Source organism: Protomyctophum parallelum (genome assembly GCF_964188405.1).
Source record: "Protomyctophum parallelum genome assembly, chromosome: 15".
In the NCBI taxonomy this organism is placed as follows: Eukaryota; Metazoa; Chordata; class Actinopteri; order Myctophiformes; family Myctophidae; genus Protomyctophum; species Protomyctophum parallelum.
The window spans coordinates 28,673,639-28,745,727 of NC_139710.1; the positions used below are offsets into that span (position 1 = coordinate 28,673,639).

At 43.4% G+C, this 72,089-nt stretch overlaps 1 protein-coding gene across 1 annotated transcript; it reads right to left on the minus strand.

Annotated features, from left to right (window-relative positions):
* Positions 1 to 19,220: 19,220 nt before the first annotated feature.
* LOC310872283 (disabled homolog 2-interacting protein-like) lies at positions 19,221 to 59,441 on the minus strand (the record flags this gene model as incomplete). The annotated part of the gene is made up of 18 exons (XM_083784046.1): positions 59,361 to 59,441; positions 56,117 to 56,289; positions 54,272 to 54,543; positions 53,193 to 53,401; positions 47,283 to 47,427; positions 46,945 to 47,089; positions 44,441 to 44,677; positions 41,891 to 42,080; positions 40,459 to 40,730; positions 39,842 to 39,933; positions 34,936 to 35,325; positions 32,419 to 32,583; positions 31,485 to 31,768; positions 30,404 to 30,511; positions 28,432 to 28,554; positions 25,774 to 25,853; positions 20,434 to 20,521; positions 19,221 to 19,391 (listed from the first exon to the last, which is right to left on the minus strand). The coding sequence occupies exons 1-18, from the start codon at positions 59,424 to 59,426 to the stop codon at positions 19,221 to 19,223; spliced, it is 3,210 nt and encodes a 1,069-aa protein (XP_083640172.1). The 5' UTR covers positions 59,427 to 59,441.
* Between the last annotated feature and the right edge of the window lie 12,648 nt (positions 59,442 to 72,089).

Below are 72,089 nucleotides of genomic sequence, written 5' to 3' on the forward strand. Positions count from 1 at the left end.
TGAGAGTGCTCTGAGCAAAATAAATTTCATTGTATGTATACTCTGTATCTATACAAATGACAAATAAATAAACCTGAACCTGAACCTGAAGAATGGATTACAAGAGCAATCTCATCAACAATGTCAGAACGCAGCTAGATGATCAGGCTCCACCACACAACTGAACTGCGAAAGCACTTGACTGATCCGTGCGACGACGGGTAAACGTTATACTTTTAATACTGTTAAGTCTGTAAGTGATTCCATTCTCTTGCATATTGCACCTTAGTGGGGCTTTTTTCTATAGTCTGTTTGCAGTCTGTACATATTGGAGGTTGGATTCGCTCACTGCACTGTCTGTGCAGGACGGACTGTAAAGATTAAACACGTGTCCCCCTCCTGTATCGGAGCGTGTATCGGTGGCATCAAATCCGATCTCCGATACATTAATTAAGCTGGATCGGAGGCCGATACCGATATAATATCGGATCGGTTGCATCTGTAGTTTTAACTGTCTGTCTGTGTCCCTTTCTGTATGTGAAGAGTGCAAACAGACTGAAAAGTGGACTGGTTAAGTAATCAATTGGCAGGTGTGGGGTGCCATGGCAATCAATTGGCTGAGGCAGAGGCTGGAAATTGCACAAGTGAGGGGATTTAGGCTGATTAGGCCCACTGGCAGAGCCTGACCAGGTGTGCTATGACAAGTTGAAAATAGCCAATCTACAATCTCACAACAGCTCACAGTGCAAGGTATTGCCACTGCAATGCTGTAGCTACAAAAAATACAATCTTTCTAACAGCAATGATGAATACTATTTAAAAGTATTTATAAGCAGTGTTGGAATAAATACTCTAATTTCTGACTTGAAGGACAACTTTCTTTCTTTTCAACCAAGGTTCATGTTTTAGGTTGTGATTAGAGAAAGTAGAAGATTAGTGTTCATTTGTTTATTTTCATTTGCTGCTTTCTTTCGTTTTAGCGATTTTAGCTATTTTTGAAAGGGGGCATTCGAATATGGGGCTAATAACATTTTTTTACAAAATGTTATGACGATTTCTTTAATAATATTTACTATAGCCCTACTAGACCACAGGAAATTACATCTGGCCACAGAAGATCACAGGATCAACTGAATGTGAAGGAGGAAACTGGGGGGATGCCATACTGTGTCATAGGCTCAATATGTTAGTTTGTCACCTCACCCTTGACATTCAACAGATCCTGTGATCTTTTGTGGCTAGATGTAATTTTATGGAGTCTAGTAGGACTGTAGTAAAAAATAAAAAAATCGCTATAACATTTTGTAAAAAAACAAAACGTATTTAGCCCCATGTTCGAATGCCCCCCCCCCCCCCCCCCCCCCCACGGCAAATCACGGCACTCCATCTTTAAGGAATGACCGAAGTACTCAAACTTAACAAAGCGTTCGCTTAACACTGTAATAAAATAACATTGTAATAACACACTCACCGGTCTGCCGGGTCCAAAGACCGGGGAGAGGCAGGGAGCCAAATCTGTACCTCTCCCCCACCGCCGTTCTGAGGAGGGTTCCAGACAAGGGCAGCAGGCATCATTTTCCTTTAAAAATAAACAAAAAAAAGGATTAGACCCGAGGACAATTCTACAAATGCCTTCTAAATCCTGACAGTTTACTGAAAATCCTCATGTTTTTTTGTGTGTGTTTCTATGTCAGTGGTTTTCAAACACATGTCAAGGACCCCCAAAAATATGAAATTGACGGCCGACCCCCATCTGAAAATATGCTGTTCCAGGGACCTCCCCAGAAGCAAAGATTTGAGTTAAAAACGTTCGCAATGAGAGAATATATTAAAAGATTTCTGCCACATTTTCACAAATTTTCAAAAATAGCTATAGCTATAGCAACACTATGAGCTTGTAGATCTGCTATTTTTCAATAGTTAAAGTATAACATATTGCTTAACACCAAAAAATCACACCTGTGTGTGAAGTGAGGGGCACTCATCATTGTACATCATCATCAAGAATGGTGGTCCCCAATGGTCCCTATGTAATTAATGTTTAATTTACATCATATTTGGCGGAAATTTGACCTAATTTCTCCTTTCATTGTCAATGAAATGAGACAAAAGCTGTATAAAAAAAAGTGAGGGGTGTCATGACATAACGTATGTCGATTTGAAAAGACACACAACGTAAATTCAACATTCATTGTCAATTGGAGCCGAATATAGGAGGGACTAACGCCCCTTGAAAATAAACCAAACTTTTACTTTTGAAGCCTTTGAAATTACTTCGGACAAAAATTGAGCATATCTTCGGCGTCCAGAAAAATTTGACATTACTCCTTTAAAGCAGGGGTATACCATTCTGGCATGATAGTTACACACGTTTGGACGGTTGTAATATAGGAAAAACATAATAAAATAATATATATTTTACTTGGAGTATTTCAATTTCCAGTAATTTTACCACTACATATCAGAGGCAAATATTGTACTTTTACTCCACTACGTTAATTTGAAATATTTCGTTACTATATGTCAGTTTGTACATTAAGATCGGTGGTTTAACCCTTTTCAAATCAAGGCCCATTATTTATTGGGCATTTGAGCCACGGAACCACCATTTGACGACATTTAGCCTCTCAGACCCATTTGAGCCACGGACCACCATTTGATGACATTTAGCCTATCAGACCCATTTGAGCCACGGACCACCATTTGAAGACATTTAGCCTCTCAGACCCATTTGAGCCACGGACAACCATTTGATGACATTTAGCCTCTCAGACCCATTTGAGCCACGGACCACCATTTGAAGACATTTAGCCTCTCAGACCCATTTGAGCCACCATTTGATGACGTTTAGCCTCTCAGACCCATTTGAGCCACGGACCACCATTTGATGACATTTAGCCTCTCAGACCCATTTGAGCCACGGACCACCATTTGAAGACATTTAGCCTCTCAGACCCATTTGAGCCACGGACCACCATTTGATGACATTTAGCCTCTCAGACCCATTTGAGCCACGGACCACCATTTTAAGACATTTAGCCTCTCAGACCCATTTGAGCCACCATTTGATGACGTTTAGCCTCTCAGACCCATTTGAGCCACGGACCACCATTTGAAGACATTTAGCCTCTCAGACCCAAAACTAAAGAATATGTTGATGTCGTTGGATAAGATTTTTTCCACCATTCCATGCTGTATTGATGTTGGTACCATTATAGGAGAGATAGCAGGCAGATGTTGATCAAAATAACAATTCTACATTCTCTAATTGTGTAGACTTCTTGTAAATTAAGTAATGCAGATTTTTAACAATAATTTAACTCTTGAGCGTAAAATGAAACCAAATATTTGGTTTCATTTAACGCTCTCAAGAGTTAAAGATCTATAGAGCGTCCCGCTCCATCGAGAGACCCGGAAAATAATTCCGCGTTCATTTCGTCATAGACTTTTCAAAAAGTATTTATTTAAAGACGTTTACACCGCAGACAAAGCCAACTGGAGTTGTGACAAATCATGACAATAAACACAATGTTTTGGGATGATCAAATAATTAGAAAGAAATTACAAATTATCTGATCGGCCCAAAACATTGTGTTTGTCATGATTTGTGACAACTCAAGTTGGCTTTGTCCGCAGCGTAAACATCTTTAAATAAATACTTTTTGAAAAGTCTATGAGGAAAATTAACGGGGAATTATTTTATCAATTAACTTGTGTAACTTGTCACCCTTTTAGCAGGTGATTATTTTTCTAAGTGCTGGAGTTTGGAAGTGCTCGTTAGATATCACTCAACTGCCCTGTGTACCATCTGTTTTGAATTAGCACATAATGCAAGAGGCAGCAGGACATTGCTTTACTAAAACGAGTGCTTCCAAACTCTGGAAAAAAAAAACATGGCCGTGGTCTGCAAAAGGTAAATAGGAGTGGTTGCACCACTCAAAAAGACAAAAAAACACCATACAGATATGAACATGAACACCCCTCTACAGTGCTTTGGCACCTTCCCAATCAACAGGATTGCCAACAACACTGCATATGAGACAGGCAGGTGACCCACACATAATTTAGCTTCCCCACAGTGTCAATAAATTAACACATTATAAACCATTTTAGTTCTCTTTTGTGTTGTTATTTAAACATGGTCTATATGTTATACACAAGGAAACATGTGCAACACAACATGACTTAACATTCACTTCCAATCAAGCAGCTGGTGATGTCAATTAGTCATTTTGACTCAGGTGTGTGCGCAAACACACACACACACACACACACACACACACACACACACACACACACACACACACACACACACACGTGTAACTTGTCACCCTTTTTGCAAAACATATGTTAATGACGTTTAGAAGATTTAGAACACTTTCCTGGGGGTCTTTGTGTGTGTAATATGTGGTTTGTCATAGACACTGGGCTCACATCCTTCCTGGACTACATGTTGGCTCAGTAAGACAGCCCTCCCTCTATCCAAAAGGAGGAGCAGTGCACCAAAGCATTACGGGAATTTTAGTCCAGGAAGGACTCAAATCTAAAACCACATATTACACACATAAAGACCCCCAGGAAAGTGTTCTAAATCTTCTAATCGTCATTAACATATATTGCAAAAAGTGTCCCTTTAATATTCACCAAAACCAGAGCAGAACTCCCACCACGGGACTCGGGCAATTAATCAATAAAGTTTCAACCACTATTAATGGCAAGTATTTCATACAGCTTAAGTTAAAACATTGTGAACTATCCGTTTAAGCTAAAGTATCAATGCTTCCATGTCGAAATATGTCTGCTGTACTGTACTGTACTGTACTGTACAGTACTGTACAAGCTCTCCTCCGTGGCCTGTGTGTTAGGCTGTGCAACAATGACACATGGCGAACAAATGCTATAACGACCCAGGGACCCAGGGGCACAGCCACACAGAGCTGTCTACAGGAGTGGTTGTGTCACTCAAAAATATCCCAACACAGATTTTTTATTGACAGAAAGTAGCTCAAAAGATTTTTAGGAAACAAAAGCATGGCAGATTGAAAGAGGATAATTCAAGCTTGCCCTACTACAGCTGCAATGAGTTTAACGTTGTTCAATACAGATCGTAAATGCAATTTGGATCAATGGGATGTCAATGGAGGGCATTGCAACTCTAGATTCATCACATTGTTAAGTGTTGCAAATTGTGGCTAAATGACTCTTAATCAAAGGAATGTCCAAACTGATTCCACTATATTTCAAAGGCCCAATTAATTCCGAAATTAATTATAAAAATCAGACCCATCTGAAGTGAGTGATACTGTACAAGCCCTCCTCCCTGGCCTGTGTGTATCTGTCTGTTAGGCCACACACACACACACACACACACACACACACACACACACACACACACACACACACACAATGTCGAACATTGCAGCTGTATGGAAAGCTTGACTTATTCTCTTTCTATCCTCAAAGTGTTTGTTTCATAAAAATTCACTGTATACATGTTATGAGTTACTTTGTGTCCTTGCAGGTGATTATTTTGTGCTGGAGTTTGGAAGTGCTCGTTAGATATCACTCAACTGTCCTGTGTACCACCTGTTTTGAATTAGCACATAATGCAAGAGGCAGCAGGACATTGCTTTACTGAAAACGAGTGCTTCCAAACTCTGGAAAAAAAACATGGCCGTGGTCTGCAAAAGGTAAATAGGAGTGGTTGCACCACTCAAAAAGACAAAACACCATACAGATATGAACATGAACACCCCTCTACAGTGCTTTGGCACCTTCCCAATCAACAGGATTGCCAACAACACTGCATATGAGACAGGCAGGTGACCCACACATAATTAGCTTCCCCACAGTGTCAACACATTATAAACCATTTTAGTTCTCTTGTGTGTTGTTACTTCAACATGGTCTATATGTTGTACACAAGGAAACATGTGCAACACAACATGACTTAACAGTCACTTCCAAATTTCCAATCAAGCAGCTGGTGATGTCAATTAGTAATTTTGACTCAGGTGTGTGTGCAATCCAAATCACAATGTTGCGCGCGCACACACACACACACAAACAAACAGTGTCAAAATTGTCAAATTGGAAAAACTTCAGCAAATAAAAGCTTCACATCACACAAAACAACAATGCTTCTAACTAACTAGTTGCTGCTTTATCAATTGGAAAATCAAAGTGAAATTACACAGGCAATTCCATCAATTCCTTAATGATAATTAAGCAGTTAATTAGATAAGCCAGTGCACCATTGGTCCTTCCAGCAAAGTGGTCCCCAACTAAATGAATGATGAGTTTGTAACCAAATGGACACTTATTGAATCTTTAACTCTTGATAGAATGAAACCAAATGAACCAATCAGAGTAAATATCTGCATTCATTAGTGTAATACCAGAACAGAAGTCTACACAAATAATTGTCATTTTGATCAATGTTTGCCTGTTATCTCTCCTAATGGTACCAACGTCAATACAGAATGGAATTGTGGACAAACTTTTATAGAAAATATGTTTTAGTCTCTAAATGTTCTGATGAATTGAAAATGGTGGACCCTGTTGTAAACAATTAAGTGTAATGCTGTATCAGTGTGCCTCCACAGACCACAGTAACAGTCTTTGTATTGAGTTGTGCTTTCATGTGAAATGTACCCATTCTGCAAACTGTTAATAAATACTGCAATCTTATCAAACGACAACAAAATATTCTAATAGTTTTGGGTCTGATTGGCTATAATTCTCATCAAATGGTGGTCCGTGGCTCAAATGGGTCTGAGAGGCTAAATGTCATCAAATGGTGATCCGTGGCTCCTCAAATGCCGAATAAATAGGCTTGAAAACCACTGAGCTAAATGAGCCAACACCAAACACAGAAACACTCACCTAGGCTGCAAAGTGGACAGTGAGGACTTCTGTTTCCACTGCAGATTCTTGTAGAAGCTTTTTTTGTTTTTCACCAGCCAGGTAAAAACACTGACGAGTCTAGTCTACTCGATGTCCATGTCAATTAAATGTTACATTACGAGTTATTCATTAAAACAAACGGCTTGTTGTAAGTTACAAACACTAGCAGGCACGTGTTGGGAGTTGGCGTGTGTGCGGTTACTTCTTTTTACCAGGTGCGGTGGTGCGACCTGAGGACTTAAATTGCATGCACATGCGCATCCCGTGCACCGCAGCTCAAGGAAACCCCCCCCCACACACACACACACACACACCTACACTTACACACGCACACACACGCACGCGGCACACAATTTCAGACTGAATGACGTTATAGGCTATATGGCTGCATTGAAGTGTATGATTCAACTTTTCATGGTTTATATTAAATTGTTTTAAAATGTTAGTGTTGGGGCAGTCTTATCTATCACAACAGTAGCCTAAAACATAATTTAAAAAAGCAAAGTAACTTATGGGGGCAAATTAATCGCAATATTTCTTATTTCTGTGATTTCTTCTTCCTGTGAAGCACTTTACAATTTACAATTTAGGCATTTAGCAGACGCTCTTAATCCAGAGTGATTTACAGTAAGCAAGTACATAAAACATGGTACTTGCATATGTATGTAATATATATATGTAAAAAGTCTTCATATAAGCTATAAACAGTGGAATATCTATAGAGCACCGAAGTATGACGTCACTTTCAGTAGAGGGCGCCAGTAGACAGGTTCATGTATTTTTTTAGTTGCATTATAATCACTTTTTGTGGGCTCGCCACAGCGAGCACACAATAGTTATTGCCAGTCTATATTTATTCCGCTTCTTCTTTATTCCAATTTCCGCTCTTTTTTTTGTCACGTAACTACTTCCGCATACTTTATACTAGAAATTTTGTTCAAACTTCAAACTGTTCAGCTCTTTGCAGTTATTTATGCTTGTTTTTTTTTTTTTTACAAAGTTTTATACTTTTTATACTTTTTCACTTTTTTTTACATTCTTTATAGTGAGAGTCGATGGAAGAAAGGTCCCATTTTTCACAGTTAACTTTTTTGAGCTCTTATTACTCCGTCATACTTTCACTTTGAAACTTCATTCAAACTTTATAATGTTCATCTATCTTTGAACTTTAATTGGTGAAAAAGTTGTTTTGAAAAGGTTTATACTTTTTAAAATATTTAACTTTATTTATCGTTTTTTCCTCCCATTGACAATGTATGGGATTTATCTCTAAATCAACCTCACTTTTGCAGCCTCATTACTCTGTCATACTTTGTCGTAGAAACGTGATTTAAACTTTAGAAAGCTCACACGACTCTGGACTTTTTCGTGGTTCAAACCGTATTCGAATACGTTAAACGGTTTTTCCGAAATCGAAGTTCAATCACAGGCCGTTTCGCCTAATTAGTGCCAACTTAGAGTGCGGGGCTTCTTTGACTAGAGTGCGGAAGACAGAAAATCTTTCCTTGAAAATGTACCAAACAAATTGTTGTCCCGGCCAAAATATTCATTTTACACGCATGTTCTTTGGTCATTTTGTAGCCACACATGTCCTCTTTCACACAATGTGACCACCAAAGCACAGAGACATACAGAATGTGAACTACGGCCTTTTAAGTGACACAAATACAGTCAAGCTGCTCATTGACCTCCATTGTAAAATTCTTACGAGGAAATTATCGCGATGACAATTCTTAACTCGCTCTTATAACCACATTTTCGATCGTACCAACACCACAATCGCACATGGTGTACCTAAATATCTCAGGCCACTCACAGCGAAAAAAATATTTGCATTCGACTTTTTGGCGATAGAGCAATTTGTTCGGGCATAGTTTCCCCCCATTCAGGACCATTGTAAAATAGCAGACCTTCAAGTTGCGCGCCACTCCCAGTCATAGTGCTGGCAGTCTTTTACACTTCCACAGCTGAGACATATAAGGGCTTAATTACAGGGCTGAAATTAAAGTTACAAGATCTCAATGAGTTGCTCTGCGATACCTTGTGGGCTTGTAGGTCTGCTATTTGTGCAATTGGATGGCCTTTACACAGCTCTCGCAAGAGCACGCACGCACACACACACCCTTCACAGTTTCACAGTTAAAAAAAATTAAAAAAATTAAAAAAATTGAAAAAAATTGAAAAAAATGAGAAAATTGGGAAGAAATTGAAAGAAATTAAAAACATTAAAAACATTTAAAAATTAAAAACTTTAACTTTTTTTTTTAAACTTAAAAAGAAAAAACTTTTAATAAAGAACTAAATATAATTTTTTACATTTAAAGAAAAATCTTAGACCATTATCAATAATCATTGTGTTTATGCTTTTAAAGATAGGCCTATATCCTATTTGAACCTTCTTTTTACATGTAAAAGTATGCTATTTCTGTTAAGCTCATGAATGCTTTTATATGTATACTCCATTGGATTTACTCTTTTTTTTCTTTTTCTTTTTACCTTTTCTTAATTCATCAAGAATACATTGTAAAGCATTATTCATACATTACAAATCATTAGTAGACAGTAATACTTTACTTACTTTATTCTGCCACTTTTTGGGCATCGTACTACTTCCACATACTTTATTCCGCTTTATGCAGTTATTTATGCTTATTCTTTTTACCAATTTTTATACATTCTTTTTTAAACTTTTCCTTCAGCTTTAATACATTTTCTACTGTACATTATATACATTGCGTCTTTTGGCGAGCCCACGCAGTTTCTGCAGGGAACTGCTTTCTAGTTTAACTTAAATGCCCAATGCATTCTCTGTGGCAATAGCACAAACTTTGGCATGCTACTAGTCCTACATACTTAAACCTACCAACCCCATTCTAGCCTACTTAGGTTCATCTTACGGTGGACATGTTTGCCTGAAAAGGAATCTTTGAAAGGTGTCATAGTTTTAGAAATATAGTGCTTTCAAATTTGAGACTTTTAACATGGGACTCAATGGCATATTTTGGCACGTCAAAAAATCACTTTCACCTAGAAACTCCATTCACACTTTTTATTATTCAGCTTACTGTGGAGACACATGCTGGAACGTTTTACTTTTACATCTTTTGTAGTTTCTGAGTTATTTAACTTAAACGCCCAATGCATTCTCTATGGCAATAGCACAAACTTTGGCATGCTACTAGTCCTACATACTTAAACCTACCAACCCCATTCTAGTCTACTTAGGTTCATCTTACGGTGGACATCTTTGACTCAAAAGGAATCTTTGAAACGTGTCATAGTTTTAGACTTTTAGATTTGAGACTTTTATAATGGGGCTCAATGGCAGATTTTGACACCTTTCAAAGATTCCTTTTCAGGCAAACATGTCCACCGTAAGATGAACCTAAGTAGGCTAGAATGGGGTTGGTTGGTTTAAGTATGTTGGACTAGTACTCACACAAACATGCAGCGCTTGTCACCCTCGAGCTGCCGCTCATACAGAACCCAGGGCAGTACAGGGCCGTAACGGTGAGGCTCGTTGAGAACTCTTATCGCTGCAGGGTTCTGACAAACGGTGCATGTGTGAGCACCAGGACACTAGACGATCTGTTTGCATTTGACTGGGCCACTGGGACTCGCAGTGTTGTTTTTGGCAGCACATTTTGATTTTAGTTTTAGTCATAGTCTTTTGAATAGTTTTCATTTAGTTTTAGTCACATTTTAGTCACCTGGAATGTCTTAGTGTTTTAGTTTTAGTCGACTAAATGTCACGCAATTTTAGTCGACTAAATCTACAGTTGATTTAGTCGACTAAAATGTATTTTGTCGGGCCTTGATGCCGTCGAAATGACAGATTTTACACTTGCTGAAAATAGTCGATCTACAAGCCCACACGTTGTGAGCTTGTAGATCGGCTATTTTCAGCGTGCAACCAAGTGTAAATTCACTTATACTGGATCTCTTGTCTACTAGTCCATTTTAGTCTAGTTTTTATTTCTTGACGAAATTGTCAGTATATTTAGTCTTAGTTTTAGTCATCATAGCTTAGTTTTCATTTAGTTTCTATTTAGTTTTTGTCCGTGAAAAACGGTAGTCGACGAACATTTTTCGTCTTAGTTTTAGTCGACGAAAACAACACTGACTGGGAGTGGTGAGGAAAATGGAGAACAGGGGGCATCTATGGATCAATACAATTAACACTAGGAAGTCTGAAAAAATTTCACTACTACTCAGTCGGCTCACGGTCAGGGGGACCGTGTTTTTGGTGCGATTTGATTGGCCACTCTCTCCCCCACTGATCGTCCCTCTCCAGCTGGAGAAGACATTGTTCATGTTCAAGCCTGCATCCCATTTCCAACGAATTAAATCATAATATGTTTCTTAACACATGTTTTCACTCCTAAAATGTATAAAACTAATAATACATGTGAAAAATATATATTTTGCCGTTGCCCGTTACTATATTGCAACATAGCCATGGAAGAGTGTCGCGTTGCTGCCTTTTGTTGTCCTTTTTTTTCTTCCAAAAGAGCAAAGATCACTTGTCTTTTCTTGTGTGTTATCGATGTAATTAATACATGTGACCCCACGCGATGTACAGACTGCTTGACTAGGCATGTAAACATGACATAATTGTATTAATATTTAAGTGTAATGATGTTATTGACCGGATTGTCCGTAGTCCTCCAGCCGTTAGCTTACAGTTGCTAATATTATAAGCTAACAACATTACTAAAGCCAATGTATTGCATTAAATGCGGCCTGTCCGCGGTAAATTACTTATACAAGTGAGTCGCGTTATATCTACCTAAATTACCAGCCAAAGTACATTCCAAATAAACAATTATTAGCCACGTTATGTTGTTATATCAGTTTTTATTAATAAAAAACATCGCATTTGTCGGCCGTTAGCACTGTGAATTCAACATCCGGTGAGGAGAGGATACGGATCGTGTATGTATTGTGTATGGAAATCGGCGCATACAGACAGGTACACGACCGGATGTAAGCCTTGCACACTAAATAGACATTTACATGCTTTCCTGAGAGGGAGAGAGAGAGAAAAAGGAAAGTTTTGACTGACAAAGAGCTGGCGATATTGAGCCTATATGCCAGAACAAAGTAATCCACAGCAGCAGGCCTACATACGTTCCACGTCGCTTGCAGAAAGAACTGTTCTTTTGACTGACAAAACATTTAGCGGTTCGGGAGGTCTATCTGGTTGGAATTATTTCAAACACTTTATTTTGTATCGCGGCAAGCGTTCTCGCTTCATGGAAAGTAAATGTCGGGTCGTAACCGAGCATTCAATAATAATAATAATAACAATGATAATAATCATTGTATTCATATTCCTATTATCTTATCAAAATAATAAACAAATTCCAAGTTAATTAATCAGCCAAACGTATATGATTTAATTCGTTGGACATGGAATGCAGGATTGAACAACAACAAGAATGCCTTCTGTTTGTGTTCTTTTTTTTTCTCCACTTTCTTTCAATCATAACTCGCTCATTTTTTGCTCATTTAAAAAGATTCAAAATACCATGTAAACTATGGAATTGGGGCTTTCATTTGGTATATAAATCGGTTGTGTAGGCGCTCTCTACGAAACGATATCAAGTGAAAAGGAAATGTCGGGGAATCACCATTAACACCATTATCAAGCAGCGCAAACAAAAGACGAGCGGGGGATAAAGGGGGAGAGCGGTCGATTGGGCCGATTATAGTCAGACTGAGTAAGAGATATATGCCTAAAATCATATTTACAAAACGTTTCAAATGGAAAAAAAAACAGAGATGATTTCAATCGAATATTTAGACAAAGTCATGCAAGGGGAACTTTCTCTGGACTCCATGGGCTAAGAAAATAAACGTTGAAATCTCAAATTCGGTCAGAACGGCTGCTCAGACTTCCTAGTGTTAAGCCAGGCCAACAGTATTATACAGTAGGCTGATTCATGTGTTTGGGTGTGGATTTCTCCTTTAACCACATCTCATATTCACTGGGACATTGAATGATGATGAACATTAAAAAAGGCTATTGAACGGCATGATGCTTTATTAGATCAGCCTCATAAATTATAACATTAAACTTGATAAATAACATCCCATAGTTTCATGTTGACAAGTATACAGAAGAACACAGGTTGTGGTACAGTACACAGCAAAAAAAAACCTCCTTTGTGAAGTGCACAAATTTGCCCACAAGGTGTCTCTCTTTTACAGAATGAAGCTTTTCTAAAGCACAGAGATCCGGTTGTTTATAATAAATTGACCAGTTTTACAATGAGTTTCTAGGGGTTTCTCTGATGCGTCAATGACACAAACATCTACCGTTCCAATGTGAACTGATTGCAATAACGTCATTGTTTTTCTTAAACAAATGATTAGATAATACAGTAAAATACAGTGTCTATAGCGGGCAGGCCATCAGTCTAAATCAATGGTTCTCAAACAGTTTGGGACCCCCCCCCCCCCCCCCCCCCCCGTTGGGACCCCCCCCCGTTGTGCTATTAGGCCACAGACTCCCCCACCAATAAGTGTACGAACGTAACCAAATGGACCCGTTCAACGGTCAATGTAGTTCCGTTTGCACACTTTCGGAGGTGTTACACAACTGTAAGGGTCCATTTGATTTCCTATAGCTATCAAACATAGCTATCAAACACACCCTCAAGGACCCCTGGGGGTCCCCAGACCCCACGTTGACGACCATTGGTCTAAATGAACCACAGAGATGGTAGTAAACATTTTGTCATATTATAGTATGTCCTCCATAACATCTCACTGGTAACATGGACAACATTCTACAGATAAGCTATAGTAGATAAAATCACTGGTTATTATTGAGGCCCTGTTCAGACTGCCATCAATCAACACGTCTGTGTCCGGGTAGCATAGCTCAGTCGGTAGAGCAATTGCCAAAATTGGATTTGGACTGCAATGGTTCTGGGTTTGAACAAATGATTTGAGTTAAGGCACCACCAACTCAGCGTATGAGTAGCACAGCTTGGGTTATGCAGTAAATACTCTGAGCTGCTGGTGGGTGTTGTAAGTAATGGGAGTTGATGGTAGGTGTTGTAAGGACGGGTTGGTGCTGTTGCCTGTTGTAAGTAGTGGGAGCTGATGGTAAGAGTTGTTGTAAGAACTGGTAGCTGTTGTTGTAAATAGTGGGAGCTGATGGTAAGTGTGGGTGTAAGGACTGGAGCTGATAGCTGTTGTTGTAAATAGTGGGAGCTGATAGTAGTGTTGTTGTAAGGACTTGGAGCTGATGGTAGGTGTTGCTGTAAGTAGTGGGAGCTGATAGTCGTGTTGTTGTAAGGACTTGGAGCTGATGGTAGGCGTTGCTGTAAGGCCTCACTCACACTGTTGCAACATGCATACAACATTTGTCTTGTGTCTTGTCTGTGTTTAATGGCCGCCCCAATGCATTTCCAATGGAAGTCACATGGTTTGACAAAAAACTTTTGTTTGATGGCTGTGTTGTGCCCCCCTCCCCCGCATCAAACAAAAATGTTTTCTCAAACCATGTGACTTCCATTGGAAATGCATTGGGGCGGCCATTAAACACAGACAAGACATAAGACAAATGTTGTATGCATGTTGCAACAGTGTGAGTGAGGCCTAAGTAGTGGGAGCTGATAGTAGTGTTGTTGTAAGGACTTGGGGCTGATGGTAGGTGTTGTTGTAAGTAGTGTGAACTGATGGTAGGTGTTGTGCTGCAATCCATCTCTTCTAGGGGATAGATGCCCTCGTTCTTAGCCGATACAGACACTAATCTATACTTAATTAGACAGACAGTGGTGAACACACTGCAGCCTCAATAACCCAGGACACACTATCATGTGTTTGACCGGCCTGTTTTCACCAACCAGATTAAGTCCTACTACTGTAAACAACCAACTGTGAAGTCAGGCAGTCAGATAGAAATAACTCTGCTTCCATTTACAATAAAATTAAGTGGAAGATTAAATTGAAATATATAAAACGACGTCATTAGAATGTGAAGTTCATATACACTGCCAAATGCCAACTGAATCCAGGCAGAACGGCAGAAAATCTCTTGTATAACATATAGATATTAATTATCCTATAGGCCTACAGATATTGTACATGAAAAATGTGAATAATATGGATGGAGAGAAAATAGCGGACACCACCAAGGTCAGAGGTTTTATCCACAGCACAATATCCTGATCACTCACTGTCTCTCATCCAATGAGTGAACAGGATGTTGCTCGGCTTCCTGTTCACTCATTGGATAAGAGTCAGACGAGCTGCTCCGCATCCTGTTCACTCATTGGATAAGTGACAGATCAGACCAGGTGCATGGTTCAGCAGTTAACCAACAATTATACTCTCAGAGGTAGAGTATGACCTACCTCTGAGATATGACCAGAAAGCGCCTATAGAGCAGGCGTCTCTTCCTGGCTTTTACACAGCTGGTGGATGGAAATGACGCTAGTGCGCGACTTCAACTTGTAGTGTCAAACGTTTCCGTTTTTTGGCCAACGCTACAAGTTGAAGTCGCGCACTAGTGCCATTTCCATCTACCAGCTGTATAAAAACCAGGATGATTCTGTCTGGGAATAACCTTACAGACTCCCAAGGTCTCCATTTTGGACCCCTGGTTGTCCCCGGACCCAGCGCTGAGAACCAATTACCAAGGAAACAGATAGATAACAGACATGCTGAAAGAAAATGCACCTTCAATCATTATGAAAACACACTAATGGTAACCATAGCAACTCCTGTTCACACATGGGGAGGTGCTGCAACTGAACTGAAGGAAAAGGAGGGCGAGGCAGAGAGAGAGACAGCGAAAGAGAGTCTGAGAGAAATATAGAAAGAGAGAGGAGAGAGAGGGGGACAGTCAGACAGACATACAGAGAGAGAGAGAGAGAGAGAGAGAGAGAGAGAGAGAGAGAGAGAGAGAGAGACACAGAGTGACAGAGTGACAGAGAGAGAGAAAGAGATGTATAAACTGGCAGTAAGTACTCTTATTTCAGAAACATTGTGTAAACATGAAAACCTGGCTCATGTGGTCCAGGTAAAGGGATTGATAGAAATCCGGTTAACACTACACAGCTAGCTGTAGATTTCTTCCGGACAAAACCTGGTATCCGTATTCCACATTTATCCATCATCCAGGGTTTCTGCAGAACCGGACGGAAGCACAGATGCAGTACAAAGTCCTTGCAGGGGATATTCACACATTTTAGCCTGTTGTGTTCAGTAAAGCAGTGGCCCCCCTGCTTCATATACTATATGCACATGGCTAGTGATTCTCAAACAAATTCATTTCAAGGACCCCCGGTTTACTATGCACGAGGCCACGGACCCCCGTAACTCAGAGTGTACAAATGGAACCAAAACCAATACCAATGATTGCCTTTGTACACTCGGAGAGAGTCAGAGTTACCAATCATTTATAGCTGGGGACCGCCATGGATCCCCCTCAAGGACCCCGGGGGAGTTATACCGGATGACCCACTTTGATGAGAACCATTAGGCCACAGTCGGACACACTCAATCTGAAAGTGTACAAATCGTGTTCATGTTCAAACGGTTCCATTTGTAAACTCTCAAGAGGTACTCGGAAACAGACCCGTAAGGGTGCATTTTGTCTCCCGACTATGGCTATCAATCCATTAGCTGGGGACCCCACTTTCAGAGCCACTGCAATGAAGCAATGCTGATATGAAGGGTACCAAAGGGTGGCATCCATCATGGTTCACATCCCTTCATTTATATTCACCGTTCATATACATTTTATTGATGCTCCTTTATACATTGTATGACTCTCAATCCACACGTCTTTAAATTACCTATATGTTATGCACTGTATATGTTTCCCCTCTTTTCTATGTTATGCTCTAATTTCTTTTCAACACCGAAAACCCTGTAGGCCTACTAATAACAATCTCACCCACTGTACTCATATATGATCTGTGACAATAAAGATGTGATATTCTGATTGTGATCGTTCAGCTCGTTATGTTTTTTTTTAGATCATCCACACTATGTGCCCACTTATGATGGCACGGTCACACACATGCTCCATATACGCGTGTTGCATTATATGACACGCATGTGTGACCCTGTCTTTAGATGTCAGATGTCTCTGAGTCCACCTAATGCAGTTTAATCTAATTATCTACATGGAAATGGGAGCATTAAAGAAACAATCAAAGCTTGTAGAATAGATCATCTGTTTGTGAACATCTGGGAAACAATTTTAAACTTTTTGAAACTCTTTGTGTGTATATATATATATATATATATATATATATATATATATTATCTATGTTATTTTAGCTTGCGTAGCTAGGCAACATTAATACAATTATTTCAGTGTGCTTTGCTGAACTGCAAATGCTTTTGCAGTTATGTTTATACTAGGCTACGTCTAAGGTGGTTCTAACCCCACTATACTAAGTCAAATTCACTTCACTTCTCTCCCTTATAACTTCACACACATCCTTTTAAATGTCTGACACAATATTGTTAACCTACCACTCGTCATGAATATACTCTCTGTAGCATATGTCACAATTATTACATAATCGCTTCCATCGTTTCCATGATCATTGTAATCCGTGTAATAATTGTATCCGTTACATAAAAAGAATAGCCAACATAAAAGGACACAACTGTGAGCTTTTAGATTGCCTATTTCCATTGGTTTTGAAATAAGTTTAAAGTATAACAGGTGATTATTTGTACTGGGCATTGTCAGTCATTCCTCTGTATAGTTTGTCATATCTGCCCTGTGCAATTGTTTTGTTCACAAAGCCTAAATGGCAAAACAAATTTGCAATTCAAGTGTTTTATTCGCAAATAAATCGCCAACTAAATTGCCATGATCCTGCCTCGCACCAATCAACAGCCGAACGCTTTCTTGACATTCTTTCGTCAAGTGGTGGAGACACGAGTATTACATGACGTTGCCGATTTAACTATTATTTGTATCATTTTGCAGCAAATACCGTATAATTTGTCCGCTGACTCGGCCCGGTGTCCAGGGCTATATATCGTTGAAAGATCTGTGGCTGGCATGCAGCCGGACAGCCGGGGGCCAAGTCTCACACTTTAACCAGATTTCTCACAGTAGCATGGTTTTTGTGTGCATGTAATTGTATAGGCTATTGAGAGAGAGAGAGAGAGAGAGAGAGAGAGAGAGAGAGAGAGAGAGAGAGAGAGAGAGAGAGAGAGAGAGAGAGAGAGAGAGTTTCCTCACGTAGTAGATTTCAGTTCTCTAGATACGTTTTAGATTACGGTATACTTTCCCCCCGTTTGTTTGTATATAAACAAAAAAGTGACGTACGTCCCTCCGTAAACCACTTAACCCATTCTGACCTGAGATCAGATTCATACGAGGTTTCCACTGGACACACACACTGGTCTGATTAACCCATTCTGACCCGAGATCAGATTCTAAAAAATGTCAGTCGTTCTTCGATTTTTCAAAAATAGCAGACCTACAAGCTCTTGGTGGCGCGCTATGAGCTTGTAGATCTGCTATTTTTTCAATAGCTAAAGCACGACATGATGCTATAACACCAAAATGGGTTCCCGTTCAGAATGGGTTTAAAACCCCAGCCTCCGTATTCTGGGGGAAACCTTCGCTGAATATAGCCGAATGACAAGGTCGCAAAGGCGCCGTGAGCTTTGTCGAGCGGGTATTTTGCAGCAAAGATATAATTATGTAATGTCGAGCGAAAACAGAAAATACACTATAGTCTAGAGCCCTGATTGGGACTCCGGGGGGTGGTTCTGGTTCTAATAATAACAGACAGGATTTGCGGGCGAAAAAACGGTAACAGGCTGTCTTTCGGGACGGACGGTCCCTTCACATCGCATTCCACCCATGTCCCGCTCGTGTCAGCCCAGCACATTCCTACTGTATGTCAAACTGACACAAAATAATTATTTCACTGTATCCACTGTATCCTCGTATAAACGGCAATAATATACTCTGCTCATTGTTCCACTGGAATTGCCCAATCAGTTTGCTCATCGTTCAACATTTGCGGGAATCGTCCAATCGGTCGTATCGCTGTTCGACAGTCGCTGAAGTCGACTTGTGTCAGATTGGTCAAGGTTCGACAGTTGCTGCAGTATAGTCCAATCGGTAAGCTCATTGTTCAGCAGCTGCTGCAGTAGTCCAATCAGATCGGTCAAGTGTTCGGCAGTTGCTGCAGGCATCCAATCGGATGACTCAGTGTTCAGCAGTTGCTGCAGTAGTCCAATCAGATCGCTCAGTGTTCGGCAATTGCTGCAGTAGTCCAATCAGATCGCTCAGTGTTCGGCAGTTGCTGCAGTAGTCCAATCAGATCGCTCAGTGTTCAGCAGTTGCTGGAGTTGCGGAACTCTCCGTTCTCCGTGATCTGCAGAGAGGACGTGTTGCTCGGCGACAGGCCGTTGCGCTGTGACGTCACCGCATAGCGTTCCTTTAGCTGGGTCAGCGCCGCCATTAGCCTGCTGTTGGCCGCGTCCAGGCTAGCTATCCTCTTCTCCTGCACGTAGACGTAGTGAGACAGATGGACAGACAGGCAGACAGACAGTGAGACAGATGGACAGTATACACAGACAGACAGACAGACAGACAGACAGACAGACAGACAGACAGACAGACAGACAGACAGACAGACAGACAGACAGACAGACAGACAGACAGACAGTGAGTTGTGGAAGAAGTACTCTACCCACTCAAGTGAGTCAAGCCCACATGACGTCACTCCTTAAAGCATGTTAGCATTTCCGTGGCATAAAAATTGGTCTAGAGACGTTGTGGGTAAACCACAGGGAGGCGGAGTCAATCCTTAAGGACGTCACCGCGTAGTATGATGGCCTCAACTCTTATCACCGTTTTAGGTGATAAGCTATCACCTAAAACGGTGATAACCTATCACCAAAAACTGTGGAGTATGTATGAGCCTTTAGGCTCCTCCTCATCAATAGCACAGACAGTACACCTCACTTTGTGCAATAAATACTGTTAACCCATTCTGAATGGGAACCCATTTTGGTATTGGCATCATGTTATGCTTTAGCTATTGAAAAATAGCAGATCTACAAGCTCATACGAGGTTGTAGCTCTGCTATTTTTGAAAAATCGAAGAACGACTGACACATAGAAACATAGCTTTTTCAGAAAACTGTCGGGATTCAGAAGCCATTTATAGAATCGTTCCCAGGGTCAAAATGTGTTAAACTTGAGCAGAAGGTGCAAAACATGCAGTAGTCCTGGTCACTAAACTGCCTCCCCCTGGCCAGCCAGGGCGCCTGATGGAGGGGAAAGGAACTGGTTGGAATAACGTGTTCCTTCCACGCGCTACGTCCAACCAGGGAAACTCCCCCCTGTCAGGTGTAAAGGAGCAACTTGGACACTCAGGCATGAAGGAAGCATGAGTTCAAGTCCGTTGCTCTCCCCTTGTCCCCCATATATGGGGACTAGGTTGGTGGAGGGTGTGTAGAGCCCAGGATCAGATGATTGACACAGGGGTGACAAATGGGTTACAAAATCGTGGGATAAAAAATATATTTAAAAAAAAAGACCTGAGCTTCAATGATCTTCTGCTTGGAGTCCACCACTGCTTGCATGTCACAGTGATCTTTCTTCAGCTCCTCTTCCACCGACATCAACCTGAACAAACGGCGTTATTGTCAAGTCACCTTTATTTATATAGCACATTTAAAAACAACAGAAGTTGACCCAAAGTGCTTTGATCCATATAAGAAAATGACATCATAAAATACAAAATTTAAATAAACGTTTAGCAATACAATATAACAACATTTTAAGGAACATGAAACGACAAATAGCCTACTGATTACAATTACAAAGAGGTTTAAAACGTTCAACAGAACTATAGGAGCTGAAAACAATGAAGAGAAGGTGAGTTTTTAGGGAGGAATTGAAACTTTCGATGGTTGGGCTGGATTTGATATGTAGTGGGAGACTGTGTTGTGGATATTTGCAGAAAGGGGGCCTAGGGAACTTTTGAGGTCATTTACGGATTTCTGGGGGCCAAATATGATGACTTGTGTTGCGTTTCTTCACACGCATACTGTACATGCCATTAACTTATATAATTTGCATCATTGCATATCTGCAGTGTAGCCAAATGTAACCATGGGTGTGGAAAAAAAATCACTGCTGCTACCACATAGATGGTTAAAATGCAATTACCCTCAGCAGAGATTTATTTTGCATCACTCCTCCAACTTGTTAAATTTGTCGTTTAAACAAAAAAAAAGTGGGGTTGGATATTTGGATAAAGGTTCAACAAACTTGTACACGGATTGGGATTCTACACTCTGATTGGTCTATAATGACCTCATGCCCAAAACACATTTTGTGACAGATCCAGAGTCTAAATCCAGGGCCAGTTCTTGATGAAGACCAGGAGGGGTCGAAACATTGATTCCTAATAAAATACTGGGAGCTTAACCCATTTTGGAACTGAGGTCGATTTAAAAAAAAAAACCTTTTTCATGTCAAGGACCCCCAGAATTAACTCTATTGGGCCACACGGACCCCCCTTCTCAAAATATGTAGTTCCAGGGACCCCCCAGAAGCCAATATTTGAGTTAAAAATGTTCGCTCTGAAATATATAGTCAAACATTTGCGCCACATTTTCACAACTTTTCAAAAATAGCAGACCTACAAGCGCGCCACTGGGTGGCGCGCTACGAGCTTGTAGGTCTGCTATTTTTCAATAGCTAAAGTATAACATAATGCTTAGTTAAAACAACAAAAGGGGGTTCCCGTCCAGAATGGGTTAAGAACGGTGTGCAGACGACGTCCTATACCTTCTTTCCATGTGCGCCGTGTGCCTGCCTTAATAATGTGCCGTTTAACTATAGAAACAGTGGAGGGGGATTGCACCCTGCTTCCTGTACCATCGTCTGAATATGGCCTTGTGTGGTTATTAGCATATATGCCAATTTGTCCTCATGCGTCTTACAGTGATAGCAGGGCACGCAATGTTTGTGAACAAACACGAAACAAACACGGAGGAGCTAGTCACTGTGGTGAATCACACACATTGCTTGGCCTCGGGTATCGCTGCTTGTTGCAGCTATATTAGGCTCACAGTTGTTGCTAAGCAATTATTGATCAAAGGCGCCACATTGTGACACATTCTAAAAACAGTCAAAAGCGCCAACACATAGAGCAAATATAAATATATATATATATATATATATATATATAAACAAACTTGTTTATATTTTTTTAATTATTATTAATATCATTTATTTATGGTTCGACTTTCAACTTGTTGAAAAGTCGACTTTATGGTTAATGCCCTAATATCCAAGGAGTGGACACACTAATACCCATGTACCGATTTTTCAGTGGGTCCAGAAAGCCATGGCCACTGCTACGCTCTATATACTATGTATATTACTATAGTGTGTACACATGTGTGTGTGTGTAACACACACATATCATCATCATTATCATTCACGATGATGATATTGGCCCACGTGACATCACAGGGGCCTTTTCTTTAGGCCCACAGGGGCCGGAAAAGTTTATATGGAATACTTTTTGCCATTGACTTGGCTGTCACATGTCGTCATGGGGGCACACACACAAAAGCCACACGTTGGGAACGGCTATAGCACCGCTCAGAAACTGGTCAAAGAGCAAAAACATAACAGCGGGGGTGAGGGGATCCCCAGTTCAAATAATAGGATTATTTTGGGGGGTCACGGCCTGAAAAGGTTGAGAACACACTGAAAGTCACTCCAAACTGTTTGCAGAGGCGCGCCGTGTCCCGGGGCGGCTTGTGCTTGTGTCTCCTGAAATTCCCCGGGTTGCGGAAGCTCTTGTCACACTGCTGACAGTAGTGCTTGTCGGCCGTGTGAACACGCTGGTGCCTCCTGAGGCTGCCCACGTCGGTGAAACTCTTGTCGCACAGCGTACAATAGAAGGGCTTCTCTCCCGTGTGCACGCGCAGGTGCGTCTTCAGGGCGGCCAGCACGCTGAAGCTCTTGTTGCACTGCGTGCAGTAGAAGGGCCTCTCCCCCGTGTGGACACGCCGGTGCGTCGTCAGTGCGCCCAGCACGGTGAAGCTCTTTCCACACTGTTGACAGTGGAAGGGCTTCTCCCCCGTGTGCACGCGGCGGTGCGTCTTGAGGTTGCACATCTGACTGAAGGTCCGGTCGCACTGCTGGCACCGGTACGGCTTCTCCCCGCTGTGCAGGCGCTGGTGCGTCCTCAGGTTGCCCACCTCGCCGAAGCTCTTGTCGCACTGCGCGCAGCGGAAGGGCTTCTCCCCGGTGTGCAGACGCGCGTGGGTCTTCAGGCCATACATCCGGCTGAAACTCCTGTCGCACTTCTCGCAGCCGTACGGTCGCTCCCCGGTGTGGACGCGTCGATGCGTATTGAGGTGACACAAATGCCTGAAGCTCTTGCCGCACTGTTCGCAGACGTGGGGCCTCTTTGTCCACTGACGGCTCTCCTTCGCCTCTTCTCCCGACCAAGTCGAGGTCTCGGCGAACGGCCGACGCTGCGAGATCCCGGTCTGTTCACGTCTCCTCGTTGCTTCGAGCTGGTTACGGAAATGGTTATTCGCCGACAGGCCACCGACAAGGTTTGAACATTCCTTGGCAATCTGGCCGCTCTGCAGGTGTTTGTGGAGCAGGCGGGCCTGAGGCGCGATCGCGTACAGACACTCGGGACCTGAAACCTGAGTCTGGGAGGAAGATCGGGACGTCACACCTTCCACGTGTCGCGTCGGTTCATCGCCAAAGCTGCCGGTATGCATGGAGACGGACAATATGCCTGTCTTGTCGTGTTCTCTCTTTCTCTGTCTCTCTCTCTCTCTCTTTCCCTCTGTCTGTCTCTCTATCTCTCCGTCGCTCGGGACAGAGTGCGCTGTAAGTAAACAGTCTGAGCAATACTATCTAAGAGTGGAAGACTAAAGGTATTTTCACGTCATCTGGTGTGATGTCATACAAACACAAAGCGTTGCATGCATGCGGACAACAGATTTGTACAGGCACCGTTGCAGATGCATGCATGTCCTGACTTGCCCACTAATGTTTGTCTTATTGTCTCCACCAGGCCGAAGGCCTGGGGGGAGAGACTATGTTTTGCACTGTTTTGCACACTGTCCGTCCGTCCGTGTGTGTGTCTGTCCGTCCGTGTGTCCGTCCGTCCGTCTGTGGACAGCTAATCTCCGGCACCGTTAGCTTGATCGCAGCCATACTCTGCACACACACTCCCTGAATGCCACAGCTGAACCTCTGCCCCAATGTTTTCACATTGGCCTCTTATAGCGCCACCAGGAGGCCGCTTTGTGCAAAACTATTTTTTGGACAGTACACCTACATATTTTGTCCAAACATCACGCAAATTGGTACACAGTCTCTCTAGAGCCATTCAACGAAACGGGTCCTTCAGATTTTTCAGACTCCATCCTGATTGGCTAATATTGGCTTCCAAAGTTCGCAAGAGTGCTCAGTTTCAGACAAAATGCCGCAAATCATGAACACATAGTGTGATTTCCGTGACATTTTGCACGCACATTCCCACTAGGCCGAGGAAGAAATGCCACTTGAATATTTTCAACTCAGCCTCATGGTGGCGCTATAACTGGCTGATTAGTGTTTTTACCTCTAACTGCACGGATCTGTGTACAACTTGTGTATGCACACTCCCTAGAGGCCAAGGAAAAACCTTTGCCTGGAATTTTTCACATCTGCTCTTTATAGCGCCACCAGGAGGCCGACATATGAAAAACTCATTTTCAAATATTACTCCTTCAGATTTTATCCACATTTCACGCAAATCGGTACACATGCTCTCCATAGTCATGTGATCAAGACGGGTTTGTTTGACGCTTTCTACCCGTTTTGTACAAATCGCCACAACTCCTCAACGCAGCGTCCGATTGTGGTGAAACTGTGCATGCATATTCCCACTAGGCTGAGGAAGAAATGCCACCAGCACAGACAGTCGCAACACACACACACACACACACACACACACACACACACACACACACACACACACAAACTTATATTACTCCTAAACATTTTACCAAACATCACACACACTCCTATCCTCCTGGTGGAGACCTGTGCCCAGAAGGGCAATTGTAGTTGTTCTTATTATTAGTGGGATACAGCCCAGCCCCTGTAATAATTTATGATCATATAAAATAAAATAAAAGTGCTGAAACAAATCTCACTCCAACCGGCCAAAGTGCATGGGGTTTGAACATGTTTGACCTACAACTTCCTATAGAGACTGTTTACGGTTAAAGGGCAAAGGGTAAAGGTCACAGATACCTATAGGTTAAAGTCATAGAGATATAAAGTCTTCCGGTTAGTACCCCTCGAGCATCGATACGATTGGTTGGCTGCTATGATAGTACCCCTCGCGCTGTTCTTGTGGTAGGCTACCTCTGGGGTGGGCAACTTTGGCGATGGCAAGGGCCACTATATTTCCACACTCACTCCAGACTGAGGGCCACATTGCATATTTCTGCCGTAGCAAAAATAGCCGATCTACAAGATCACTACTTGTAGATCAGGTATTTTTGTTATTATTTGTATGTAAATCCTGAATTATGTTTTGCTATTTTGGAATTAGAATCCTGAAAAGTACCGGTGACATTTTTATTTCATTTCAAATGCCTTTCAAATGCCTTTAATTATGTACACTTTATGAACTAAATACAAATGTTTGCATGATTGGAATTATAACAGCTGAAATAAATAATATATCAGGATTCCAATATATTAACCACATTAAGTGAAGGTGGGGGCCGCATGTGGCCCCGGTGGGGGCCGCATGTGGCCACCTGTATACCCTCCTGCATGTGGCCCAGTTGCCCATGTATAGGTTAAAGTAAGAGGCTAAAGAGTGAAAGGTTCACCTGCTGATGATGCTGTTCATCTGAAGATCTTTATCATCCTGAAGTCTCCTCAGTCGACTGTCTGTGTCCTCCAACCTGGACTGAAATATAAACATCACACCCGTGTGAAGTGAGGGGCGCTCTTGTCATCATACAGTACATCAACATATATCAACACATTTCGGCCAATCTCTTTTGCCGTCCTCATTTTTCTTTCTTTCTTTCTTTTTTTTAATACTGTTTTTATTAGGCATTTCGCATATGACATAACTTCAGAATATCATTGACAGATAATGAGTAATTAAGTGATATAAAATGAAAAATATAAATAGTGATAAAATGTTCCAAATACAATATAAAAAAGGTATATAAATGTGTTAAACAAGAAAAAACTAAAAACAGTTAAACAGTGACAAATGTGAACAGACAAACAAAACAAAGACAACTGGACAGACACACTTGCTCTCAAACTTTCCCAACACGTTGTTGGGAAAGTTTGTTGAATTACAGACATTTTTTACCGTCCTCACTTTTCTGTCATCACTTTTTGTAGCCCTCAGCCAATCAAATCATCGCTATGGGGTAGCCTACACGCGCGCACACACAAAGCTGGGCATAGGAGGGGCTATAGAGCCCCTCAACAACAATAGTTGCGAATGCAATGAGCACTAACTATGAGACCCTGCAGATCATGTCTGTCTGTGTGTCTGTCTGTCCCGCTGTGACACCACCCGCCCGCCACAAGGGGGCGCAGCTGTAGCACACACACACACACACACACACACACACACACACACACACACACACACACACACACACACACACACACAGTCACACACACACACACACACACTCAACCACACACACACACGAGCTGCGTTCGCTTCCCACGTTTGCGCGTCTTACTTGTGTATGTAGGCCTTGCCGAGCCACATGTGGCCCACAGGGCAGGAGCCTGTCTCCTGTTCCTGTAGCGTGAGGCGGATCCCCCGACCATAATGTACAAGTAGGACACGCTGCTAGTATAATCACTTCACAAGTACCCTTGATGCAGAATACAAAGCAGCGAGGCAGACGTTACCGACCTCCCAGTCTCAGGGCGGACACTCTAACCACAAGACATACATTATGATTGAAAACAGTTTGTGTATGTGACTTTTATTTTTAAGACAGAATAGATTTCAGCTCCTTCTTTCGTTTTCTTGAGTGACTGTCAGCTGGAAAGATCCAGTCAAATTATTTGAGGTGTGACTTTCCAGGTTCCCTTTTTTCACCATCACTGTGCAGTAGTTGCTGACCAATGAATACTTATCGGGCCTTTTCAGTTATTGCCCCCACACTCTGGAACAGTCCTCCACATCAAGTCCAGCTCCAAGCCTCCACCGTTGAAAGGTTTAAACCCAACCGTAAAAACCCACCTCTTCTCCATTGCCTTCAGCTCAATCTGAGGGCAATCAATTTATGGCCTATCTCCGGCCATGTTTCTTTATATACTGTGCTATATTTTATGAGGTCTTTATGATGTCATTTTGAATGGAAAGCACTTTGGGTTCAGTTGTTTTTAAATGTGCTATATAAATAAAGGTGACTTAACTAGGACTTCATCCGGTTCCATTCACGGCACATAATTATATAGGCCTATGGCCTGAGAAAGACATGCTGGCCCTCTATGGAATCACATAACTGAAATCAGTTGTGACCACTGGGAACTTTACTCCACAGTTCAATGAAATCACACTCAAGACACTCAAGAGTAAATGCCAGTTCTGATCTCAAAGGGTCAATCACATTGGGGGTCAAAAAAGAGCTTTCAAAAAAAGCTTGCGGCTTGTATGTCATGTATTTGACATGACATACAGTATATGACATATGGATATGAAATCATATGACATACTGTATGACATGGCATGTTGCTGTGGTGAGGCAGAAACGTCATCTTTGAGGGGCGCTATATAACGTCTGGCCTTCAGAAATGACGCCATGTGGCAGCCAAGTCCATAGACATAAATAAAGGTTAGACGACTCGCCTGCGCACTGTTGGCCAATGGACAGCAACGTTGCCACACGGCGGCCATCGTGCTACTTTTGAGGGGCGCTATCCCCTCCTATGCACATAGCTCTGTGTGTTCGTACCACGGAATGCGATGATCTGATTGGCAGAGCACGGAATGTGCATGATGTACTGTGTGATGTTAAGAGCGCCCCTCACTTCACACGAGTGTGATTTTTGTCTCACATCCCAAATAGAGATTACAGAGAAAGAAAGACGTACTGTACCAATGCTGCAAGCCTGCGAGATGTGAAGTAACATTCGATATAAGAACAATAATGTTTGGTTTCTTTGCCGCGCAGTAGGCGTTCCCGCATAGCGTCCGGGTCCATATAGTGGCTCAGGGGTAAAGTGGCCGGTAGAGCAGCTGGATGGGAACCGTGAGGTCGCCAGTTCCTTGAGTGTCCTTGAGCAAGACTCTGAACTTCCTCCGAACCCTAATCGCTCCTGATGTGCAGGTCGGCGCCTTGCATGGTTTTCCCCCGCCGTCGGTGTGTGAATGGGTGAATGTAATGCACATGTCTATGTAACGCGCTTTGGATAAAAGCGCTATACAAATGCACCATGTACCATTCATGATGATGATATCACACACATAGCCTCTATTCTAACGATGCATTCTGTTGTACCTGGTATTCCTGCAACATTCTCTGGTTTTGCTGGTCTTGAACCAACAGTCTAGTTTCACATTCCTCTTGTCTCAACGCTGCAACTCTCAACCTCTCCTGGAGAACAGAGATCTCCTGTTGATACTACGCACGCACGCACGCACGCGCACACACACACACACACACACACACACACACACACACACACACACACACACACACACACACACACACACACACACACACACACACACACACACACACACACACACACACACACACACACACACACACACACACACACACACACACACACACACACACACACACACACACACACACACACACACACACACACACACACACACACACACACATTTTAGTACATTACTTGGGAGAACATCAACGTCAGCATTACGTTTTGACGTTTAGGACAGTGATTTCATGAATGCCATGGGCATGGGAGGAATGTTCTCTCCTCCGTGTCATCAGTGCCCATACCCTATAGGTGGGGTTGGCAAAAGGCCTTTGTGGAGTTTGCATGTTCTCCCCCGTGTCCCCTAGTGTGTAGGTAACCTCACATGAAACGTGCAGTAATCCTGGTCTCAGAGCCAGTCAGAGCACCTGAAGGACGGGAAAGGAAATGGTTGGAATAACGTGTTCCTTCCATGTGCTACTGTCGGTTGAAAAGAAGTGGCTTGGATTCCTCATGCATTGAAGGAAGCATGAGGTCAGGCCGTTGCTCTCCCCTAGGTTAGAAGTGGGAATGTAGGGCCCAGGATTATATTAGACAATTGATACTGGGTGAAAGAATTGATTTCTCACCAAATTACCGTAACAGAGCACTTCATTTAAAGTACATATTAACATTGAGGTTGGAGCCATACTTCTGTATAAGGGCAAGGAAATATAAGACACACATGGACATAAATAAGTCATTTTGGGCGGGAACCCCTTTTGGTGTTTTAAACATTATGTTGTAATTTAGCTATTAAAAAATAGCAGATCTACAAGCTCATAGCGCGCCACCGAGTGGCGCGCTATGAACTTGTAGGTCTGCTATTTTTGAAAATCATTAAAATGTGCCTCAAATCTTTCCGAAAATAAATAAGCAGTGGTGGAAAGTAACTACTAAGTCCACTACATCTCAGATCCAAATATTGTTATTTTTACTCCATTACAGAGAACTTTAGTTTACTAACTTCATACATTAACCACTTCAGGCCTAATTTCATTTTGGCCATTTGAAAATAGCCAGGTGCGACGCATTGTGAGCTTGTAGATCGGCTATTTTCAAAAGATCTTTATACATTTGGAAACGTCAAATGGGACATTCTGCATAACGAGTGCTTTTATTGGTACTTTAAGTACATTTTGATGCCAATACGTTTGTACCTTTACACAGGTAACATTTTAATTCCGGATTTTCACTTGTAACGGAGTACTTCTACAGTACATTGGCGTATTGGTACTTTTACTTAAAGATGGAGTGCCACAATTTTTGTATTTTTCCAGTTTTTCATGTGTCTATGAGGTGACAGTACTTCATTAGACACCTTGGAGTCGTTTTTATGTGCAATGATGTCTTCCCTTTGTATTTAGGGTTTCTTCCTGGAGGCTGAACCCTTGACAGTCAAACGGGCCAATGAAATAAACAGTAATATAGTGACATCACATCATCAGCCCCTCCCCTAACCCCTCCCCCCTTATCATACAACTACAGCTGTGGGTGCGGCTTCAGTTCAGGTGGATCACCGCCCATCACCACCCACCAGGCAAACCAGGCAATACTTAATGAACTGGTGGGCGTGTCCACATAAAAACAACATTTTAACTAATACTGTACACTTTTTTGAAAAAAAATTATACCTCCTTATATAACGATAAGACCTGATGATCATGTTTTAGGGTGGAAAAAAATCACGGCACTCCATCTTTAAGTCATGTGAGTCCATTTTCCACCACTGGAAAATACGCCCTTCTATTGTCTGACCTTCTCGGTGAGGCTGTCGTCGTGTCGCTCCTCTTCGGTCTCCACATACTGACTGTTGGAGTTCATGTTGAGCAGCCAGGCAGCAGTCCTGTCCAATGCACAGGGAGCCTGGACACACGCACATACATTCCGGACATGTACTTATAACCAATTTGTTCTATTATTGCAGTATTTGTACTTTTACTTAAAGGACAATTCCATGCTAGAAGGCTTTCTTACCTTTCTTTGTAGTCGTTACGTCCCCACCAAAGAGGTCTAGGTGTTTTTTGTGTGCAAAAGCTCCTTATTGGCTATTTCCCTATACCATAAGCCCTCAATGAATTGCATTGAATTGAATGGGGCTATGGGGTGTATTTCCATCGAAATAAGTAGTAAAGTGTGCCGCTTGGGGTATTATTTACATTATGAAGAGAGGATATATACAAAAAATATATAATTTTGAGCGATGGAAATAAGCAAATTAGCACAACACCCCATAGCCCCATTCAATTCAATGCAATTCATTGAGGGCTTATGGTAGGGGAAATAGAGCACCGAAGTCTGACGTTACTTTCAGTAGAGTCAGTCCCCAGGTTCATGTATTTGTTTAGTTGCATTGAAATCCCCATTGAGGCGATTTTAGATCGCCTCATATAACAACTGTGTTTGAAAAATAAACATGTCACCCCGGCCGCTTCACTCATATGGATATGAAGAATCAACTGACTGAGAGAAAACACTAATGTTACTGCTGCTGAAGCAGCACGGACATTTAGAGCCTTTTATTTAGATGCTAAGTATACAAAACGAGAGAGTCATGACTCTGATGAAGACCGCAAGGTCACCGCAAGATCACCCCATGTTATTCTCCATAGAGAAATTACTTCCGCGAACCAGGGGAATCGTCGGGATGAGCGAGTTACGTCAGGACTTCGGTGCTATATAGCCAATAAGGAGCTTTTGCACAAAATAACACCTGGACCTCTTTCGTGGGGACGTCACGTAACAACTACAAATAAAGGTAAGAAAGACTTTTAGTATGGAATTCTCCTCTAAGTAAAAGAAATAGGAGTACTTTTTCCACCACCAGGAGTTAGGTTACCTTGGCGACGGGCCGCTGCTTCTCGGGGCTGTCTCCCTTGGAGGACGACGACGCCTGCCTGAGGCGCGACTGGCCGCTGCTCGGCCAGTCGGGACTCGAGGACGACATGACGCTGCCGGAGGCGGGGCGGGGGGGGTAGGCGCCGCTGAGCATGCTGGGAGGCGTCCTGCCGCGCGGCGGGGGGCAGACGGGGGGCGCCGAGGTGGGGGGAGGAGGGGGAGGCTGGTCGATCCTGCGCTGCGGCCCGATGGACGGCCCCGCCGAGTTCTGGCGAGGAGGGGCGCCTGGGAAATATGCCACGCGGTACACATTCATTAACGCCACTTAGACCTGGGAACGATTCTACAAAATGTCTTCTAAATCCTGACAGTTTTCTGAAAAACCTCATGTTTCTATGTCAGTGGTTCTCAAACATTTTCATGTCAACGACCACCAAAAATATATCTGTATTTGGCCGCCGACCCCCGTCTGAAAATATGTAGTTCCAGGGACCCCCCCAGAAGCAAAGATTTGAGTTAAAAACGCTCTGAAAGAATATATTCAAAGATTTGCGACACATTTTCACGATTTTTCTAAAATAGCAGACCTACAAGCTTGTGGCTTGTTTATTATTATTATACAATAACTAATATCTAGATTTGTTCACAACATTACAGAGACAGCTGTACTGAGCAACACTAAAGGCCTATTCATATTCCAGTTTTCGTTAAGGTGATCACAAAAAAACGCTTGAAGCATGTTAGTACGTTTGGAGCTATACCCGCATTAGAACTAGCTTTCTACCATAGCTGCATTTTGCTGTGGAGGGATGAGAAACAATTCAAGGTCAATATGTACAGTATGTTGGGACAGGATTATAGGCTGATTCAGGGTACATGTGTTTTGATGTGGATTTCTCCTTTAATGGGTTAGACTATAGGCTACTGTAGTTTACCTGGGGCAGGGCTGGGCTGGGGGTCTGTGAGGGACAACTGTCGTCGTGAGAATTCTCCAGAACGGCGGGAATATTCCTCCCCGCTGCTGCTGCTGGACAGGGCTGAGGTCCCATCCCCTCTCTCTCCTCCCCTCTCTCCTGCCCTCTCAACTCCTGCTCCCCTGTCTGCTCCTCTCTCTCCTCCTCCTCCTCCTCCTCCTAAAATGTACAATTTAGGCTTTTAGCAGATGCTCTTGTCCAGAGCGACTTACAAGTGCGAAATCGGAATGAGTAAACATTAACTCTTGTCAACAAACTCGACTCAAACCATGACGAAAAATGTTCGTTGACTGTTTTTGTTTTGTTTGTCCGACGGAAACAAAATAAAAACTACGGTGACTAAAACTATAAGACTAAATATATTGTCAATTTCGTCAACACGACTAAAATGTTAGGGAGGGAATAGTGGAGAAGAGAAACAAAAGAGGAGTCATTTTATGCGTTTGGTTGCACTCGGGTGTTGCACTCTGAAAATAGCCGATATAGACGTGTAAAATCAGCCTGCACACTACGCCATCTAGGCCCACCGAAATGCATTTTAGTCGACTAAATCAACTGTAGGTTTAGCCGACTAAAATCTTATGGTATTTAGTCAACAAAAACTAGGCAACAAAAACATTTCAGATTACTAAAATATGGCTAAAACTAAAACAAATGTTATTCAAAAGACTATGACTAAAACCAGGGCTGGACTGGGCAAAAAATGTGGCTCTGACATTTGGCCCAGACCGGCCCACCACTACCAGCATGCAGATAGCAGATACTCTACCGGCCCAGTCCGTCAATGTACAAACACCAAGAAACAAACCCTGGCTAATACCACCATAGTTTTACTGAAAAATGTGCCTCCATGTTCTGATAATTAGCATAATAAGTAAAATAACTAATAAATAAATAAAAATTTAGTCCAGGCTAAAACTAAATCAAAATTAGCTGTCAAAATCAACACTGTCAACAAACAACAAGGTAAATAGTGACATAAGAGAAGACAATTTCCAAACGCTTCTGTCATACAGAAGCGTTTGGAAGTCTGGAGACTCCTCCCCACTTCCGTTTCGCGCAAATTTATCCTAATTTAAATAGGAATCATCTACGCATATATAGCTTGTTGCTTAGCAGAAAATAAAATAAATAAAATAATTTTTTTAAATATGTCGTCCTTACTCGGATTTGGGAGGTGTAGTTCCAGACTCTATATAGCATTTAGAGATTGCGCAATAGTTGTTGGCTACACGAGACTAGGATACAGGTAAACAATGAAAGTAGCAATTGTCTAAACATTGTTATCTAAATAACATGTGGTACATTTGAAACTATAGGACACAAGTTAAATAATTAAACTATATGTCTAAGAAACATGGTATATGAAAATCACATTCTGTATATTTGTGGTTGATTAAATCTAATAAAAATAAAAAATGACCCAAGATCTGTGGTAAGGTGGCAAGCAGGGGAACAGGGAGAGGTGAGTTATATGGGGTGAGGTGGAGTCTGAAGAGGTGAGTGCTAGGGGGGTGAGGTGGAGTCTGAAGAGGAGGTGAGTGCTAGGGGGTGAGGTGGAGTCTGAAGAGGAGGTGAGTGCTAGGGGGTGAGGTGGAGTCTGAAGAGGTGAGTGCTAGGGGGTGAGGTGGAGTCTGAAGAGGTGAGTGCTAGGGGGGTGAGGTGTAGTCTGAAGAGGTGAGTGCTAGGGGGTGAGGTGGAGTCTGAAGAGGAGGTGAGTGCTAGGGGGTGAGGTGGAGTCTGAAGAGGTGAGTGCTAGGGGGTGAGGTGGCGTCTGAAGAGGTGAGTGCTAGGGGGGTGAGGTGGAGTCTGAAGAGGAGGTGAGTGCTAGGGGGTGAGGTGGAGTCTGAAGAGGTGAGTGCTAGGGGGGTGAGGTGGAGTCTGAAGAGGTGAGTGCTAGGGGGGTGAGGTGGAGTCTGAAGAGGTGAGTGCTAGGGGGGTGAGGTGGAGTCTGAAGAGGAGGTGAGTGTTAGGGGGTGAGGTGGAGTCTGAAGAGGTGAGTGCTAGGGGGGTGAGGTGGAGTCTGAAGAGGTGAGTGCTAGGGGGGTGAGGTGGAGTCTGGAGAGGTGAGTGCTAGGGGGGTGAGGTGGAGTCTGAAGAGGAGGTGAGTGCTAGGGGGGTGAGGTGGAGTCTGAAGAGGTGAGTGCTAGGGGGGTGAGGTGGAGTCTGAAGAGGAGGTGAGTGCTAGGGGGGTGAGGTGGAGTCTGAAGAGGTGAGTGCTAGGGGGGTGAGGTGGAGTCTGAAGAGGTGAGTGCTAGGGGGGTGAGGTGGAGTCTGAAGAGGTGAGTGCTAGGGGGTGAGGTGGAGTCTGGAGAGGAGGTGAGTGCTAGGGGGGTGAGGTGGAGTCCGAAGAGGTGAGTGCTAGGGGGGTGAGGTTGAGTCTGAAGAGGTGAGTGCTAGGGGGTGAGGTGGAGTCTGAAGAGTTGAGTGCTAGGGGGCGAGGTGGAGTCTGAAGAGGTGAGTGCTAGGGGTGTTTACCTGCTCTCTCTCCCGCTCCCAGGGCGACAGACATCTGCGTGAGGAACGTGGGTTTGCTCGCCATGGTGTTTCTCTCCTCTGCGTTGGCGTGGTTACCCACGGAGCCGTCGGAGGGCGTGGCGTCCTGCGTCTGCTGCTGGGGTTGCCGTGGCGACGTGGTGGTCATGTGATAGACGGGGTTCTGGAAGGACAGGGGGAGGAGCCCCGTCCTGCTGCGCTGCTGCAATTGGCCGTCGTCCCCGGGGCCCTCGTTAGGGGAGGAGTCCTGCAGCAGGTCCTCATTGGTCAGCTCCACTGGGCCCTCCCTCCGGCCGCCGCCGCCCGCTAACTCTGATTCGTTCTCGTTGGCCTCCGAGTAGGAGGAGCTTGGAGCGGGAGAATCCTGGAGGCCTGTGGATCCATGAGGTACAGACAACCGGGCCATGTCATTGGTCAGCGTTAACGTTTTTCTTTTCTTAAAGGCGGGGTTTGGCGATAGGGCCTTTCTGTGTGGAGTTTGCATGTTCTCCCTGTGTCCCCTAGGGTAGATATCAAAACATGCCGTAATCCTGGTCTCTAAAACTACCTCCCCCTGGCCAGCCGGGGCGCCTGATGGAGGGGAAAGGAACTGGTCGGAATAACGTGTCCCTTCCACGTGCTACGTCCGGCCGGGGAAATTCCCCTCTGTCAGGTGAAAAGAAGCAGCTTAGACTCTTCATGCATAGAAGGAGGCATGAGGTCAGTCCGCTGCCACCCCAGGTTGGCAGAGGAAGTGTAGCGCCCAGGATTACATTAGATAATTGGCACTGGGTGAAAAAGAAAAACTGGGTTACAAAATCGTGGGATAAAAATTTAAGAAATAAAAAAGAATGGGTTAAAGATGGAGTGCCACAATCTTTCCAGTTTTCCATGTGTCTAGTATACTTCATTAGGCACCCTGGAGTCATTTTTATGTGCAATGGTGTATTCACTTTGTATTTAGGGTTTCTTCCTGGAGGCTGAACCCTTGACAGTCAAACGGGCCAATGAAATAAACATTAATATAGTGACACCACACTCTCAGCCCCTCCCCTAACCCCTCCCCCTTTATCATACAACTACAGCTGTGGCTTCAGTTCAGGTGGATCACCACCCATCACCACCCACCAGGCAATAATAATGCAATAATAACTGATTATCATGTTTTAGTATAGAAAAGAAATCGTGGCACTCCATCTTTAAGTAAAGGTATCATGAAAGTCTGAAAGTCCAGAATTCAATTCAACTATTGTACTAAGTAAAAGTACTTGCATGGAGATTGTCCCATTTCCAAGTTTTATCAAGGTATAAAACTCTTTTGAAAATAGCCCGAAATGTATAGTGGTATTAGTGGATACTGTATGATTTGTAATAATTACTAGTACTGACTAAAGATGTCACAGTATGTGGCTCTGTGTTGCCATACTGTGGCTGTGTGTGGGCGTCGGCTTTCCTCCCAGCTTCCAGCCTTGGCACACCTGTCTGTGGTCACCTCATCGCACTCAATTGACACACCTGCCGGCCATCAACTCTTCAGCCCTGACAGTATTTATACCCTGGTCTTCACTCCACTCATCGTCAGATCATTGTTCAACCTTTCATGGTAGTACTATAGCTTGACTCTAGCCAGTGTTTATGTTCTAGTGAAGTTATAGTCTAGTTATATTTCCTAGTATTTGCTCCTGTGTTTCCTGCAAACTCAAGCTCTTCTCCTCTCCTCCAGAACCCAGCTCACCTATTCTACTGCCTGCTCGTCTGCCTGCTGCCTGCCTGGACTGCTTTCCTCATCCTCCATGTTTGTTTGCCATGCAACCCTCCACAATCTGCAATTCACCATATTGTGAATAAATATCTGAATTTTGCTCCTGTGTTTGGCTCTGCATTTGGGTTCAACTTTCTGCTACCGTGACAGAATGATCTGACCAAAATGAACCCAGCAGAGCTAAAGCTATTCAAGAGTAAGGTTGCCGATTTTGACCATGTGGTGGCACGCCTCATGGCCTCTCCCCCGAGCCAGCATACTACGCTCCACAGAGAGATTTCAACTCAACAACAGTGGTTCGCAGAGAGGCCATGGGTGAGTCATTTTGTTCCCCAACTTGACATTATCCGTGATCGGCTCAAGACTTTTCTGCATACCAGTTCAGTTTCCACTGCTTCCCAGCAAGATCTCCAGTCAATTAGACTAGGATTTGTGGCCCTTCAACCTGCCTTTTATGAGCCTAAGCAGCTACATACTCCTCCTATTTCTGTGTACCATGAGCCTGCCTGCACTGAACCTGGCCCGGTTAACACCCAGTCTATGAGTCTACTTGCTTATTTCAGTAGTAGGGTCCAAATCCCAGTATATACTGAGCCAGCTGTAGACCCATATCTGGGCACCAGGCTGGCCCGGGGAGGCCCTCGTAGTACCACCAAACGAGCAAAACTCTCCTTGGGTCGCCAAGCCACCATACCCAACCGGTCCAGAGCCACAGCAACTCCCACCTCACCTCCAGGGTGTGCAGCACCCATCTCACCTCCAGGGTGTGCAGCACCCACCTCACCTCCAGGGTGTGCAGCACTCACCTCACCTCCAGGGTGTGCAGCACCCACCTCACCTCCAGGGTGTGCAGCACCCACCTCGCCTCCAGGGTGTGCAGCACCCACCTCACCCCCAGGGTGTGCAGCACCCACCTCGCCTCCAGGGTGTGCAGCACCCACCTTGCCTCCAGGGTGTGCAGCACCCACCTTGCCTCCAGGGTGTGCAGCACCCACCTCGCCTCCAGGGTGTGCAGCACCCACCTAGCCTCCAGGGTGTGCAGCACCCACCTCGCCTCCAGGGTGTGCAGCACCCACCTCGCCTCCAGGGTGTGCAGCACCCACCTCGCCTCCAGGGTGTGCAGCACCCACCTCGCCTCCAGGGTGTGCAGCACCCACCTTGCCTCCAGGGTGTGCAGCACCCACCTTGCCTCCAGGGTGTGCAGCACCCACCTTGCCTCCAGGGTGTGCAGCACCCACCTTGCCACCTCCGGCGTCGCCTCCCAGGACTGCAGCACCTCCGGCGTCTCCTCCCAGGCCTGCAGCACCTCCGGTGTCGCCTCCCAAGCCTGCAGCACCTCCGGTGTCGCCTCCCAAGCCTGCAGCTTCCCTGGCATCGCCTCCCAAGCCTGCAGCTTCCCTGGCATCGCCTCCCAAGCCTGCAGCTTCCCTGGCATTGCCTCCGTGGGCAGCTTCCCTGCCCCCGCCTGTGGCTTCCCTGGCATCGCCTTCGGTGTCTTCTGCCTCGTCTCGGCCCCCGGGCCGACCGCCCGATGACCACAGTTCTGCCTCGTCTCGGCCCCCAGGCCGACCGCCCGATGACCACAGTTCTGCTTCGTCTCGGCCCCCGGGCCGACCGCCCGATGACCACAGTTCTGCCTCGTCTCGGCCCCCGGGCCGACCGCCCGATGACCCCACATCTGCCTCGTCACGGCATCCGGGGCGACCGCCCGATGACTCCACATCTGCCTCGTCACAACCTCCCGGCCGACCGCCCGATGACTCCACATCTGCCTCGTCACAACCTCCCGGCCGACCGCCCGATGACTCCACATCTGCCTCATCCCAGCATCCAGGCCGCCCCCCTGATGACTCCAGTTCTGCCTCAAACCAGCGTCCAGGCCATCTATCTGGGGTCCAGGTTTCCAGACAGCATGTGCCTAGTCCCTTGCCCTGGTCTCCCTCCTCCGGACCCCCTCCACCCTCCCTGCTTCGTGTTCCTGATCTGCATTGTGGGACGTCTGGAAGCCGTCCCTTAAGAGGGGGGTACTGTCACAGTATGTGGCTCTGTGTTGCCATACTGTGGCTGTGTGTGGGCGTCGGCTTTCCTCCCAGCTTCCAGCCTTGGCACACCTGTCTGTGGTCACCTCATCGCACTCAATTGACACACCTGCCGGCCATCAACTCTTCAGCCCTGACAGTATTTATACCCTGGTCTTCACTCCACTCATCGTCAGATCATTGTTCAACCTTTCATGGTAGTACTATAGCTTGACTCTAGCCAGTGTTTATGTTATAGTCTAGTTATATTTCCTAGTATTTGCTCCTGTGTTTTCTGCAAACTCAAGCTCTTCTCCTCTCCTCCAGAACCCAGCTCACCTATTCTACTGCCTGCTCGTCTGCCTGCTGCCTGCCTGGACTGCTTTCCTCATCCTCCATGTTTGTTTGCCATGCAACCCTCCACAATCTGCAATTCACCATATTGTGAATAAATATCTGAATTTTGGCTCTGCATTTGGGTTCAACTTTCTGCTACCGTGACAAAAGATTTCACATAAACGTATGTAGTGGAGTAAAAGTACAATATTTGGATCTGAGATGTAGGGGAGTAGAAGTAAAAGTATTGGAAATTGGAAATACCAAATTAAGTACAAATACCTCAAAGTTGTACATAAGTACAGTAGGCCTAAAATGTACTAGGGGTGGTACGATTCACTTACCTCCCGATTCTATATCGATACCCATATCGGCACCCTATATAATAGGGTGTCCCGATTCGATTGCGAATATTAAATATATTGCGATTCGATTCGGTATTGCGATTCGGTATTGCGATTCATTGCGATTTTTTTCTCCTCAAGTTACTTGGTTGCTTTTATAAATGCTACAACATTTTAAAACAATTCCAAACCAAATAGAAAAGTTGAAATTGAAATGTTCAAGCATACACTTCAATGCAGCCATAACACGTCAGTCAGTAAGTACTGTCATGAAAAATAAATTAAATGAAATAATTCTGAAAAAACGAACCTAAAATAAAAATAAAGAAAATCTGCTTTCATACATCTGTCACTCGAACTTTCGATCTGACTTCACGATTAGATTTTAAAATAGTGGCATTAAAAATCGCGATATTTGAGTGAATCTATTTCTTTGCCCACCCAATTACCTGTTGCAGGCTGTAGACTGGATCCTTTAGTGACGAAGAACAACTCCTTGTTCTCTGGGGTCGGAGACGGCAGTCTGGTGAAGTCTACCAAACTGCACGCACGCACGCACGCACGCACGCACGCACGCACGCACGCACGCACACACACAGTAATTTAGTTGTATTATGCAACCCATTTTTGGATATTTAGTCGATTTTACTGTACAGCAGCTGAATAATAATAATAATAATAATAATGTGACAACATTGTGGATAATAATTAAGTACGTTTTTTGTATACTTTAAGTACATTTTGATACCAATACTTTTGTGCTTTTACTCAAGTACATTTTGTATTCCAAACTTTTACTAGCAACAGTGTACAGTATTCTTAAACATTTGCAGTATTGGTACTTTTTTTTACGTAAGTAACACACGCGATTACTATGTTTCCCACCACTGCCCCGCTATAGCATGAGCATTATAACCCTTTGGGGTCGACAGAAAATGAGGACTCGTTTTAAAGCCACTTGGGCTATATCACTGTATAATGTACAGCAGCACAATATGAATACTAATGTGGCACCATAGAACTTAAAAAGAAAAAAACGGTTCAAAAGAACCGTGACTTGACTCACGTGGAGTCCAGACCCATGCCGCCGCCCTGCAGGCCCATGGAGAGATTGCACGCGGCCAGCGGAGGCGAGAGGGGCGGAGACAGGGGGGGCGGAGACGCCATGCATGGGCGCTGCTGCGCCTCCGGAGAGCTCATCATCGGATTGGCCAGCTCTGGACTGCAGGCCACTCCCCCGGCGCCGCCGCCCACCACCGCCACGCCCCCGGGGTTGGCGAGTGCCGCGGAAACCTCCCGCAGCACGCGAGGAAGAGGGCCGAGCTTGGACAAACACATCTGGAAACGACACACGGGAGCAGTGTGTGTGTGTGTGTGTGTGTGTGTGTGTGTGTGTGTGTGTGTGTGTGTGTGTGTGTGTGTGTGTGTGCGTGCGCGTGTGCGTGTGCGTGTGCGTGTGCGTGTGTGTGTGTGTGTGTGTGCGTGTGTGCGCGTGTGTCATTATACTACTATGAATCAGGAATAATTACAACCCTAAAACATAACCTCAAAATCACAGTTTCACATTTTGTGGGTCGCGGACCATTGTTATGCATCGCTTCATTTTTTTGTTTCATAATTTTTTTTAATTTTATTAAAGATATTCCCAAGAAATAAAATGAAAATACAATAAATTCCATAATTTAGAAAACAAAATGTGTTGGGGAAAATAGCCGATCTACAAGCTCAGAACCCGGTTGTGATTTCGTATAGATCGACTGTTTTCACTATAGTTTGGGCCCCCGTGGCAAATCTCTCTTTTGGGTCTCGACCTGAAAAGTGTGGGAACCACTGCTTTCCACCACTTGGTTCTTATACCCGGTCTAATTCGGTCAGCAGCATGTGCACTAGTGTGGACAGGCATAGAATAAAGTGGTATACCACAAAAAAGACGGTACCACCGGGAGTACCAGTGGGGCCACTATCAAGTGCTCACCACTGTACCTGGCAGTGTTGTTTTCGTCGACTAAAACTAAGACGAAATATGTTCGTCGACTACCTTTTTTCACTGACTAAACTAAACTAAATAAAAACTAAATAAAAACTAATCTATGATGACTAAAACTAAGACTAAACATACTGACAATTTCGTCAACAAATAAAAACTAGACTAAAATGTTAGGAAGGGACTAGTGGACAAGAGTTTGACAAGAGTCCAGTTTTATGCTGGGTTGCATGCTGAAAATAGCAGATCTACAATCTTGCGACGCGTTGCAAGATTGTAGATCTGCTATTTTCAGCATGCACAAAGTCATTACAACGACATCAAGGCCTGTCAGTCGACTAAATCAACTGTAGATTTAGTCGACTAAAATCATATGACATTTAGTCGACTAAAACTAGACTAAACACTAGAACATTCCAGGTGACTAAAATGTGACTAAAACTAAGTGAAAACTATTCAAGAGACAACGACTAAAACTAAAAAAGAAATTTGCTGACAAAAACAACACTGGTACCTGGTCTACTTCGGTGAGCAGCGTGTGCAGCGTGGACAGCTCTCGGCCCAGGTCAATGTAGCCGTCGAAGCCGGCCGTGTGGCTCACGCTCTCCGGGTTGGAGATCTCCTGCAGGAAGCGCTGCATGCTGCTCCACTCGCGCTCCACAAAGTCGTTCATGAACAGCATGTACTCCTCCTTGGTACCGAACCTATGTTCAAAAACACAAAGGCATCCATGAACAGCATGGTCTTGCACAGTGGCGTGCACAGATAGACACTAGGGGTCCTAGAGCACCGCCTGCCCTTTTGGCAATGTGCTCTTAAAAAGATATATATATAATAATAATAATCTTAATTTGTAGTGTGTGGACCATGGTGACATTTATCAATTCTTGATAAAAAACACTTTTACTATATTATTTAGGCGCCCACAATCTAAAGCTATGTTTCTATGTCAGTGGTTCTTCGATTAAAAAAAAATAGCAGACCTACAAGCTCGTAGCGCGCCCTATGAGCTTGTAGATCTGCTATTTTTCAATAGCTAAAGCATACCATAATGCTAACACCAAAATGGGTTCCCGCCCCAAAATGGGTTAAGGCAACCAGCCGGTTCCACGCGCTGCACAAGGTGCCCTTTTTTTCACTTGAGCTCCTACCCCTCTAAGTCTGTGCACGCCACTGGTCTTGCATAGCCAGACAATTATTCCACAATGTCTGAATGCAATATATAGTCTGGACCTCCCGAAATCCGAATAAGGAAAGCTGCCATTTCCGTTCATGAAAATATATATTTTTAAATATCTTTACGTTTCATTCTCATTTTCTAAAATAAGGAAGCTGCCATTTCCGTTCATGAAAATATATTTTTTAGATATCTTTACATTTCATTTTTTTTAATATCCATTTCTGCTAAGCAGCAAGCTATTATGCTTAGATGACTTCTAAAATGAATAATACATTTGCGTCACTATAAAGACGAAACGGAAGTGGGGAGGAGGCTTAATTCACTTCCACTTTATCGCTTACTCATGATTAACCTCGCCTCACCCGGCTTTCCACCTCAGAGGAAAGCCTGGTCTCTGTTTAATTTCGATATATATGATCCGCTCGGGAGCGGATGATATCGGTATGTCATGTTGTAGTATTGTTTTGTAGTCGACAGGCAGGAACAACAAACGGCAACTTCCTTTCCCCTCAAACCGGAAGAATAACAATAAAAGCTCTCGTAGCCTGTAGCTTTTATTGAGAAAAGTCGGTTTGAGGGAACAGGAAGTTGCCGTTTGTTGTTCCTGCCTGTCGACTACAAAACAATACTACAACATGACGTGACGATATCATCCGCTCCCCGCATCATATACCCGAAATGAAATGGTGCCCAGGCTAACTCATGATAGAGCTCCCGTTGCTCCAGTCCAGACTGTATGACGGAAGCATTTTGAAAATTGCGAGAGGCAACAGTCTGGCAAACACGAGACTATATGAACTCCTCCTTAACACAATTTCGTTAACGGAAACAAAAATGTATAGAAACAATGTGAAACAAACTAAAACTACAGCATCTAAAACGAAATAGACTTGTAATGTTAATGTATTCAGCCTTCAGTAACCCCCCCCCCCCTAATGGAAGAAAGAGAAAAACATATTCTACCAAATAACTCTAAAAGCTGTGACTAATCCGTGTAGCCACTGGCCCGCCCCTTAAGGGACCCCCCCCCCCCCCCCAGCCATTGTGTGCTTGATAGACCGGTTTTATGACTGATTCTCACTGATAATACCTCGCTGCCCTACTTTTGGAACGTGACCTACTACAGGCTGCTAAAAGCGTGCCCCCCTCTCCGTCCCTCTTTACCAGACAGTGGTGCTAAAATGTTTTACTTTTAGTGAAAGTAACTTCTACTGCAATGTAGAAGTATACTCCGTTATAATTACAAGTAAAAGCGCGGAATTCAAAATGTACTTGAGTAAAAGTACAAAAGGATTCGCATCAAAATGTACTTGAGGTACCAAAAGTAGGAAGTATACTTAATATGCAGAATGTGCCATTTAAAGTTTTCAAACGTATACAAATATTTTGAAAATAGCCGATCTACAAGCTTGATTTACAACAATTGTGAGCTTGTAGATCGGCTAATGTATGTTTTGTAATAATAATCAAAGTAACTAGTTTCAAATAATTGTAGTGGAGTAAAAGTACAATATTTGCCTTGCCTTGACGTAGTGGAGTAGAAGAAAAAGCGTTAGAAATTGGAAATACACAAATAAAGTACAATTGTACAAATACCTCAAAATTGTACTTAAACCCCATTCTGGACGGGAACACCTTTTGTTGTTTTAACTAAGCATCATGTTATACTTTAGCTATTGAAAAATAGCAGATCTACAAGCTCAGCTTGTAGGTCTGCTATTTTTTTTTAATCGTAAAAATGCGGCAACAAATCTTTGAATATTATATTCTTTCAGAGCGAACGTTTTTTTTTTAATTTCGACGTCAGGCCTAAATGGGTTAAGTACAGTATACTTGAGTAAATGTGCTTAATGTTAATTTCCACCAGTCTGCTTCCTTAATTACTTGGTGAAGTTGGCGAGGTTCTGCGTGACCTTGGCGATAAGCGTGAGGGTCCTCGCCGTCCTGTCGTCGGGGAACTCCTGCGTCAGCTCGAACAGCGACGGCGACATCACGGCTGGGCACAGGAAGCGCAGGAACAGCGACGCGCTGATCAGCCGCTCGCTGATGTCCGGCCGCCCCCGCTGGCCGCACTCGTGTCGCCACGACGCGAAGACCTCCTTGAGCTCCCTGGGAAAAACCCTTGTGGGAAGGAGAAAGACATGGATGCAGTGGTGTGCACAGATAGACACTAGGGGGTGCTAGAGCACCCCCCCCTACAATGTGCTCTTAAAAAACAAAACAAAAACAAAAAAAAAGTTTTAATTTTTTTCTTAATTTGTAGTGTGTTGGACCATGGTGACATTGATCAAATCTTGATAAAAAACGCTTCTACTATATTATTTAGGCCCCCACAATCTAAAGCTATATGTCAGTGGTTCTTCGATTAAAAGAAAATAGCAGACCTACAAGCTCGTAGCGCGACACTCGGTGGCGCGCTATGAGCTTGTAGATCTGCTATTTTTCAATAGCAAAAGCACCAAAATGGGTTCCCGCCCCAAAATGTGCTGCACAAGGTGCCATTTTTTTCACTTGAGCACCTGCCCCTCTAAATGTCTGTGCACGCCACTGCATGGATGTCACGGTCCGCTCCTCGGACCGTGAACAATTTACAATTTACAATTTAGGCATTTAGCAGACGCTCTTAATCCAGAGCGACTTACATTTAAGCAAGAACAAAAGCATGGGAATACATCACATAAAAGCATTTATCATGAAACATGCGTAAGCTAAGAAAGTAACAGTGGAATATCTATATAATGAAACTATACATACACTATACATAACTATACATATTTACTACTATGCTATACATATGTACTATGGCGTGCTATGACTATATACAATACAATTATAGTGCTGTCTACATAACATGCTATAAGTCTGTGTCAAATGCTATCTAAGCCAACAGAAATGCTATCTAAGGGGTTAGGGTAAGTGCTATGGGCCATGATGGAGTCTGAAAAGGTGGGTTTTCAGGCTACGGCGGAAGATTGGGAGTGATGCTGCAGTTCTGACTGCAATGGGAAGTGCATTCCACAGTTTTGGAGCCAGAAGGGAGAAGAGTTTGGGACGTGTGGAGCGTTGTCCCAGTGTTTTTAGTGAGGGTACTTCCAGTTTCCCTGCATTGGCTGATCTGAGTGCGCGGGAGGGTTTGTAGGGTTCAATCATACTTGTAAGATATGGGGGAGCCATACCTTTGGTTGCTTTGAATGCCAGCATCAGAGTTTTGTATTCTGTGCGGGCAGCGACCGGGAGCCAGTGGAGGGAGCGGAGCAGGGGGGAGACATGTGAGAATTTTGGCTGGTTGAAGACCAAGCGAGCTGCTGTATTTTGGATCAGCTGGAGAGGCTTTGACTGTCCTTATTTAGAGTTTGGACTATAATATATCTATTTCTGTCATTTATATACTTGCTCGTGTATTCCTGACTGTTTCTCGTTGGTTTTGGTTTTCTGTTACTCTGTTGTTGCCTTAGTTTTGTGTATCTTATTTTGTAGTATTGTTCCTAGTGTTTCCTGTCTTCCTAACTGTTAGTTACCTTGTCTATCCTACCTTGTTATTTGTCAGTGTTTCCACCTGTGTCCTTTTAGTCCCCTAGCCTATCCTGTGTTTGATTGTATTTTGAGTTCACCTGTGTCCTGTTACCCCTGTCTATTTAAGCCCTTTGTTTGCAGCGTGTCCTTGTTGGTACATAGACCTCTGTCTAGTGAGTGCATATGTTTTGCGAATATATATGTTTTTATCGAATGCACTATAAAAGTGCAATTGCCGAAGAGCTTCGGCAATGGCGTTAAGGTATTAGTATCAAAATTAGGATTCAATTGCCGAAGGGCTTCGGCAATGGCGCGGAAACGGCTAATAATCGACTTAAGAGATTGGTAGTCGACTAAGACTCCCCTGAGGATCAGCCCTAGTAGCATTGGTTCTAACTGCGGATCTACCATGAGAGCTGCGTTTCTGTTGCGGGATTGATCAAGGCCTGCCTGTATAGTCATAGAAAGGTAGAAGTACCAAAAGTAGGCTCAGGGGCGTCTGTATCTCACTGGGACTCGCCATACAGGTCGCTCCAATGAACTGCAGCGGCCAATGAGGCTTCTAGTTTTTGAGTGGTGCAACCACTCCAAGGAACAGCAATGTCCGTGTTAACCTATGTATGTGACTATGTGACTATGAGTACTAGTAGGGGCAAAAGTGGCACTGTTGTACCTCATCGTAGCGCGCCACCGAGTGGCGTCGCTACGAGCTTGTAGGTCAGCTATTTTTGAAAAATCGTGAAAATGCGGCACAAATATATATACCGGTAGGAGTCCAGTATTTTGCAAAAGGCCAGTCATGTATATTATGTAAAGGTACCGGTAGGAGTCCAGTATTTTGCAGAAGGCCAGTCATGTATATTATGTAAAGGTACCGGTAGGAGTCCAGTATTTTGCAGAAGGCCAGTTCGCAGCACATTCTCAGGTTCTCCTGATGCTCTGGAAGCTCCGAGGAGGAACACCGACCAGGATCCACCTCACAGTTCTCGTCTGACTCGTACAACGCCTTGATGAACTCACCTATATCGCAGGCATTAGCACACGCGCACACGCACACACACACACACACACACACACACACACACACACACACACACACACACACACACGCACACAGCATTGATTACATCCGATAATACACGTACAGTGATTGCAGACAATATCTTCACGACAGACAGACAGACAGACAGACAGACAGACAGACAGAGTTTACCCAGTGCATCTTGTAGGTATTTCTGTCCAACCAGCTTCAGGTATTCCTCGACGCTCTTTGTCGCCAGCGTGTTCTCTCTGAAGATCAGCTGGTCGTTGTCACGACAACGATCCACCTCTGACATCATCAGGTCAGTCAGGAAGTCCTGAAAGCCCAGGGTCAAATTAACATAATCAATATTTGGGTGTTTTTGCATGGCTTTCCGGAGTTACGGCATGAGTCAGCCAAGTTTCTGGACCCAATTGGACTGGTTTGTAATTATAAATGTCCCATCCCAGCCCAAGTCTATGGACTTTAATATTTGTTTAGGGCAAATTATGGTAAGACATACGTCATCTCACTGATATAAATATATTCATTTTTTTACGGAAATGAGAAGCACAGAAATCTGGACGCCCCTCACTTCACACGAGTGTGATTTTTCTGTTTATTTGCGAATAATTATTTTTAACAACACAAACCTCGTCTGGGGGGGTCCCTGGCTGCTTATCAATATTTTCAGATGGAGGTCCACAGCCAGATATACATTTGGGGGTCCTTGACATGAAAATGCCTGGAGAACCAATGTTCTAATCTAAACCAGTGATATTAAACCCATTCTGAACGGGAACCCATTTTGGTGTTAGCATCATGTTATGCTTTAGCTATTGAAAAATAGCAGATCTACAAGCTCATAGCGCGCCACTCGGTGGCGCGCTACGAGCTTGTAGGTCTGCTATTTTTGAAAAATCGAAGAACGACTGACATTTTTATAATCTGATCTCAGGTCAGAATGGGTTAATCAGACCAGTGTGTGTCCAGTGGAAACCTCGTATGAATCTGATCTCAGGTCAGAATGGGTTAGTATAGAGCCCTGAGGGACTCCGCCAGGGATCATCGCCTTGCTGGCTTGTGGTGGACATCTTTGTCAAAATATTAGTTTTGCCACTGATGTACAAAATGAGTTGACAATAATATAACTAGAAGAAACACAGATAGCCCTGAATGACCACAACAGTTCTGTAACTCCTGGAAAATAAAACATTTGAGAACACCTAAGTACTAGTGGATTCCTAATGTGCCATAGTAAATCATATTCATATTCTGGAGACTTGGCATTCAGTAATTGGTTCTCATGCCACAGACAAGGCCAAGTCTTTGCCATGGACACATTTTGTCCGTGTACGGACTAACGGACATATTGATTATCCCTGGACTCCGCTCAACCATAGTTAAAGATGGAGTGCCGTGATTTTTTTCCACACTTAAACATGATCATCAGGTGTATTTAGGTGTATATGAGGTATCATTTTCAATAAAGTGTACAGTATTTGTTAAAATTATGGTTTTATGTGGACACACCCACCAGTTCATTAGGTATGCGTGAGTTTAACCGTAGCACCACCCACCTAATCCAGTCCCTCCGCCTCCTCCTTTAAGACCACCCACTTGTCCTAGTCCCTCCCCCTCCTTATAAAAGGACAGCCCATGGCTCTGCCCTTTTGTTTACAAAATGACAAATTGGTGTCTGTAATGTAACAATAACTCATGTTTTTGTGAATGTTAGAAGTGAACACTTCCCATATTTCTGAGATATCGTATAAGCACCATTATGCACTTATACTGCCACCATCCATGTATAGGCATATAATCCACGCATACATACCATATCAGATCTGTTTTTTCTGATTTTTTATAATCATTTATTTATTTCCTCCAATTATATTGACCCTATTGTCACAATCAGCTCAGCTCATCATGCAATTAAATCATAGTTTAACAGCAGAAACAATTAATTTGATAGATCATTTAGCATGAATAATTTTATTAATTTGCCAATATATTGTAGGCTATTGATTTCCTGCACCCTGGCATTAAAACTGTCCAAAACACTTGCACTGCCCTAGGCACATGATGCTCTTGACAGAAGACTCTCCACTCTTGCTCTGATCAAACTCAATTTACAACATGAATGTTCCTTCTGACTGCGTTGAGCAAAAGTCGCCAGATTTAAAGAAACAAGCGGCCAAGTCCACAAAAATAAGTCACAGATATTGCCTTGAATATTTATGAAAACGTTTCAACAACACCAATCCTGTTAACAACATATTAATTTGAGGGTCCTTCACATAAACCATTGGTCAAGTCAACCACATCTCCCCTGAAAGTTACTTATATGAAAACAAGCCCAAGTCGCTTGTAATAGCCAGACATGGCAACATGACTTCCAGCGCGACACAACAACAGATTCTAATTCTTGACTTTACAGCCTCGTATAAGTATTAGGACCTACATATTGACTACAACAGCCAACAAGAATGCACATGCACTGTGCCACTACACTCTGTATCAAAGCCCGACCACTGTGATTATAAAAGAAACAACATACTCCTTGAGAACAACAAGAGCAACTATACAGCAGAGCAGTAGGCTATAAGGCTGGTTTGTTGTGGTTTCCATGATTATCCTGAGGACCCGACGTGAACATTTACTTGCTTCCAATCTAACGGAAAACAGTCTGCTCTGCTGTGAACTGGTAATGTGTGAAATGACTTGTAAAGTTGCCCGAACGGCCAAGGCTCCAAGAATAGACGCAGTCCAAGAATGTAGGCCTACATCTTTTGTTGTATTTATTTACCTCCAAAACTGATGAACAGCCCATATGACGGATTGTCACAGCCTGGGTCTGAGGCAAAACAAAATACTGCACGAATGATACTGGCCACAATACACTTTCAAAAACCAAAAGTAAGAAATAAACACTTGATAACTAACAAAGACAAAAACAACAAACCAAGAACTAAAGACACTGAAAACAGGCTATGCCTTTCCTGAAGACCCTGGCAGCTCTCCCTTGGTGTTGTCTCTTTGCTGTCTCAAGCCAACTGAGCAATCTCCCAAACATTTCCACAAGCCTCCCTTATATACCAGGTGAGACCCCACCCACAATGATTAGTAATTGGACCAATCTACTCAAACAAGGTAAACCATGACCCATGAGTTAGACCAACTATACAATTACACATTTAGAGTCTGAATGTTTTCCAAGGCATCACATCAAACACAAAACAATTATGATAGCATTAGGCAACACCGATAAGTAGTACAGTATATGATGCTACACATAGCCACACCTCCAAGGAGCTTAATGACAGTCAATTAATGGGAGCAGCTGTGCAGTGTGCGTTTGTAATGTTCAGTTTCACATTGTGGAGTCTTCTAGTGTCTATAGGGCACGGGTTGCCCCGTGACATTTTCCCCCCCTTCAGATGACGCCCCCTGCATGTGGCGTCCTCGAAAGAAGACCACCAAAGTTCTCACCCCACAAGTGAACCAGTAGTAGACACTGCTTCCCCAGCAGGTGCATTGGCTGTGCCCCCTGTGCCTCCATGTCCCCTGGAGCTGGGCCATCCGGAGGTTGAGGCCACTGAACTGCTGCCTCTCCTTCACCTTCTCTGTACCATTGTCCCTCTGGAACTGATGAACCGGCTCCACCAGCTTGATGTGGTTGGAAAAGCTTGCCTCTTGGGAAGTGGCTGTGTCCACCATGGGTTGGAAGCCTTCCTCGACAGCTCCCCCTGTGGCACCCTCTTCCTCCAAGAGTATGGCTTTCTGCTGCTGGTGATGTTGCTTTGTAGGCATTCTGGACTGTCTTTTCTTCTTTTTCCGCTGCCACCACATGTAAAGTTGCCCGAACGGCCAAGGCTCCAAGAATAGACGCAGTCCAAGAATGTAGGCCTACATCTTTTGTTGTATTTATTTACCTCCAAAACTGATGAACAGCCCATATGACGGATTGTCACAGCCTGGGTCTGAGGCAAAACAAAATACTGCACGAATGATACTGGCCACAATACACTTTCAAAAACCAAAAGTAAGAAATAAACACTTGATAACTAACAAAGACAAAAACAACAAACCAAGAACTAAAGACACTGAAAACAGGCTATGCCTTTCCTGAAGACCCTGGCAGCTCTCCCTTGGTGTTGTCTCTTTGCTGTCTCAAGCCAACTGAGCAATCTCCCAAACATTTCCACAAGCCTCCCTTATATACCAGGTGAGACCCCACCCACAATGATTAGTAATTGGACCAATCTACTCAAACAAGGTAAACCATGACCCATGAGTTAGACCAACTATACAATTACACATTTAGAGTCTGAATGTTTTCCAAGGCATCACATCAAACACAAAACAATTATGATAGCATTAGGCAACACCGATAAGTAGTACAGTATATGATGCTACACATAGCCACACCTCCAAGGAGCTTAATGACAGTCAATTAATGGGAGCAGCTGTGCAGTGTGCGTTTGTAATGTTCAGTTTCACATTGTGGAGTCTTCTAGTGTCTATAGGGCACGGGTTGCCCCGTGACATGACTGTTTGAAAATCTGCCGCACAGAGAGCAGCAAACTGGCTGCGCCGTTCAGTTCACACGCGTGTATGTGGCAGGCAGCTCCGCCCACAGAGGTTGTCGTATTTAAAAATATATATAGAGGGGGAGGTGCGTGTGTGCGTGCAATTTTTTTACGTCACACTATCCGTGTTTACTTCATTGGCCCGTTTGACCGTCAAGTGTTCAGCCTCCAGGAAGAAACCCTAAATACAAAGTTATTACACCATTGCACATAAAAACAACTCCAGGGTGTCTAATGAAGTACTGTCACCCCATAGACACATGGAAAGCTGGAAAAATACAAACATTGTGGCACTCCATATTTAATGGTTAATAAGGGACATTTCACCGCTGGTAGGCCTATATAAACTCACATGCACTGCACATCACTTCAAAGCACAGTTTGAAATGTGCACCCTGTGGCCAGAAAAATTATGTAGTCTCTGTGTGTTTGTTTGACTATAGGGTTTGACTGGATTGCTGGAATATACTACAATGACCAGGCACGTGCAGGGGGGGGGGGGGGGGGGGGGGGGTGATGTGGGGGGCCAAAAAGGGCTTATTTGGGGGGCAAAAAGGGCTTATTTGGGGGGCAAATAAGGGCTTATATGGGGGACCAACAAGGGCTTGTGTGGAGGGGCAATAAGGGCTTGTGTGGGGGGCAAATAAGGACTTGTGTGACAAGACAAACATTTGACAAGTAATGATAATTCCACTATCATAATTATCTTTTAATCTGCCATCAGTCAGTTTTAGTTTCAGACTAATGAGAACATATTGCTTATTTTACTGTCCAATGACATGAAATGGCACAAGGGACGGACTCCACAAAAAGACCACTTTTGTGCCATTTTCTGGAGTTTGAGCCCCTGCCCCCCCAGTGCTCTCTGCACGGCCCTGACAATGACCATAATGCTTTGGTGCACTCACCCCACATTGTGGAGAGGGGGATGGCTTGCCTTGTCCTACTGAGACAACACGCAGTCCAAGGACTGTCTAAAAAGGACGAGACGCGAAGACCGTAAGGGCGACGCCATGTTGCTCACATGGTGCTCCATGGAAGGAAAGAAACATGCGCAGTTGAGACCAAGGAAGCTGAACGCGGAAGTGTTGGCTGCATAAAGCCCATTGTGCATGTTCCTTTCCTTCCATGGAGCACCATGTGAGCAACATGGCGTCGCCCGTACGACGCCATGTTGTCTTCGCGTCTCGTCCTTTTTAGACAGTCCTTGACGCAGTCCAGGAAGGAAGTGAGACCCGTGTCTGTGACATCACAGACCCTTTGAAATACTATTGAATATGTAAAAAACACATGTTGCCCCCTGCAGGAAAGCGTTTCTTGTCTCCCAAACGTCATTAAAACAAGATCTGGATCTGGGTTGAAGTGGCCCTTTTAATGGTTATTAGTAAAAGGGCCTTTTTCTGTACATGTAAACATTGTCAATATAATCAGACGAGTGTGTGTCCAGTGGAAACCTCGTATGAATCTGATCTCAGGTCAGAATGGGATAAACACATCAATATATAGTGACCTTGGCCTTGCCCGTGCTGTGCAGGATGTGCACCAGCGCCTGGGCCAGCTCCTCCTTGGCTCGCAGGCTGACGGCCGTCTCCAGCGTGTTGCACAGCTGCAGGTAGTTGGCGCTGATAAACTCGGCGAATTCCTTGTACCGCTCCATGGGCAGGATGACCACGCTCTGGTAGCGGCTCTTGATGCGCACCGTGGGGCCCGAGGACTTGGCTATGCCGAGATGTATAAAGTATGTACAAATGTAAAGTAATTATCAGTGTTGTTTTTGGCAGCAAATTTCAATTTTAGTTTAGTCATAGTCTTTGGACTGAAACTTCATTTAGTTTTAGTCACATTTTAGTCACCTGGAATGTCTTAGTGTTAGTATAGCTTTAGTCAACTAAATGTCATAAGATTTTAGTCGACTAAATCTACAGTTGATTTAGTCGACTAAAATGTATTTTGGCGGGTACTCTTGATGCCGTCGAATTGAGTGTTTTTACACTTGCTGAAAATAGCCGATCTACAAGCTCACAGATAGATCAGCTATTTTCAGCATGCAACAAAGTGTAAAATGACTTATACTGGATCTCTTGTCCACTAGTCCCTTCCTAACATTTTAGTCTAGTAGTTTTTATTTGTTGACTAAATTGTCAGTATATTTAGTCTTAGTTTTAGTCATCGTAGCTTAGTTTTCATTTGTTTTTGTCAGTGAAAATAGGTTGTCGACGAACATTTTTCGTCTTAGTTTTAGTCGACGAAAACAACACTGGTAATTATATTACTAGTTAGTTTACTGGATAAAGGTAATGTTACTTTAACGGCCCATTCTCGGGGCCGGGAACAACATAATTTGAGATTGTGATCCAAGGCCAAATATATACAATTCTGGGTGTCCTTGACATGAAATAGTTTGAGAACCTCTGACATAGAAACATGGGTTTTTTTAGAAGGATTTAGAAGACATTTTGTATAATATAGTGTCAAGGAACATGTTACTTTATAGTTACTTTCCAACACTGATGGCACTTTACTTGAATATGTCCATTTCTCGATACATTACACACATACACACACGCGTGCGCAGTCACACACACACACCTCGAAGGGTACTGGGCGTGCTTACTGGGTACCACTTCTCGACGAGCTGCCTGCCCGTCACCGTGGCGACGGGGATGTTGACCAGTCCCACGTAGCTGCTCTTGTCCTTCTTCCTCTTCCTGTCCGTGTCCTTGTACAGGTGGAAGGTCATGGCGCCGACGGGCGGCAGGCTGGCGAACTCAAAGCGCTCGCCCCAGAACACCACGTCGGTCTTCAGCTTGCACGAGGTCCTGGCGTACAGCGTGTGGTCCAGACACAGCTCGCAGAAGTACCTGGAACATACACACACACATGTATTTAACCCATTCTGACCTGAGATCAGATTCATACGAGGTTTCCGCACTGGACACTGCACACTGGTCTGATTAACCCATTCTGACCTGAGATCAGATTCTAATCCACGTTACTCGAGAACCGTTCGCCCCCCCCCACCGACTTCAAATTCGACACACGCGTTCCACCCCACCACAGGGAGAGTGCAGTGCCCGGTGTCAAGCCGGTCGGACTCACTGTTGTCCAGAACCGCCCCAAAAAAGGCCTCTGGCCGGGCTCTGGACAGGGCCCCTGCCCCCTGGACACAGACATAATATTTGGGTGGGGCATTCATTTCCAACTTGCAGCGTTTCAAGTAGGCCAGTGCCCAACGGGCACCGCTGTAGACTCTACAGTGTAGACTAGAGGCTCCAAACGGGCACCGCTCTAGTACAGTATATAAATTATTTGGAGGGGGGGGGGGGGACCCTTGGCATGAAGAAGTTTGAGAAGTACTGCGGTGCAGTAAAGATCAGTGGTTTCCAAACGTTTTTAAGCTCGAGACCCAAAATAAAAACGTGTTGTTTGCAGATCTGCAAGCGCACAACACGTCGCTTCGCGCTGCGTTGTGAGCTTGTATATCGGCTATTTTCCCTTTTTTTTAAGCTTTTTGCTTTAATGTTTTGAAATAATATGAATAAAAAACAATCAAAACAAAAGGGACCCATAAAAATGGGTGTTTGAAGGCGGCGGCGACGACCCACAATTGGGTCTCGTTTGGGGAAACAGCCGGTACACAAAGACCCCTTTTCCACCGGTTGGTTCCCAATGGGAACCGGTTCAGTTCTTTTTGGTTTTTAGTCCATGAGCCAGAGCTCCAAAATTGGTGGGCAAACTATACCCTATATTAAATTGTTTATAGGATCAATACAAGTAAATTAATACATGATAACCCATTCCACAGTAGTAGCTTTTTCATGTTTTCGATTATTTTGCATATTTTACCTATACATAATGCCTCATTTGCATATTTAAAAATGTAAAATTTGTAATACAATAAATCATTCCACAGTAGTAGCTTTTTCATGTTTTCGATTATTTAGCATATTTTACCTATACATAATGCCTCATTTGCATATTTAAAAATGTAAAATTTGTAATACAATAAATCATTGTCTTCTCAATTGGGGAAGTTTCATGGTGATAACAATCTAATATAGGTATGGTTTTGCCTATACTCAATTCATAATTAATGTTTCAATTTTGGAGATCTGGCTCATGGACTATATAAAAACCAAATAGAACTGAACCGGTTCCCACTGGGAACCAACCGGTTGGGAAAAAGGGGCCAGAGAGTAAATTTAAGGCCTATCCATAGTCTGGATTTTCCGGTGGTGAGGTGACCACCACCGCTCCAGTGGTGAGCTGACCACCGGAACGTTGAGGGGTGGTGAGTAAAAACAGAGAGAAGGGCTGGGGGGCGGTGGCGGTGGTTTGCTCTTCACCGCTGCTCGTGACGTCATGTTGTAGTTCGGTGCAGGTCACCCCACCACCGTAAATCCAGACTATATGTATGAGCCTTTATAGCGAGACCTTTTCTTGGCGGGCAGGTCTTTGCCCTCCACCACCCAGACGGTGAGCACGTTCTCCAGCCTGCGGCTGTTGTCTCGGTTGGGGTGTACGGCTCTCCTCAGGTTCTCCATCCACTTGTCCCGCTCCGCTGCCGAGCGGCATGAGAAACACTTGGTGCCCGTGGTCGTCGTCACCTGTACACAGGAGGGGAGACCAGGAACACTTGGTCACAGTGGCGTGCACAAATAGACACTAGGGGGTGCTATAGCCTATAGAGCACCCCCCTGCCCTTTTGGCAATTTTGCTCTTGATTTGTAGTGTGTTGGACCATGGTGACATTGATCAAATCTTGATAAAAAAACGCTTCTACTATATTATTTAGGCCCCCACAATCTAAAGCTATGTTTCTATGTCAGTGGTTCTTCGATAAAAATAAAAAAGCAGACCTACAAGCTCATAGCGCGCCACCGAGTGGCGCGCTATGAGCTTGTAGATAGCTATGAGCTTGTTTCGATAGCTAAAGCACCAAAATGGGTTTCCGCCCCAAAATGCGCTGCACAAGGTGCCCTTTTTTCACTTGAGCACCTGCCCCTCTAAATGTCTGTGCACGCCACTGACTGGTCATGATACTATGCCCTTGTGTACATGCAGTGTTCATTTCGAAACCCATATGACGGAAATTGTTTGTCGACTACCTTTTTTCACTGAACTAAATAACACATTAAAGGACCACTTCACCACTTTTCAACCTATCTTCATATAATAGGTCCCCACTGATAATCATGATAAAATGGCACGATTTTTTTCCTACTCAGTCTGTGTCTCATAGGAGGGCTGTGGGCGGTTTAGGAACCGTCTTCCAGTGACATCATCATTAGGCAGATTATTTTACAATTATTATAATTTTACTTTTTTTATTTACAAAATGTTTTAGATTTTCATTATCGTGAGAACGATTTTCGCAACTTTTCAGGACTAGAAAGCCTGCAGTTTTTATTAGCTTGTATTCCCATCGATGATGTCACTGGAAGACGGTTTTCTGAACTGCCCACAGCCCTTCTATGAGACACAGACAGAGTAGAAAAGAAATTGCGCCATTTTTTCATGATTATTAGTGGGGACCTATTATGAATGAATGAATTTTATTTGTATAGCACCTTTCCAAACGTATAGTTACAAAGTGCTTTACAGACAGGTTATAAAAACAGTAATCATAAAAACAACAAAACATCAGGACATCAGATAAAATAAAGCATGGAGAAAATAACAGGTCAATAAAACAATAAAAAACAATATTAGGAAAAACACTTGGCATACAGATGTGTTTTTAAAAGCGTTTTAAAAGAAGGCACTGATTCTGCTAATCTAAGAGCCAAAGGCAGGGAGTTCCAGAGCAAAGGTGCCCGAGCCGCAAAGGCCCGGCCACCCCGAGTGACCAGACGCGTTGCAGGAGGAACTAGGAGGGCCCTCCCCGATGACCTAAGGGAGCGCACAGGGTTATGGGGTTTCAGCAAATCTCTTAAATAAATGGGAGCTAGGCCATGTAGAGCTTTAAAAGTAATTAATACAATCTTAAAATCAATTCTGTAGCTTACAGGGAGCCAGTGAAGACTAGCTAAAATCGGTGTGATATGTTCACGTTTTCTCGTGTTAGTGAGAAGGCGAGCCGCAGAGTTCTGCACCATCTGGAGGCGAGATATATATTTTTTGCTCATACCAGAGTACAGTGAGTTACAGTAATCCAGTCGTGAAGATATGAATGAATGTATGACGGTTTCCAGGTCTGCAAATGACAAAAAAGGTTTAATTTTAGCGATATTTCTGATTTGATGGTAACATGACTGGACTACTTTGGTGATTTGGGTGTTGAAGGAAATATCCGGATCGAAGAAAACACCTAGGTTGCGGGCTGAGTGTGTGATGTTTGCGGATAGGGTGCCAAGTTCAGAATGAAATGATTGGGTTGAGTTTGGGGGGCCAAATATGATAATTTCTGATTTGGATTCATTTAATTGCAGAAAGTTATGAGACATCCAACTCTTTATGTCAGAGAGACACGCAAGAAGGCGTGGTACGTTTCCTGCAACACCAGGTTTAAGGGGGATATACAGCTGCGTATCGTCCGCATAACTATGGAAAAGAATTCCATGGTTCCTAATAATGTTTCCAATTGGCAGCATGTAAATTGTAAAACGTAGTGGACCAAGGATAGAACCTTGTGGAACGCCACATTTAAAAGGAGCTCGTGATGAGGAGGCCTCCCCAATCACGATTGAGAAGCTTCTGTTTGTTAAGTATGATCGGAACCACTCTAAAGCAACGTTGTTTATGCCGACCAGGTTCTTCAGGCGTTCGATTAAAATGGCGTGATCGACAGTGTCAAAGGCAGAGCTCAGGTCTAAAAGGAATAAAATTGAGCAGTCACCGGAGTCTGCATTTAAAAGGAGGTCGTTCGTAACTTTTAAAAGTGCTGTTTCCGTGCTGTGCAAGGCCCTATATGAAGATAGGTTGAAAAGTGGTGAAGTGGTCCTTTAACTAAGGTATTAATTAATTAATGATTCCTCCACTGCCAGCGTTTTTCCAGTGAAAACCCTTATTTTGAAGGCCCATGGGTCCCCGAGATGCGAATAGGAAATAAACAAACGCTGTGTTGAGTGACGGACGATCGCATTTTCTTTCACCCGCAAAATACATTTTGTAAACGCAATTATATCTGTTCTTTGGTTATTATGGGCCGTCGAGTAAAGCTCGTTTCGACCAAAAACACAAATCGGAGGAAAGAATCCGAGATAAATGTATTTTTCTATGGATACAGCAGGCGAAATGTCCCCTTCTGGTTCATCTGTTGCTTATAGCAACCCATAACCTTCATACAGTGGCGAAGAGAGCGATCTATCATAAACCACTGAAAAGACGAAGACCACATCTCCATCCTCTGGATTAGACTTGATGTAGATCTCCATCAACGGCAGGAAATGTGATAAAAAATGAAAGCTATGATTGATGACTATAAAACTATGATTAAATATGAGCTTGTATATATAGATCAGCTATTTCTGGTTGAAATTAAACATTACGACGCCATCAAGGCCTGCCAAAAATACATTGCAGTCGACTAAATCAACTGTAGATTTATTCGATTAAAACTAGTATAGATAAGTTCAGATCTTTTCAGATTTAGGATTTTATTGCAAAGTCTATGACTAAATGGAATTGTATTCAAGACTGCAAATAAATCGTGTGCGTGAGTGCGACGTGCGTGTACCTCAAAGCAGTAGTCCTGTCCCAGTAGAGATGAATGGACTGGTTTAATGATCACTGATTGGTCCATTCTGAGGTCCAATGATGATGTCACACTCGGAGCGCTTAGCAATGAATCCTGGCTGGCGCACTGCAAGCGATGCATCACACACCTAATAATCATAAATAATAATACCATTCAAATTGATAATAAAAAAATACAGGGGGATCACCAAATGTTTTTGTGACGGGAACTTTCTGAGTGGTGCAGCCACTCCAAAGAACAGCAATGTCCGTCCTTTCCTGTGCCTGTCGTGCTAAAGTGGCACTGTTGACCTAGAAACAGAGAGAGTGTTGCACTGTTGCCTGCTAAGCAATCAGCAATCAGACACCCACTAGTCAGACAACCACTAGTCAGACAACCACTAGTCAGACACCCACTAGTCAGACACCCACTAGTCAGACAACCACTAGTCAGACACCCACTAGTCAGACAACCACTAGTCAGACACCCACTAGTCAGACAACCACTAGTCAGACAACCACTAGTCAGAAAACCACTAGTCAGACACCCACTAGTCAGACACCCACTAGTCAGACAACCACTAGTCAGACACCCACTAGTCAGACAACCACTAGTCAGACAACCACTAGTCAGACACCCACTAGTCAGACAACCACTAGTCAGACACCCACTAGTCAGACAACCACTAGTCAGACACCCCAACAGCACCACTCGGGTCAGATGTTTTTGTACACTACATACGAGGGAATGAAATGTATTCAAGGGGGAGTGGTTAACCAGGCTAATGTACTTAAATTAAAGTAAAAGTACTCATTTTGTTTTCAAAGTTATATATGTGTTGTGAAAATAGCAGATCTACAAGCTCACTATGCGTCACATCGCGACACATCGTGAGCTTGTAGATTGGCTATTTTTATATGCCCAAAATGTATGCGCTGAAGTGGTTACTATATGTTTTGTAACTAAAGCAAGTACAGTACTTGTGTAAATGTACTTAGTTACTTTCCACCATGGTTACAGCATTGAGGCATTATATATCTCTGGAGGATATGGATTGGTCTCCTGCTTTTAACTGTGCAACGGTGGACAAATCCTGAGGCTGTTTGACCTCCTCGTTTTCATCAAAACCCTGTCAAAACTGTCAGGATTCAAGTTAGAACAGAACCCTGATGCAGACATTTTTTTTAAAGCCATTAAGACTAAGAAATGGCCTTTTTTATTTTATTTTTTTATTAACCAAATTTAGGAAGTCTAGGGATGAACAGTAGCCTAAAAAAAAGAGGTAATACATAGAATTAAAAGGAACCGCAAAGACAGACGACTTCAGCGCAGAAAATGAGAACCACCATCAAAAACTATATCATGGCACAATAATAGATGAAAACACTAAATCTCAAAGGTGTTTCAATAAGGATTTCACAACCAGCCAACACAACTTACACTAATGTTAAGGCGTCATTAAGTTGGCACACCATTAGCACAGTTGGCTCCAAACTTGCCATGAATGATACGTAGCTTGCGGAGTTAGTTCAGTCAGATACTGTATATTCGAGCGGCTTTATGCTATGGCATGCTCAAGGGCGCATAGGCCTACAGTGTTTGCAAGAACCATGTTCATGTGGATTCTTGGGGCACATGTCACCGTGAAAAACTATAAATTAAACCACACAAACAAAACAACTTTTAACAATGATTTATAAACACCATGGATGTATATGACATGTCATTTTTGACAGTAACGCTGTATTTCCTTTTCCCATATTAATGAAATCCACATGTCACACAAACATACACGATGCAATGCAATATAACTGTACAAACAAAATGACAGGTAACACAATTGCATGATGGTAACCATGGCAACGAATGGTGTCTGTTTCCTGTTTCTGCACAAGGAGGGCGACAGTGTGTAACAGTTTTTTATACCCAGCACCCTAATCAAGGGAACTTGATTCAGCTGGAGGGGCACTTCCTGACGAGGGAACCTCCCGAGAGCACTTCAAGTCAAGGGACTGGTTTCAGAAAGGGCTTTCTTCCTGCCTTCTTCTGCACACGTTCCTGGTTGTTATGTGATGTTTTCTTCCACTGCCACCCCAGCACCACCGGTGGGCTCTGTTATTTCTGTTCCCCATGGGGGGGGGGTTGTTGATCTATCTCCCTGCTCTTAATGTTTAATGATGGTGTTTAATTGTGCCGAGCAGGGAGAACAATGTAGCAGAGCCGAATGCCAAGATCAAATATTATATGCACACCTGTATTCTCATTCTATAATAAATATTGGTTAAATCTATTTGTGAGTTATCTGACTGAAATATAAGTCATGGGTTGGGACAGTGAACGGGCTAGCTGAAACGCTTACAAGACAAGAGCAATATTATTTATTGGGATCAAAAAGGAAACTCATTTTCATGGTTTTAATTAAAGAAGCAATATGACATTCCATATTTAGGTTGTATTATCATCCAAATCTACCGCACTGTTGTGACGAAAAGAGAGTTGAGCCAGAAGGCAAAGCTCTCTGTCTACCGAGCAATCTTCGTTCCTACTCTCACCTATTATGTGAGTCAATTTAGTGAAAAAAAGCACTTAACCCCCAAAAAGATTATACAAAAGGGTTTTCAATGGATTTCGGTAGTATTGGGCATGCTAAATAACATACTAAAAGTCTACCAAAATCTACCTCCCAGAAAGCCGCAATTTTCAAGATGGCGTCCAAAATGGCTGTGCAGAGCTTAAAATGGCTATATCTCAACTGGAGAAAATGTTGCAAAGGATTTGTCAACTGATTTTGGTACCTCTGGACATGTTTAAGGACATACTAAAAGATAATGAATATATACCTTCTATATACCTTCTTCAATAGAAAAACATTATACAAATGATTTTTCACTCGATTCTGGTACCTCTAGACATGCTTATGAACATACAAAAAACATCTAGGAAAATACACCTTCCAGAAAGGCTTCATTTTCAAGGTGGCGGCCGAAATGGCGGCCGGGGGCATAAAATAGCTCAATTTATTCTGATTCTAAGGGTGCGTTCGGAAATGCGCACCGGGAATGTAGTCAGTTTTTTGAGTGTGGTGGGCGGTGACGTCACATAGTGCGTTCAGTGTGCCTTATTTACGAACGACCACAGCTATGACGCAATCACACCGATTCACACTGGACAACCCCTGCTTCAGTGTAGGATTTTCGAACGACAACGCACCGAGTGCACTGAATAAACAAACGACAAGAGAGCACACCAGTGCGTTCAGGGCGCATTTCTGAATGCACCCCTAGTCTACACCAGGGGTTCTCAACCCATGGGTCACGACCCATCTGGGGGTCGTCAAATTATTTTGGGGGATCCCCAAATTATATTTAAAAAAAAAACGTTTTTATTTATTTATTTTGCAACTAAATGGCTGGGAAATGGAAATTAAGGGCTCCATTAACCAGTTCAAATAATATTACATATCATATTACAGTTTTATGAGCTGGGGGTGTGTGGTATGTCATATAGCAATTTTAAGCATGTTAAGAAGCGCTTTCGACACCCCGTGGAGTGCGCAAAACAGCCTTGAATTAGTCATGGGAGTGTTTAAGGCGTGTTTGAGACGTACCCAATCAACATGTCCGTACTATTCTCTTTACCAGTCAGCTGATGTCACATACGGAATGCGCACTTTGGGGATCGTGGTATTACATTTCTTCAGGCTGGCACCATAGAAGACATGACATGACTTTTTCACATTTGGGTTAATTATTCCTACTAGTCCTTACCCGTTCTGATATATTTCAACTTGTATAATATATTTGTGTGTGTGTGTGTGTGGTTTTTTATGAATAAAAACAGCAGTATAACATTAAAGTATTCTTCCAAATGCATGGTAGGGAAACGTTTTCATGGCAAGAGCAAGGACCGCAGCATTTACACTTATTAGCCCACAGAGCCCCATTTGAAAAGTATCAAGGACCCCCAGTTTGACATGCACCTATATATGGACAGTCGCACAGATCCAATTTGCAGGTGGATTTGCGTCCAAAACGGTCTCAATTGTGAGCTTTGGCTTGAGAGAACTCATGGCTTTTGCAACTTGTGATGTTGTGAGCTTGTAGATTAGCTGTTTTCACCAGAGCGTGCGCTGTAGCCACTTCACGCTGTGTGTGTGGCTTATGTTGAAGACAGTTGTATCTCGTGTTGTGTTTATAGCTAACTGAAAAGTGAAAACGGCCACGCGATGACGCACGCGCACACATACGAACGTGCGCACTCACAGCTTAAGTAGTTTACACACACACATGCTCACAGCGAAAGTAGTCTGCACACACACACACACACACAACCTCCGTGTTGGCTGGGGGCGGTGTGAAAAAGGGTATAGGTGCGTGGAAGAATGCGCTAGGGTCCTTGAGGCTGTTCTTCGTGGCATGTTGTTTGTTGTATGTAGTAATTGTGTCGATGCGTAAGGGGGTTGGAAATATCCCGATCGCTCGCCCGCTGTCTATTGCGAGCAAAATTGACAACGGGCGAAACAACTGAAGTTAGGCGGAAAACTCGCGATCAAAATTGACAGCAGGCGAAACAACTCAAGTTACGCGGAAAACTGTGTCCCAGTATTAATCGGTGACCGTCCCAAAATGCAATTCACTGGTGACACGTGATTTCTGGGGAGAGGAGTTTTGCCGCCCTGTGGCTGCGGGGGGTACTGCATGCGTTTTTAATTCACTAATAAATTAATTAATAATCATTAATGTGTCAAATCGGAAAAAGGGCTCCGTTACGCCCTCCATATTCATATGGTCAATGCCTGTGTGAAAAGTGGGAGCGATTGGTGCAGGCAATGAGGAGATAATGCGGTCGGACACACACTCACTCACACACACATACACAAACTCAGACATTCGCTCTATTATAGTATAGATTGCACTGCATGCTGTCACCTTTATGCCTCAAAATAATTTGTTTCTATTGAAAAACACCAGTAAAATAATGTTTATTATATTTTATTTCATTCAAGTCATGATGAAGGAATTAGTTGAATGCTGCTGCTTAATGCTGTGCCTGTGGCCCCGATGGTATATGGTCTTCGCTCGTAGCATTTTATTGAAGAAGACATGAATCGGGTGTAATACAGCATATGAAAGCAAACTTCCCAAGGATTATGGAGATGTTTTTATTTATTTTTAAGGTTGAGAAATTAAAGAATTATGGCCGTTTCTAATCTCAACATTTTACAATAAAAGAGACGCAAAAAGAGCTGTTGCCATGTCTCATAGAAACAAGTAAATAGGTCTATAAAAATAAGCGCATATAACAGGGTCTGTAACCTATTTTAAATGAAGTGCCATGTTTTTATTTTCTAGATAGTGAGTCTGCCATATCCAGATTAATTTTAATGACACCACATTAAAATAAAATAAACATATTTTGATTGTCCACAAATATAAAGTTCTTCCTTCTTTTTAAATATGTTCTTGCACATTGTTATAATGATCATTATATATCCCCCTGCAGTCAGAGTTCATAGTTTTAATGAATGAATGTGATGCATTGTGAGCTGGTAGATCTGCTGTTTTCAAAAGTAATCTTTTAAATTTTTGGATTAGCCGTCCTTAGTTGGGCAAATGCATTCATCTGGGGATCCTTGACATGGGAATGTGCTGTGTGAGGATCACTGGTTTAAACAACATTAGGAGAAAAGCCCAAATAACCACTTTAGAAACAAGAAAAGCAACCACAACTATAGTAGGCCTACAACTACCAATATTTACAAGCAACTTTACAGAAAAAGAAGCCGCTTATAATAAACAGACATGGCAACACTCCAGCAGCCTCCCAGAGGCTCAAGTGTAAAATCAAACAGTGCTTTTTGCGTTTATGAGGTGGTCAGACCCACGTCTAATCGTTATGCGCTGAGTGTTTTTAGGTCAAGGGGCTTAATAGCAAATTGCGCAAAGCGAAAATAATTAACATATGGACACTCCCACAATGCTAAAATATTCAGGAACGCCGTATGCCATATGTGTGTGCGTTCAACACGGGCCGATATGCCTTTCATAATACGATTGTGCGCAGAGCGAGGGCAATTTATGTATTACCCCATTGTAAAACGGATCTTCAAAATCCAGCCCTAAGAGTTTACATAGTAGGCTACACATAGTACATGCATACATTTTCCTCAATGATTATGTTATATGTTATTAAAGTTATTTTTGCAGTCAGTTTGTATTGGGGGTGGGGGACGGGGGCAGGGTTGGGGGTCGCAAGACATGGCCAAAGCATTTTCGGGGGTCCCCAGCGAAAAACGTTGAGAACCCCTGGTCTACACACAATACAAATCTGGGCCAATATACCTTCTGATGACTGATTTCACCATCTCAATCAGTTTCATTAGGCCTATGTTTTCACAGTCTGAGCTATAGGAATGTTGTTACTGGTGTTGTCGCTGAGGACGGAGTGAACGTGCATGATTATGACCTAGTTGGACACAACATCATGCACACAATGATTGGACAGCCTGCATTCATGTTCTCATTCAGCAGAAAGGATAAAGCCATAACCCTTGGACTATCAAGGTTGCTCCTGATCGAACCATTGATTCTACACTTCTGTTTCAACGTTTCCTGATTGTCTTCAAACTGGAGAGCTGTCATTAGAGGAGGTTATGTGTTTTTTACGAGCTCAGTCCTTTCCCTCCTGCCCTTTTTGAAGACAGAAACGGTTTCCGCAAGGCTGATAAAACCACAACTATAGCGCATGTGATCTGTGATCATGCAAGTGATGCAATCTTAGATTCGGTACCAGAAACAGAGTATTGCGTTCTTGATGGAGGTTCACTCCTTCACCGAATACCATGGAAGCTCGCTACAAAGCTATGGTACAATTGCACAGTCATATGCAGACTTCACCAATCACCATCAAGCATTATGGCTCAGCAACAACCATTGTGTTCGATGGCTATGAGGATCCACTAAAGATAACACACATCAAAGAAGAGGAAATAATATTCATCCCATTGTGAACTCCACAGGTAAGAGGGGAAAAGGGAAAGGTACTATGTTTACCCAGGGTAACTGGACTAAGCTCAAGAACAGGGAGGAGTTCCTGTCAAGGGATCTGAATAAAAAGAGACTGATCCAAATGATACGTGATGAACTCTAACAACGGAATTGCATTGTGATCAATGCACCTGGAGATGCTGATGTAGATATAACAAAGGCTGCAGTGGATGCATCTTTTCTTCACACCACTACGCTGATTGGAGAAGATACTGATCTCCTTGTCTTACTCCTTTACTATGCACAGGGAGATAGTAAGTGCCTTTATTTCAGATCAGACAAGACAAAAGCTGATGGCAGTTTTAAAGTGTATATGACATAAAACATTTAAAGGAAGTACTCGGATATGATAGGTGTTCTCAGATGATGTTCATACATGCTGTGACTAGCTGTGACACGACTTCTCTGATCTTTGGGGTTGGCAAAATCATTAAGTGTGGGTCATGACCGAAAGAATAAGGTCGCGAATACAAGCGGCCGAAATGAGTTTTCTTCGACGGGTGGCTGGCATCTCCCTTAGAGATAGGGCGACAAGTTCAGTTACACGAGAGAGAAGAGCTCCTTCGCCTGGAAAGGAGCCAGCTCAGATGGTTCGGCCATCTGGTTAGGATGCCTCTCGGGCGTCTCCCTTGGGACGTCCTCGATGCACGTCCCACTGGGAGGAGACCCCGTGGCAGACCAAGGCGCAGTTGGAGGGATTACATCGACTCACTGGCCTTGGAACGTCTCGGGATCCCCCAGGAGGAAGTCCTTAATGTTGCTCTGGAGAGGGAAGTCTGGAGCTCTCCGGTGGAGCTGTTGCCCCCGTGACCCGACTACGGATAAGCAGTTGAAGATGGATGGATATCATCCAAATCTTAGTTAGTGTTTTGACAGTTATTTGGGGGCCCACCAGCGATCCCCCGACCCAAAGGCTGAGAATCACCGCTGTAGGCCTAGAGCAATCGCATCAATAAATAAAGCATATCACCGTAGAGATTTGTATAAACGCACAGCAGAGTATTGTATTATTTTAGTAATTTTTCTACCCATGTACTGGTATTACAGTACTGTAGAGAGTAGTGAATTATTGAACAGGGTTATAGTTCTGTACTGTGTGCCTGTGTGCTCATGAGTGAGACGCTGCTATGGATTATTCCTGCAATTCCTATAATATTTCACAGCGTATTCAGTGTCATTTGTCATTTAATTGGTTTGTTTGACAGTCTGTCTATTTGTTTGTCTGTCTGGATCTGTCTGTTTTTGGGTCTGTCTTGTCTGTCTGTCTGTCTGTCTGTCTGTCTGTCTGTCTGTCTGTCTGGTACATTAATTTGCTTGTTTTATGGTGTATTATTTAATGAGTATAATATTAGCGTTGCTGTGTGCTTAAACTATAGACAATATTCACCTCAGACAATATTCTGGCACCATTGAGTTAGTGCACATCACATACACGCACATACACGCACACACACGCACACACACACACACACACACACACACACACACACACACACACACACACACACACACACACACACACACACACACACACACACACACACACACACACACACACACACACACACACACACACACACACACACACACACACACACAAGCAGCAAAGCCCTGCCCGATGCATATATCAATGGATGCACGCAGTCTATTCAACCTATGTGTATCATGATTCCCCACCGCCCGTCTCTTTCCCCCTATACTCTCTCTGTGCCAATCTCTCACGCACACACATACACGCCGAGGACAAAGGCAGTTAATTCATGCAACACTCACCAAGCATCCTCTGGGTAAATGAGAGCAGAGGAGGAGAGGAGTCAAGCATCCATCTTTTCTTTTGGCAGAGTGGAGGAGAGGAGAGGTGAGGAGAGGAAAGGAGGAGGAGGGAGGAGGAGAGAATAGAAGAGAGGAGAATTATGCTGCAGGGGAAAAATGATTTAAAATAAAATAAATGAAATAAAAACCTTGTTCTTGTCCGTGCAGGTCTATGCTTGCAGATCCAGTTCAGTGTGAGTGTGTGTGTGTGTGTGTGTGTGTGTGTGTTTGTGCATGTGGTGTTGTGCATGGGTGATGATGCTATACTGAATCCTAAATGCACACAGCTCCGGCAGCAGTCAGTCAGTCGCCCCTCCCCTGCAGTGAGGTTGCCCTACTTCCTTCCCTGCTCCCTCCCCTGCCGTCTATACTCTCCATCTCTCCTCTCTCCTCCTCACCTCCCCTCCCCCTCTGATGTCTTCTCTTCTCTTGGCTTTCATCCACCACTCACTGTCTCTATACACACACAATCACTTCACAGTGTGTGTGTGCGCGTGTGTACTCAAATATGTGTGAGCGCGTGCATGTGTGCATTTGCGTGCGTCTGTGCATGCGTGAATTAAAGTGGCCTTGTTCCTTACAGGAGAGAGAGAGAGAGAGAGAGAGAGAGAGAGAGAGAATGTTTTAACAGACCTGCGTTCGTTGGCTCCGCCTGTCTGCACTTGCTTGTACTTGTTTCCTTCGACACCAAACCTCGCCCAGAAGTATAGCCGTAGCCGATCTAGAAGTTGTTGGGGGGGAGGGGGAGGTGACTAGTGGTTTGGTTTGTAGGCTATACATTTTGCCAGGTGTAAACCTGGGTTTATAATCACTCATATTTCTTAATTGTCCATGACATGTAGGCCTATACCTTACTTCCTAGTACACATTGCTGCCGGGTGGAAACTTTGTCCAAAACTGTTGCTTTTCAGGATTCAAATAAAAAAATGCACAACACTTCGCGCCACGCATTGAGTTTCTTTGGATCTTCTACTTTCGATGCTTTCATCGTACAGCATTAATTTACGAAAAAAAACACAAAGATAGAATGTGGACATACCTAGAAAAAGACACGTTCATGTTCGCATGTCTTTCTTAACCAACCTGATGACCCGATGACACGAATCTCTTCTCAAATCCTATCCTATAGAAAACCTATATTTCTATATCAGTGGTGCTCAAACTTTTTCATGTCAAGAACCACTAGAATTATATGAATTTGTTTGCCGACCACCAAAATATTTTTTCCAGGGACCTCCCAGAAGCAAAGAGTTGAGTTAAACACATTCACTGGGAAATAATACATCATCAAAGATTTGCACACATTTTCAGTATTTTTCAAAAATAGCATGTATATAAGCTTCTATTTTTCGATAGTTTAAAAATAATGGTTACAGTGGTTAAAAGCTAAGATGACACAGATGCATTCCAGGTCGTAATGGGTAGGACGGCTTTTGCAACCTATCTTCACATAACTGATTCTCACACTCATCATAATAATGGTGACATCTTTGGTCTACTCACTCCGTGTCTCAGATGAGGGCTGTGGACAGTTCAGAAACCCGCCTACCAGTGACATCATCGATGCAGGGGTATCCAAGCTATTAGAAATATCAGGCTTTACATTCCAGGAAAGTTATCCCACTATAATGGAAGCCATTGTCCTCGCATTCATAAAATAAATGCACATTTTGACCAAAGTTTGACCCGCCTAAACTGATGTGTACACACACCCGCTCACGCACGCACACACTGCGCGCGCGCACATACGCACGCACGCACACACACACACACACACACACACACACACACACACACACACACACACACACACACACACACACACACACACACACACACACACACACACACACACACACACACACACACACACACACACACACACACACACACACACACACACACACACACACACACACACACACACACACACACACACACACACACACACACACACACAGAGTAAACAAAATCATCCCTCACACTTCGGTCATCAGTTTGGTTATTTATATGAAACTCAATACTTGCATAGGTTGTTTTTTTTTGTCAATAGTGCAACAATACAGCAAATGGAAAATTCTCTTGGAAAGTAAAATAAAAACTAAAACACTGTCAGTTTGAGCATAGCTGAAAGATGTTTGGTAAAACACAGAATTAACAATGCGATATACTATTTCAACAACATACAATCACCAACACGTCCTACAAACACATTCAACTATTATCACATTAACATTTTTACATCCAACCGACACTCTCAATTTCAATACTTTTCATCTCAGAGGAAAATATTGTACTTTTTACACCACTACTTTTTAACCACTTTCTGTGGTTTTGGATATTGTACTATTGTGATTTGGCAAAGTGTTCTATAAAGATATGAATACCGGATCAGGAAAAATCAGTATTGGCGGATACTCAAAATCAAATGATCGGAATCGGATCGGGAGCGAAGAAAACGTGAACGGGACATCCCTAATTGATACTTTTACTTAAGTAAAACATTAACATTTGCATACTTTTCCCCCCACCAGTTGACATCAGGATTCAGGAGTAGTAGGAAATGATTGGCTCAGGAATGAGAAACAAACAAAAAAAAAGTCATCCATTTTTGTTTTGTTTTGGGGGGTGGGGGGGGGGGGGGGTGACGTACCCCTTTAACCACGTACCAAGTGAAGCAAGGCACTTTGACACGGCTGCAGCGAGAGGATTGGAACCTGCAACCTTTGTGTTATGGGACTGTCACCCTTAAATCATCCCAAAGAAAAAAAGAAAAGAAAAGAAAGTGACAAGAAAATGAAAATAATAATAATAAGAGAAAAAATAATAAAGAGCAAATAAATCTATAAATTAAATAACTATATCTATCGTGGATCTTCTGCTATATCCATACAATTGACATAGTACTATAATAGAAGGCGATCAATATTCTACATAGCACATAACAGATAGTGTTATATAGTAATATACAGTATATACTATTTAGTATTATATAGTGTATCTATTCAAGCACTTGATATGTAATATAGTACACCTAATTAAATTTATACTATACCGTTTAGAGTGCTTTAATAGTTGTTATTTTTACTATATATAGAAGTGCATTAAAACATTAACTGTATAGAAGATACATGGGGCGATGACACTATAAGTACTAATAGTACAGTGGTTCCCAAACTGAGGGTCGGGACCCAAGGGGGAGTCTATTGTGAAAATAGCCGATCTACAAGCTCACAGCGCTTCGCGGTGAGCTTGTAGATCGGCTATTGTTGTGCTCTGCTTTTTCGCCAGCATTCATCGGCGTGACCGAGTCAAGCGAAATGTGACGCCTCTACTCCTGCAATTCCGAGTGCTTAATTGTCGGGGGTTGGTGAAATATTGAATATGATTATTTTGGGGGGTGGGGGTGCCCAGGTGAAATATGACCACACAGCCTGTACAGTTTGGGAACCCTTGCTAATAGTAGATGCAATACTTTTGGGTTAAGGAATTAAGAGCAGAGAGGGAGATACGCCGTATCGTATACGGCGGCTGACCCATAAGCGCAAGCTAAACATGTATCGCCCTAGGGGTTATACAAAAATACTGATTTGGAAATGGATTTCAGCCTACTACTAAATGTACTACCTGTGTGTGTGTGTGTGTATGTGTGTGTGTGTGTGCACATGCGTGCGTGTGTGTTCTTTGGCTGCATCTATTTTCTCTACCTCATCACTATCTATGTCTGCCTTTCCATCTGTTTGATTGTCCGTTGTCCGTAATTCAAGGTAGCTTACAACCTTTTTAGCCACATTTACTGTAAGCTGGTCAACAATCAAGTAGACCAATTTACACATTTGTAAGGTGTCCAACGGCTCCACGTAAATTTTAG